At 65.5% G+C, this 68,476-nt stretch overlaps 4 protein-coding genes across 4 annotated transcripts in view; 2 read left to right on the forward strand and 2 right to left on the reverse strand.

The window, feature by feature from the left end:
* Positions 1–37: 37 nt before the first annotated feature.
* Positions 38–9,725, forward strand: LOC123357733 (sodium/potassium-transporting ATPase subunit alpha-3). The gene is made up of 11 exons (XM_045000757.1): positions 38–208; positions 434–570; positions 922–1,072; positions 1,143–1,311; positions 1,401–1,555; positions 1,639–1,762; positions 4,722–4,867; positions 5,982–6,112; positions 7,117–7,218; positions 8,613–8,704; positions 8,872–9,725. Exons 1-11 carry the CDS (start codon positions 50–52, stop codon positions 8,898–8,900), a joined length of 1,395 nt encoding a protein of 464 aa, XP_044856692.1. The 5' UTR covers positions 38–49; the 3' UTR covers positions 8,901–9,725.
* Positions 9,726–14,308: 4,583 nt separating this feature from the next.
* Positions 14,309–23,981, reverse strand: RABAC1 (Rab acceptor 1). The gene is made up of 6 exons (XM_045000754.1): positions 23,916–23,981; positions 23,594–23,689; positions 22,953–23,165; positions 21,794–21,891; positions 16,074–16,175; positions 14,309–14,831 (listed from the first exon to the last, which is right to left on the reverse strand). The coding sequence occupies exons 2-6, from the start codon at positions 23,668–23,670 to the stop codon at positions 14,743–14,745; spliced, it is 579 nt and encodes a 192-aa protein (XP_044856689.1). The 5' UTR covers positions 23,671–23,689; positions 23,916–23,981; the 3' UTR covers positions 14,309–14,742.
* A 3,910-nt stretch (positions 23,982–27,891) lies between these two features.
* On the reverse strand, positions 27,892–31,506 carry CNFN (cornifelin). The gene is made up of 4 exons (XM_045000758.1): positions 31,291–31,506; positions 29,798–29,920; positions 28,502–28,638; positions 27,892–28,121 (listed from the first exon to the last, which is right to left on the reverse strand). Exons 2-4 carry the CDS (start codon positions 29,910–29,912, stop codon positions 28,032–28,034), a joined length of 342 nt encoding a protein of 113 aa, XP_044856693.1. The 5' UTR covers positions 29,913–29,920; positions 31,291–31,506; the 3' UTR covers positions 27,892–28,031.
* An 18,044-nt stretch (positions 31,507–49,550) lies between these two features.
* Positions 49,551–68,476, forward strand: part of ERFL (ETS repressor factor like) — a 65,762-nt gene continuing 46,836 nt past the window's right edge. Inside the window, exon 1 of the mRNA XM_045000756.1 lies at positions 49,551–49,980. Coding sequence (XP_044856691.1) covers positions 49,551–49,980 — 430 coding nt within the window. The remainder of the gene's footprint in view (positions 49,981–68,476) is intronic.

Below are 68,476 nucleotides of genomic sequence, written 5' to 3' on the forward strand. Positions count from 1 at the left end.
GGGTTGGGCTCTGACCCCCCCGGCCCCCCCAGGGTTCTGTCACTTCTTCATGCCGGAGGAGCAGTATCCCAAGGGCTTCGCCTTCGACTGCGACGACGTGAACTTCACCACCGAGAACCTCTGCTTCGTGGGGCTCATGTCCATGATCGACCCGCCCCGGGCCGCCGTGCCCGACGCCGTGGGCAAGTGCCGCAGCGCTGGCATCAAGGTGAGGCCGCAGGGCCGGCTCCGGGCCCCCCGGCTGGGCCCTTGGGTGGGGGCTGCTCCTGCGTTCAGCCGGGGATTGGACTGGAACCTCCTGAGGTCGCCTCCAACCCTCATCTCTGATTCTGTGACCCCTGGCCCGGCCCTGAGACGCGGCCACCTCTGGGGTGGGGCTCCCGGGGACCCTCTCGCCCCCCACTGAGGTGTATTAACCCCCCATCACCCCCAGGTGATCATGGTGACCGGCGACCACCCCATCACCGCCAAGGCCATCGCCAAGGGCGTGGGCATCATCTCCGAGGGCAACGAGACCGTGGAGGACATCGCCGCCCGCCTCAACATCCCCGTCAGCCAGGTCAACCCCAGGTAGGGGGGCAGGGCCCTGTGCGATGCCCCCAGCTCGGGAGAAACCCCTTTGATGTGCCAGACCCCAGGGGTCCCCCTCTTCCCTCAGGCTCAGTGGACTGAGAGCAGACAGAATCCCTTCCCCCGCTGAGTGGCCATGCACCCTCTAGGGGAAACTGAGGCAGGCACAGGACTCATAAAACATTACAAACATTTCCCAGTGGTGGAGGGGGGCAGAGCCGCAAAGGGAGGCGAGAACCCCCAGCTGAGGGGACATGGGGGTCTTTGGGCATGTGCAGCGCGGGGGCCCGGTGGGGCCAGCCTGGGGAGACGTCCCCGTCCCAGCGCTGACCCTCCCCCCCCGCCGCCCAGGGACGCCAAGGCCTGCGTGATCCATGGCACTGACCTGAAGGACATGAGCACGGAGCAGATCGACGAGATCCTGCAGAACCACACGGAGATCGTCTTCGCTCGCACCTCGCCCCAGCAGAAACTCATCATTGTGGAGGGCTGCCAGAGACAGGTCCGAGTCGCCCCTGCCCCCCGGGACTCCCCCATCCTGGCCCCGGCCCTGACCCGTGTCCCCCCCGCAGGGCGCCATCGTGGCGGTGACGGGCGACGGCGTGAACGACTCCCCGGCCCTGAAGAAGGCCGACATCGGGGTGGCCATGGGCATCGCCGGCTCCGACGTCTCCAAGCAGGCGGCCGACATGATCCTGCTGGACGACAACTTCGCCTCCATTGTCACCGGCGTCGAGGAGGGTGAGGGGCGCGGGGTGGGGGGGCTGAGGGGTGGGGGCGTCGGGGGCTCCCCCCCATTCCCTCCCTCACAGCCGCATCTCGCCCTGCAGGGCGCCTGATCTTCGACAACCTGAAGAAATCCATCGCCTACACGCTGACCAGCAACATCCCCGAGATCACCCCCTTCCTGCTCTTCATCATGGCCAACATCCCGCTGCCCCTGGGCACCATCACCATCCTCTGCATCGACCTGGGCACCGACATGGTGAGCCCCGGCCCCGCCCTCTCCGCGGGTGGGGGGATGGACCCCCCCTTTGCCAATCTGCCCTGACCCGCCTCCCCCCCCAGGTCCCCGCCATCTCCCTGGCCTACGAAGCCGCCGAGAGCGACATCATGAAGCGCCAGCCTCGAAACCCCCGCACGGACAAGCTGGTGAACGAGCGGCTGATCAGCATGGCCTACGGGCAGATCGGTGAGGGGCGGGGCCTGGGCAGATCGGTGAGGGGCGGGGCCTATGGGCAGATCGGTGAGGGGCGGGGCCTGGGCAGATCGGTGAGGGGCGGGGCCTGGGGAGATCGGTGAGGGGCGGGGCCTACGGGCAGATCGGTGAGGGGCGGGGCCTGGGCAGATCGGTGAGGGGCGGGGCCTACGGGCAGATCGGTGAGGGGCGGGGCCTGGGCAGATCGGTGGGGGTGGGGCCTACGGGCAGATCGGTGAGGGGCGGGGCCTGGGGGCAGATCGGTGAGGGGCGGGGCCTGGGCAGATCGGTGAGGGGCGGGGCCTACGGGCAGATCGGTGAGGGGCGGGGCCTGGGCAGATCGGTGAGGGGCGGGGCCTGGGGGCAGATGGTGGGGCGGGGCCTACGGGCAGATCGGTGAGGGGCGGGGCCTACGGGCAGATCGGTGAGGGGCGGGGCCTGGGCAGATCGGTGAGGGGCGGGGCCTACGGGCAGATCGGTGAGGGGCGGGGCCTGGGCAGATCGGTGAGGGGCGGGGCCTGGGGGCAGATCGGTGGGGGCGGGGCCTACGGGCAGATCGGTGAGGGGTGGGGCCTACGGGCAGATCGGTGGGGGCGGGGCCTACGGGCAGATCGGTGAGGGGTGGGGCCTGGGGAGATCGGTGGGGGCGGGGCCTGGGGGCAGATCGGTGGGGGCGGGGCCTACGGGCAGATCGGTGAGGGGCGGGGCCTATGGGCAGATCGGTGAGGGGCGGGGCCTATGGGCAGATCGGTGGGGGCGGGGCCTACGGGCAGATCGGTGAGGGGTGGGGCCTGGGGAGATCGGTGGGGGCGGGGCCCAGGGGCAGATCGGTGAGGGGGGTGGGGCCTTCAGGCAGGTGAGTGAATTGGAGGTGGGGTCACTCGAGGTGAAAGGCCTGGGTGGGGTGTGGAGGGGATGTCGCTACCTCCCCTTCTGCTGCCCCCCTCCCCTCTGCCTCCCGGCTACCCCCCTGCCCCCCAGCTAACCCCCCCCTGCCCCCCAGCTAACCCCCCCACCCCCCAGCTAACCCCCCCTCCCCCCTGCCCCCCAGCTAACCCCCCCCACCCCCCAGCTAACCCCCCCTGCCCCCTGCCCCCCAGCTAACCCCCCCTGCCCCCCAGATAACCCCCCCCTGCCCCCCAGATAACCCCCCCCTGCCCCCCAGCTAACCCCTGTGACGGTGCTGCCCGCGGGAGCCAGCTGAGGTCACTCAATCAGGGTGAGCTGCAAACAGACCGGGGCAGACGAACCCCAGACGCTGGTGGATTTTCCAATACTGAGATTTACCAACCAGCACAGAACAGCGTCTGCAGCACCTCCCTGGTCACTCAGAGTCCAAACCCCGCAGCTCCCTTCCCGTGCCCAGCCTCAGGCCTCCGGCCCGACACACACGTCTGAGATGATGATGATTCCTGAGGATCTTACTTCATCATATAAAAGAAAAGGTTCTTCCAACCCCAAAGGATCAGCCACACACCCAGGTCCAATTATAACTTAGATCTTACCCAAGTTACACGCTACAGCCAATTCTTAGTAACTAGGCTAAAATGTATTAAAAAAGAAAAGAGAGAGAGTGTTGGTTAAAAGCTCCATATGCAGACAGACTTGAATTCAATTCTTGAGGTTCAGACACAGCAGAGATGAGCTTGTAGTTGCCAAAAGCCCTTTTAGAAACAGTCCAGAGGTTACAGTCCAATGTCCATATTCAGGGCGGCTCCGGTCAGTGACTGGGGATCTCAATCCTTGGGGCTCCGGGTTTCCCCCTCTTGAAACCCAAAGCAGATCTGAGATGAAGTAGGATCGTGTCCCAGGTTCTTACACGTTTCCAGCAGCCTTTCGGCCTGAGAAAACAATCGGCTTAACTCCTTCTCCCAAACATCCTGGCAACTAGCCCAGGGGGATTTATCCATTAAACGGTTCAGATGCAGGTACCACAACCTGCAAAGAGACACAGAGACAATAACACTATTTCCCTCAAGCATCAGCATAACTGTTACTATTCCTCTTTTGATCCTTGAATTAAAGCTCCAGCAATAGACGAGACTTGTTTGCTGCCATCCCAGCCCTGAGCAAACACCCCCCGTCTGCCTCTAGCGACGCGGCTGCATTTCCCAGCTCTGCTCATGTACACACCTGCCCAACCCGTCCCCAAGGGCCCCCTGGGCCAGCTCAGTCTGGGAGGTAATTACTCGTTCTGGCCCCGTCACCTTTCAATGAGATATTATATCACCTCATAACGTCACACACCCCTCCCTGCCCCCAGCTAACCCCCCTCCCTGCCCCCCAGCTACCCCCTGCCCCCCAGCTACCCCCCTCCCTGCCCCCCTGCCCCCAGCTAACCCCCCTCCCTGCCCCCTGGCCCCCCAGCTAACCCCCCCTGCCCCCCAGCTAACCCCCTCCCTGCCCCCCTGCCCCCAGCTAACCCCCCTCCCTGCCCCCCAGCTACCCCCCCTCCCTGCCCCCCTGCCCCCAGCTAACCCCCCCTCCCTGCCCCCCAGCTAACCCCCCTCCCTGCCCCCCTGCCCCCAGCTAACCCCCCTCCCTGCCCCCCAGCTACCCCCCTCCCTGCCCCCCTGCCCCCAGCTAACCCCCCCTCCCTGCCCCCCAGCTACCCCCCTCCCTGCCCCCCTGCCCCCCCCCTACCCCCCTCCCTGCCCTGTGCGCCCGCGCTACCCACCTCCCTGCCCCCGGCCCCCCCGATACCCCCACCCTGCCCCCCCCCCCCCAGCTCCCCCCCTCTCCGCACCCCGGACCCCCGCTTCCCCCCTCCCTGCCCCCCTTCCCGCCTGCCACCCCCTCACTGCCCCCCAGCTACCCCCTGCCCCCCAGCTACCCCCTCCCTGCCCCCCACCCCCCAGCTAACCCCCCTCCCTGCCCCCCAGCTACCCCCTGCCCCCCAGCTAACCCCCCTCCCTGCCCCCCGCCCCCCAGCTAACCCCGTCTCTGCCCCCAGGGATGATCCAGGCGTTGGGTGGGTTTTTTGCCTACTTCGTGATCCTGGCCGAGAACGGGTTCCTGCCCTCGGGGCTGGTCGGGATCCGGCTGAACTGGGACGACCGGACTGTGAACGACCTGGAAGACAGTTACGGGCAGCAGTGGGTGAGCGCAGAGCGGGGCGGGGGGTCTGGGGTCACCACCCCGTGGAGCTCCCCACGAGGGGCCCGGGGTGCAGCCTGGACTGTGGGACACTGTCCCCTGCTACTCTCTGGCTCGGGGTCCCTCTCACCCGGCTCTGCCCCTCTGGCTTCGCAGCGTGCGACGGCACCACGGTTACACGCAGCCTCGCACGAGTGCAACCCAGGGAGGCACCAGCAAATCCCCCCAGCCCCGGCCTTGCACCCCAGAAATGTCCCATCTCACCCAGCTCGAGACCCTCTTCCGACCAGGGCAAGCGCATTGGGTCGTTCGCCCCTTCGGCCGCGCACCAGCCCCGGAGCCGGAGCACGAGCCCCAGGCCCTGCCGACAAACGCGCGGCTCAGGCTAAACGGGGGGATCGGACCGGGGCAGAGTCGGTTACATACGAACTAGAAGCTAAAACCAGCGTCTAAGCCCTGAGCGTTCGCTGCCGAGGCGAGCGCTGAACCGAGCCCAGGTTCACAGCTGGATCCCCTGCCCGGCCGGGACCGCCCGGCTCCGAGGCTCCCCTCTCCCAAACGACCCCCTTGCCCTGGGCCCCCCCCACACCCTCCCGCAGGGGGCGTCAGGGACACACACACACACCCTCCCGCAGGGGGCGTCAGGGCCACACACACACACACCCCCTCCAGCAGGGGGCGTCAGGGACACACACACACCCCCTCCCGCAGGGGGCGTCAGGGACACACACACACACACACACACACACACACCCTCCAGCAGGGGACGTCAGGGACACACACACACACACACCCTCCCGCAGGGGACGTCAGGGACACACACACACACACACACCCCCTCCAGCAAGGGGCGTCAGGGCCACACACACACACACCCCCTCCCGCAGGGGGCGTCAGGGACACACACACACACACACACACACCCTCCCGCAGGGGGCGTCAGGGACACACACACACACACACACACCCTCCAGCAGGGGGCGTCAGGGCCACACACACGGCCCTGACATTGTGAGCTCATCCACACCTGACGGAAATGGCTGGGGGCAGCCTGGGCTGGGGGGGCAGTTTTTTGGGGGGGGCTGGTACTGACACCCTCCCTTTCTCCCCCTCCCAGACGTACGAGCAGCGCAAGGTGGTGGAGTTCACCTGCCACACGTCCTTCTTCGTCAGCATCGTGGTGGTGCAATGGGCTGATCTGATCATCTGCAAAACCCGGAGAAACTCAGTGTTCCAGCAGGGCATGAAGTGAGACAGGCGCCGGGCTGGCAGGGGCTGCGGGTCGGGAGTGAGGGGCACCGGCAGAGCTGGGGGGGGCAGGGCTGGGCTGGCAGGGGCTGTGGGTCGGGAGTGAGGGGCACTAACAGGATGCGGGGGTGAGGGGGAGCCCAGGGCCGGGCTGGCAGGGGCTGCGGGTCGGGAGTGAGGGGCACCGGCAGGGCTGGGGGGGCAGGGCTGGGCTGGCAGGGGCTGCGGGTCGGGAGTGAGGGGCACCGGCAGAGCTGCGGGGGCAGGGCTGGGCTGGCAGGGGCTGCGGGTCGGGAGTGAGGGGCACCGGCAGAGCTGCGGGGGCAGGGCTGGGCTGGCAGGGGCTGCGGGTCGGGAGTGAGGGGCACCGGCAGAGCTGCGGGGGCAGGGCTGGGCTGGCAGGGGCTGCGGGTCGGGAGTGAGGGGCACCGGCAGAGCTGCGGGGGCAGGGCTGGGCTGGCAGGGGCTGTGGGTTGGGAGTGAGGGGCACTAACAGGATGCGGGGGTGAGGGGGAGCCCAGGGCTGGGCTAGCAGGGGGCTGCGGGTCGGGAGTGAGGGGCACTGGCAGGGTGGGTGAGGGGGAGCCCAGGGCTGGGCTGGCAGGGGGCTGCGGGTCGGGAGTGAGGGGCACCGGCAGAGCTGGGGGGGGGGGGCCGGGCTGGGCTGGCAGGGGCTGCGGGGGGGGAGTGAGGGGCACCAGCAGGGTGGGTGAGGGGGAGCCCAGGGCTGGGCTAGCAGGGGGCTGCGGGTCGGGAGTGAGGGGCACTGGCAGGGTGGGTGAGGGGGAGCCCAGGGCTGGGCTGGCAGGGGCTGCGGGTCGGGAGTGAGGGGCACCAGCAGGGTGGGTGAGGGGGAGCCCAGGGCTGGGCTAGCAGGGGGCTGCGGGTCGGGAGTGAGGGGCACCGACAGGGTGGGTGAGGGGGAGCCCAGGGCTGGGCTAGCAGGGGGCTGCGGGTCGGGAGTGAGGGGCACCGCGGGCGCTGTTTCATTGTCTCTCTCTCAGGAACAAGATCCTGATTTTCGGGCTCTTTGAGGAGACAGCGCTGGCCGCCTTCCTGTCCTACTGCCCTGGCATGGATGTGGCGCTGCGGATGTACCCCCTGAAGTGAGTGCGGGGGTGGAGGGACCCCGCTGGGTGTGCCCCTGCTTCCCCGGGGGGAATCCCCGGTGCTGCAATGGGGGGGATCCAGGGGGCCACAGCCCTCCAGTGTTTACAAAAGAAACAACGCAGAATTCACGTCCCCCGCAGAGCGACCGATTCTGCCGGGGCGGCAGCGCTGCAATTGCACCTTTCACCCACCAGGGGCTGCTGTGGGGCCAGCGGAGAGGGAGGGGCTCATTGGCCTTTTGGGGAACCCCTGGTGCAGGGAGTGAGGGGCTGCAGCCCGGGGGGGGATTGACCCCTTTGCTACCCTTCAACGTGGGGATCCTGTACTGCGGGAGCGGGAGGATACCTGGGGGGGGCGTCCTGGTGGGAGGGGTTCCCTGCAGCCCTGGGGGCGGCTCCTGGCTGGGGGAGGGTCTCTGTAGCCCTGCGGGGGTGTTTCTTGGCTGCGGGAGGTTCCCTGCAGCCCTGGGGTGTGTGTGTTCCTGGCTGGGGGAGGTTCCCTGCAGCCCTGGGGGGGGTTCCTGGCGGGGGGGGGTCCTGGCCGGGGGAGGTTCCCTGCAGCCCTGGGGGGGGGTTCCAGGCCCGGGGAGGGTCTCTGCAGCCTGGGGGGGGGTTCCTGGCCGGGGGAGGGTCTCTGCAGCCCTGGGGGGGTGTTCCTGGCCGGGGTAGGTTCCCTGCAGCCCTGGGGGGCAGTTCCTGGCCGGGGGAGGGTCTCTGCAGCCCTGGGGGGGGGCGGTGTTCCTGGCCGGGGGAGGTTCCCTGTAGCCATGGGGGTGGGGTGTTCCTGGCCAGGGGAGGTTCCCTGCAGCCCTGGGGGTGGGTTCCTGGCGGGGGGAGCTTTCCTGCAGCCCTGGGGGGGGGTGTTCCTGGCCGGGGGAGGGTCCCTGCAGCCCTGGGGGGTGATTCCTGGCCGGGAGAGGTTCCCTGTAGCCATGGGGGGGTGTTCCTGGCCGGGGGAGCTTTCCCGCAGCCCTGGGGGGGGTGTTCCTGGCCGGGGGAGGGTCCCTGCAGCCCTGGGGGGCGGTTCCTGGCCGGGGGAGGGTCTCTGCAGCCCTGCGGGGTGTGTTCCTGGCCGGGGGAGGGTCCCTGCAGCCCTGGGGGGGTGTTCCTGGCCGGGGGAGGGTCCCTGCAGCCCTGGGGGGTGATTCCTGGCCGGGGGAGGTTCCCTGCAGCCCTGGGGGTGGGTTCCTGGCCGGGGGAGCTTTCCTGCAGCCCTGGGGGGGTGTTCCTGGCCGGGGGAGGGTCCCTGTAGCCATGGGGGGGGGTTCCTGGCCGGGGGAGGTGCCAGCCCTGGGAGCCAGCAGCAATCCCCTTGCGTCTGCTGGTCAGGATGCAGCGTCCCCCCCACGGCTGACACTAACCCCCCCACCCCCCGGTTCTGTCCTGTCCAGGCCCAGCTGGTGGTTCTGTGCCTTCCCGTACAGCTTCCTCATCTTCGTGTACGACGAGATCCGGAAACTCATCCTGCGCCGGAACCCCGGAGGTGGGGGGCGACTTGGGGGGCTGATGGCGGGAGGTGGAAGGGGGATGGAGGGATATGAAGGAGACGGGGGAGGGGTAAGGAAGATGGGGGAGGGTGGGGTGATATGTGGGGGGAGGTGCCAAACGGGGGTGTCCTTGCCTAGCACTGACCCCCCCTCTCTGTCACAGGCTGGGTCGAGAAAGAAACCTACTACTGAGCCCCCCGCTCCGCTGCCAGCCGCCCCCCGCCGCGCTGGAGACCACGAGGCTGGTGGGACGTTGGCTCGGAGGAAAGTGACTCGTCCCCCGACCCGCGTGGCTGAGACTGTGAAACTGTCCCTGCCCCCCCGTCCTCGCCTGGGGGGGTTATTTATTGTGTCACCAACATCCCGCCACTGCTGGGACCGAACCCAGGATCCCCAGAGCTAAGGGGGGGCTGGGAGCAGTCGGGGGGGCTCTTGTCCAGTGTGGGGGGGACAGTCACAGGAGATAGAGACCCCCCCGGTCACACAGGGTCCCTGTCCTCCCCCCCCAAGTGTCTGGTTCTTCCCCTCAGCACACAGATCCCCCAACGTCCTCCCCCTTCTCCATTCCCAGTGGGGCCCTCAGCCCCAGACTGGGGGGGGCATACTCGGGGGGGGTCAGCAGAGCACCAGGGAGGGGTTGTGGAATAGAACCCAGGAGTCCTAACCCCCCCCCCATGCCTTTACCAAGCCAATAGTTCCCCCCCTGCCCCCCCCAGCGCCCTGTCCGAGGGGTTGGGGGATCCTGCTGCTGCCCCTTGACCCCAGATTCCAAGTGATGGACCAAGGGAAACCAGGGCCTCAGCCATGGGCCTGGTGTGTGGGGGGGGGTCCCTATGGCCGGGGGGGTTTGTCCCTCCCACCCACCCCCAGTGTCCATGGGGAGGGGTGTTCTGCTCGCTCCCCCTCCCCCGCCCTGTGTGTGCTGGGGGGGCCTTACCCCCCCATTTGGGGATCGTGTCGTCATGTGACAAAAACAAGCTCAATTTAACAAATAAAAACGAAACCAGCCCTGGCCAATGTGCCGCGCGTTGTGACGGGGGGTCCCGGCAGTGGGGGGCGGGGACCAGGCTGGGGAACTCCCTGCCACTGGACAGGGCGGAGCCGCCCCCCCCCCGGGAATGAGGGAGCGGGAGGCTGGAGCCGGCCAGGCCAAAACACTGAGCTGGGGGGGTGTCAGTCACTGCATGATGCGCCCCCCCCCCGGCTCCTCCCAGCTTCCCCCACCTCAGGGACGGGGAGCCAGGGTCAGGTGCCTGGGGGGGGTCATTGTTATGGCAACCAGCGGCTGTCTGTTGCCGTGGCGACAGAGGATGACTGTTACTGACCTTGTTGGGCAGGGCCTGGGGGAGCCGCAGCGTCCCCCCGCCCCACACACACCGAGTGCTGGGCTAGAACCCAGGCGTCCTGGCTCCCAGCCCCCCACCCCACTGACCCCCCTTAACAGAGCGGGGGGGGAGGTGCTGTAACTCAGCCCGTCCCTGGGGCTGCCCCAGTGGAGCTGGGGGGTCCATGCCCTCCAAGGGGCCGGAGCCAGCACCCCCCAAATCCTCCCGTGGGGCGAGTGGGGCAGGGGGCTCCCTGCAGTGCTTGGCCAGTGAGCCCAGGGGCTGCTGGGGGCCCCCCGAGCCCTGCGGCAGAGCCCCCAGGGCCCCTCGCTGGGGGTCGCGCTCTGGCGCCCACACACGGGGACTGGAGCCCCCCTGCCCCGGGACGGGCCTGGGCCACTCGAGGGGGGGCAGGATTCAAGGCCCCGTTCCGAGGGGGCAGCACGAGGCTCTGACCAGGGCCTGGCCCCAGGAACAGCGCGTGGTGTGGGGAGCCCAGCCAGGGGCCACATTCAGGGCCCAGCTGAGAGCGTCACGTTGGGGTCTGCCCCAATCTGAACCCCACACGTCCCCCCATCCCTGTGTCAGCGCCTGGGGCTGCTGGCTCCTGCCTGGCTGGTGCCCCCTGCTGCCATGGGGGCAGGCAGGGCGAGAGGTGCAGGGAGCCCCCGGTGCACGGTGAGGGGGGGCAGCAGCCGCCAGGCCAAGCCGGGGGTGCCCCCAGCCTGGCACCTGTTGGCAGCTCCCGCTGCTGCTGCGCCCCAAAATCACTGCCCACAAACCAGTCTATATTGGGGGGGCTGCGCATGGGGGGGCAAAGTCTGGGCCTGCCCTGCCAGCAGTGCCGGGGGGGGGGCAGAACTTGGCACCTGGGAACTCTTGGGTTTTGGCAGCTCTCGGAGCGGAGCCGGGTCGACTTCCTGGCGGAGCAGAGAAAGGAAGATGGGCCCCCCAGCTCGTCGGCCCGGTTCTGACAGCCGGCGGCACGGCCCTCGGGGACACCGGGGCGGTTTATAATCGTCACATCGAGTCGGGCGGACCCAGCGTGGTCTCGTCTGACCCCCGGCAGCTCGCAGGGCCCAGAACCCGCCCCCCTCCCCCAGCTCCGGCTGAGTCACCGCCGGCCCCAAATCGCGGCTCACAGACTCACGTGACAGAGACTCCACCGCGGAGACGAGTTCAAACCTGCCAGGGACCCCCCCCCCCCCGGGGCTCTGCCAATCCCGCCCGAGTCTGGCGCCCAGCCAGCCCCTGCGCGTGGGGGCGCGACCCAGCAGGCAGAGCCTGGGGTACCTCCGCGCCCCCCGGCTCGTGTCCATCCCCGGCCATGGGGGGGTTTGCTACAGGAGTCGCCCAGGGCCGCGCGCCATTGCTGGCCGGCCGCCGGCCCCTCCCCCTGTCCCTGTCCCCCCCGCACACACACACACACACACGAGGGCAGGTCGGGGTCGAACCTTCCCTCATCTCAAGCTGGCACTTGCCGCTGGCCGGTTCATCCGGGACCTGGTGCTGCACTGAAGCTCCTGCCCCTGCCTGGCGTTTATCCCGCAGCCGGATTCCCCGGACGCGGCGCGCCGAGCTCCCCGCAGCCGGACAAGCCGAGCCCTTTGCGGCTCCTCTCACAAGGTCGGTTTTCCCTGTCGCCCTCCTCTGCCCCGGCCCAGGCTGAATTCATCGTCCTTCCACGAGGGAGCCCAGAACCGCCCGCACGGACGCCTCCTGGCTCCCCGAGCTCTCCTCCTCGCCTGGGGCACCCCAGGGCTGCATTCGCCTGGCACGGCCGCGTCCAGCCTGCGATCAGCCAATGCTCCTCGGTCCCGCCGCCTGGCACGGCCCCAGCGCAGAGCAAACAGGCTCGTCAGCCCCGGACGCAGGACCCGGCGCTTCGCCCGGTGAAATCTCATCCGTTTCTGTGACTCCAGTTCACAGGGTCGCCCAGGTCACCGGGTGGGATATTCCGGTCCTCCCCCGCCCTGCCAATGCCTCCCCCCCGGGGCCAGCCACAACCCCCCCCCCATGGGCCAAGGGCCCTAAGGAACCCAGTAAATCCGGCTGGTCCCAGAGGGAGCCGTGAGGGGCTCCGCTAGCGACTCCCCAGCCTGGCAGTTCCCCGGTCGGGGTGACCCGCTGTCGTCCCCCCTTCAACCACTTCCTTGTCCCCCTTCCCGGTCTCCTAGTAACCCGGTGTGAGGAAATGGGACTGGTCGTACTGGGGGCTGGGAGTGCTGGGTGCAGGCCTCTAAAATCTAGCAAAGCAGAAGGCCGAATGCCTGACACTGTCTCCTAGCAACGGATGGCCCGGCCCCTCCCTGCAAAGGTGCTGGCTAAAGGTGTGGGAGACAAAGGGGTCAGGTGACCCCCTGGCCCGGGAAAGGGGCTGAGCAGAGAGGAGGGGCCGGAGGGGGCTGGGCAGACGGGAGCTGGCTGGGGACAGAGGGGAAGCAGGGGGAGAGGGTCTGATCCCCGAGGGGGGTTATGGGGCCCCAAGATGGACCTAACAGGGGGGATCCTGTTATCTGGGCCTGCAAGACCCTGTCCTGGACTGTGTTCCTGTCGGCTAAATAAACCTTCTGCTTTCCTGGCTGGCTGAGAGTCCTGGGGAATCGCAGGGAGCCCGGGGGTGCAGGGCCTGGCTCCCCCACACTCCGTGACACCCCCGTCTCCTCCCAGGTGAGGGACAGTCTGGGGGGGCCTGGGCCAAACGCCTCCTGGCCCCGGGGAGACTCGAGCCACCGCGTCTCCTGTGGCTGAGACACCAGCTCTCGTCTCAGCGACCGTCACCCCCGACTCCAGCCACCGTCACCCCGCGACTCCAGCCAACGACCGTCACCCCCCAACTCCAGCCAGCCACCGTCACCCCCCGACTCCAGCCACTGTCACCCCGACTCCAGCCACCGACCATCACCCCCAACTCCAGCCACCGTCACCCCCCAACTCCAGCCAGCCACCGTCACCCCCGACTCCAGCCACCGACCGTCACCCCCAACTCCAGCCACCGTCCGTCACCCCCAACTCCCGCCACCGACCGTCACCCCCCGACTCCAGCCACTGTCACACTGACTCCAGCCACCGACCGTCACCCCCGACTCCAGCCACCGACCGTCACCCCCCGACTCCAGCCACCGACCTTCACCCCCTACTCCAGCCACTGTCACCCCGACTCCAGCCACCGACCATCACCCCCAACTCCAGCCAGCCACCGTCACCCCCCGACTCCAGCCAGCCTCCTTGACCCCCCGACTCCAGCCAGCCACCGTCACCCCCCGACTCCAGCCACCGTCACCCCCCGACTCCAGCCACCGTCACCCCCCGACTCCAGCCAGCCACCGTCACCCCCCGACTCCAGCCACTGTCACCCCCGACTCCAGCCAGCGACCGTCACCCCCCGACTCCAGCCAGCGACCATCACCCCCTACTCCAGCCACTGACCGTCACCCCCCGACTCCAGCCACCGTCACCCCCCAACTCCAGCCACTGTCACACTGACTCCAGCCACCGACCGTCACCCCCGACTCCAGCCACCGACCATCACCCCCTACTCCAGCCACTGTCACCCCCCGACTCCAGCCATCGTCACCGTCACCCCCCGACTCCAGCCAGCGACACAATGGGACAAACACCGACAATCCCTGTCTGCCATTTCCGCGACTCATTCTCTGCAGTTCACCGACCTTGGAAGAGATCCTGTCACATCAGGGACGCCCCGGGCCCTTCCTCATCTGAATCCCCTGGGAATCACCTGGTCACCCCCAATTCTGATCCCGGCCTCGGGGGCCCGCGCTGGCCGCAGCCTCCTGGCCCTGCGCAGAACTCGCTGCACCGCGCCCCCAGGCTGCCTGTCGGAGGTTGGCATGTCGGGGGGGGACCCGAGCCGCCGGCTGTTGGGGTCAGGGCGGGGCTGTGAATTGCGGGTGTCCCGCTGGCCGCCATGCGGGCGTGGGGCTCGGGGCCCCACGTGTGTAGTGGGGGGGAGCTGCGGGCCAGGGGGCCGTGCGGGCGGCCGAGCAGGGTAACAGGCCCCCCAGGCTGGGGAATGAAGGGGACACAGACTGTACCCAGGGAACCTGTCGTGCCCCCCAGCTGCCCCCAGCCCCTCTCCCCCACTGCCCTCCCGCCCAGCCCCTCCCGCCCAGGCCCCCGCCAGGGTTTGCACACGGCTCTGAAGACGATTCAGGGGGGTTCCACAGGGGCCCCCATGCCAAAGGAGGGGCCCTGGAGGGGAGTGCAGGGGGACCCCTTTGCCCTGCTCCCAGCCCCACACGGCAGCCGCTCCACTCCTCAACACGGCCTTTAATGGGGAAAGACACAGATCCAGCCTCACTCCTGGGGGGGCAGCCAGCGTGGGAAGCCCGGGGTCAACGCGACAGTGAGAGGAAACGGGGAACCCTGGTGGGAGCAGGACCCCTGCAGTGGGGGACATGGGGGTGATTGCGGGGCTGGGGGCATCAGGTGGGAAGTCGAGAAGAGGGGGAGGGGGAGCCCAGAAAGGGGGAGGTGGAGGGAGCCGGGGGGGGGGGGGTCTGAGAGGCTGGTAGAAATGGCAGCAAAGAGTGACCATGATCTGGGGGGGTCCCTGCCCCCCAGGGGGTCCTGCCAGAAGGGGGGCTGGGAGGAGGCCCCAGGGCCCCAGGGGGTGCAGCGGAAGGGTGGGCTTGTGGGGGGTCCCTGCCCCCTAGGGGGTGCTGCCAGGGGGGGTCCCTGCACCCCCATCACACGGGCTCCATCTGCAGCTCGTCAGCCTCCCCCGACTCCAGCTCATGGAAGGCAGCGTGGGAGCCGATCACCACCAGGGTGGCACCTGCGGGGGGCGACAGAGAGGTGGGGGGATCAGAGAGACAGCAACACTGTCCCCCCGCTGCCCCCAGCTCCCCTCCCCCGGTGCACCCCATAGAACCCTGCTGCCCCCCAGCTCCACCTCCCCCCCACTGCATCCCATGGACCCCCACTCCACTCCCCCCAGCTCCTCTCCCCTCCCCCGCTGCACCCCAAAGAGCCCTGCTGCCCCCAGCTCCCGTCCCCTCCCCCGGTGCAACCCCGTGGACCCCCCGCTGCCCCAAGCTCCCTTCCCCTCCCCCGGTGCACCCCATAGATCCCCTCTGCCCCCAGCTCCCCTCCCCCGCTGCCCCCAGCTCCACCTCCTGCCTGCTGCACCCCATGGACCCCCACTCCCCACATCTGCTCCTCGTGCTTGCTGCACCCCATGGACCCCCACTCCCCCCAGCTCCCCTCCCCTCCCCCGCTGCACCCCAAAGAGCCCTGCTGCCCCCAGCTCCCCTCCCCTCCCCCGGTGCACCCCATGGACCCCCGCTGCCCCCAGCTCCCTTCCCCTCCCCCGGTGCACCCCATAGATCCCCTCTGCCCCCAGCTCCCCTCCCCCGCTGCCCCCAGCTCCACCTCCTGCCTGCTGCACCCCATGGACCCGCACTCCCCCCAGCTCCCCTCCCCTCCCCCGCTGCACCCCAAAGAGCCCTGCTGCCCCCAGCTCCCCTCCCCCCGCTGCCCCAGCCAGCTCCCCTCCCCCTCCCCCGGTGCACCCCATGGACCCCCGCCGCCCCCCGCTCCCTTCCCCTCCCCTGCTGCCCCCCATAGACCCCAGCTGCCCCCAGCTCCCCTCCCCCGCTGCCCCCAATTCTGCCTCCCCTCCAGTGCACCCCATACATGGCCCCGATTTCCAGCCCCACTCCTCCTGCTGTTGCATCTCAGGTCCCCAGCCCCTCCCCATCTGCACCCCCTGCACCCCAGTTCCATAGCCCCTCTGCCACCGGCCCTCCCCCTCCCCTCCCCACCAGCTGCCCCCAAATCCCCCTGCCCCTGCTGCACCGCTCACCTCTGTCAATCTGCCCCCCAAACCTCCCCCACTGACCCCCCGAGTGCCAGGAGAGGAACAGCCCATGGGGGGTGGGGCAGGCACAGATTGGGGGGGTTCCCCTCCCCCACACTGAGCTCTTTGGCAGGTTCTGCGCCCCAAACGGCCCCCCAGACAAGCCCCCACAGGCAGCAGCTGAGGTTACACCCTGGGTCGGGGGAGGGGGTTGCTCACCCAGCACCCAGAAGACGGCGGATCCGGCCCCTGCCAGCCAGAAGAAGGGGAAGGAGACGCCCCCGGCCAGTCCGTACTGCTGAGCCGTGCCGAGCTCCCGGCCTGGCCGCGCCAGAGAGAGAGAGAGAGAGAACGGGGGGTGAGGGGAGCCCAGACCCCTGCCGAGCCAGCCAGCCCCCCAGCCAGCCAGCTCCCCGCCCCCGCCCCCCGGCCAGCCAGCTCCCCGCCCCCGCCCCTGCCCCCCGGCCAGTCCGTACTGGTGAGCGGTGCAGTTAGCCACCCCAAGCTGCAAACAAGCTATGTCCAGGACTGGTAACTATGCAGCAGCTGCAGAACAGCTGATGGATGTATATATATGGGGGGGGGGAGTATTAGGTATAATGTGTCTATATAAGGATTAAGATATTAGTTATTGGTCATAAATCAGATTGTTATCATAATAAATGTGGCATCTCTGTCTGGCCCCCTGGAAAGATCCTGTGTAGTTTTGTCTGTACAACATTATTGGTGGAGAATGCAAAGGGGGAGGAAGCGGAGAATCCAGTTATTATAAACCTGGTGTGCACCCGCCAGCTTTAGGGAGCCTGGCACGATAGGGAAAAGGTTGTAAACTTTCAGTTAATTAACCACAAACTCTGAAGGAAATAGGAGTTTAGGTTTGAATCTTGTTCAAATAGTAAAATACTAGGCACTGAGACTTGTGCTGATTAAAGGGTTGCACACCCTCGGGTCGCAGCGGGGCTGAGAAACAGGAGAGGTTTAGCATCCCTCTCTCCAGCCTGGACTGCTGGGGGAAAGAATTGGAGGTGGGTATATCCCCGGTCGTAGTAAGGCCGGGCAACAGGCCTTCAGGTTTCCACACTGAAAACCCTAGGTGCACACACCCTCCGCCGTAGCAAGACTGAGCTAAAGAGGAGAACTGAGTGCTTCTCGCTCTGAGCCTGGGGAGGATTTTCATAGTTGGTGCATGAACCCTCGGTGGTGGTAGGCGAGTGATACAGAGGGAGGCTTAGTGTCTCTCCCTCTGGCCCAGAGAGGGTTACGTTGCTCCTTCCAGGAGTTAAAAAGGTAAAATTGCTCTTTCAGGAGTTGTAAGCTGCTTTTTTAGGAATTAGGGGTTATAGTCGACTTTCTATCTTCTTGTTGGTCCTCCATGTTTCCGCCGCATAAAGCAACACAGAGCGGACGTTCGACCTGTAGATCTCTACCTTGGTTTTCATTTGCAAGATGGCCGACCTCCAAATGTTCTGAAGTCTCTAGAATGCAGTTGCTGCAAGACCGATTCTGGTAGATATCTCCTTCTGAATATTACCATCCGCCGATATGTAACTACCAAGATATTTACAATCGTTCACCTCCTCCAATTCTACGTCACATAACACTGTCGTCGTCGAGCTGGCTGCTTTTACTTTCATTGTTTTGCTCTTACCGGCGTGGATATTAAGTCCCACGCACCTTGCTGCTCTACCTACTCTATCAGTCTTCTCCTGGAGGTCCGTCTGAGAGCTTGAACTCAGGGCCATGTCATCCGCAAAGTCACAATCTTCAATATGACCAGAGGGTCCCCATGCGATCCCTCTTGGCCTATCGTCGGTGGCTTTCCGCATCACCCAGACTATAACCACAAGAGATAGAATGGGCGAAATAACGCACCCTTGTCTAACTCCCGTTCTCACATGGAACCACTCGCTCCGCTGTGCTTCATGGCGAACACAACACTTATTATCAGCATACATATCTTTGAGGATGATATGAAAGTCAGCTTCGGGGTTTTGAAGGAAGGTGTCTTAGGCGAATTCTTAACATACACTGGCCGCAGCGTATCACCAATGTTGAAGTGAGCCGATTAACGGGCATTAACAACATAGTGGATGAAGCCAAACAACGAAGATGGAGATGGTTGGGGCATGTGTTGAGAATGGGTGCTGATAGACACCCCCATATTGCCCTACGATGGACACCACAAGGAAGGAGGAGGAGAGGTAGACCATTGGGGACGTGGCGAAGGACCATTGAAGAGAAAATGAAAGGCATGGGAATGAAGTGGGATGAAATTTGCTGCCTCGCTCAAGAACGAAATGAATGGAGGAGAATGGTTGACGCCTTATGCTCCACTGGGAGTGAGTAAGAGGAAGAAGAAGAAGAAGGGGTTATAGTGCTGGATATTTATCAATTTGGGTTTGTTGTGGCTGGTTGTTGCTCACAACTGTTGGAAAAAATGTTTAAGAAAACACTGTCTAAAGAGATCCTTAAAAAAAAAATTGGCCAGGTGCTTATTAATATATAAACCCTCAACTCCAATGAAAAAGGAAGCAGCCGCAGTTTGGCTTCTATGGAAAACCTGTAGTGAGCTTTTCCTTCAATTGGCTAAACCTAAAAATGAAAAACTGCACCAAGATTTACAAGCCTCTGCTGCAAAAGCAGCGAAATGAAAAGGTGTGTGGTACCCAAACCCAGTGAGCTGCCCTTAAGGCTGGGTACAGAGGGTTAAGCAGCTCTCACATCTTACAGCAGCAGTAACATCAGAAGAAGGAACATCTGAGACCCCAAAAGGGGCAAATTTTTGGGACCCCTCTGGAGAGTGGGAAGGGGGATATTTGGGTAGATTCCTCCTCCCAGGGCCAACAGTAACAACAGCGCCTGCTTCTGCCTCAGACCTCCGGGCCATGGCAAAGTGGCTGGGGATTTTAAAATTAAAAAAAATTTAAACTCAAAGAAATGCACCACTTAATTAGCATTTGTGCAGCCCCGAGTACCGAACACACTGTGGCAGAGACTGAGCAGAGCCTGCCATGTGGGAGCTCTGTGCTAATTTAGTTCTAAGCTTCCAGCTTTCAGGCTCTGAACCAGAACCTCAGGAGAGCTGGTGCCAGCTGAAGAGTTACAGAAATACCATGGTTACAGTGTCGCGACAAAGTCTGGGGTCAGTGTTCTGTGCTGCCCGTTCTGGGTCTGTCTCTAGTGGTGTCCTGTGCTGGCACTGGCTCCAGAGAGAGGGGTTACTGCACTGGACAGGGCAACAGTCTTTCCCGCTCTCTGCTTCCCCCATGTCCATCAATCACCACTGGGGTCCAGGAGACTCTGGTCCCCAGTGCACCAGGTTTAGTTTTGTTAGGTTCTCTAAGAGTCAGTTTGTTATTAAGTTTTGTTATTGATACATTTGTGTTGTGAATTCCACACTTCCCTCTATGCTCCCTGGTTCTACTTCCCCAAGCCCTGAAGGGGAGTTCTGGGGCCCCCATAACCGGTAAGACCTTGGCCCAGAATTGCAGGGCCCCAAAAACCTCTTCAGAACTGTTAAAAATAGGGGACTCGGCAACATTTTAGCAACTAAATGTTAGTTTAAGTCCAAATCAGCTTAACCTTGGTGACAACTGTGCTCCTCCTACGACGTCGTCTTTGTTGTGTGCTTAAGGGGGTCCTGAGCTCAGTGACTTGTATTGTTCGATGGCTATTGGCTATTGCAGCATCAGACTTGGGCCTCAGTTTGTGTGTCAATGTCCCCGAGGATTGGAGTGGGGATGGTTCCCAATGATCCCAACGATCATTGTTTGCATTGGTGTGCAGGTTCTAGCTGGTGTTCAGTCAGTTGTAAGGGGTTTAGCTGTATTCACCTGGTTATGATTGTTTGGTTTGTTTGCAACAGATCCCCTGTGCCCTGCGACGACACCAGCCCCTGTAATGGCCAGAGATCAAGGGGCAGAGTGTGGTAGGAGCAGCCCACCTGGGCAGCAGCCCTAAAGATCATTTTTCATCCCCTCATTGTCCTATTAGTAACCCCAACTGGTTCTGCCTTAAAACAATGACAGAAAGTGGGACCCATCCAATGCCCCTGGACTGAAGGGGCAAAAGGGGGACAATGTAGAACTGATGAATGACATTGTTTTTAATTGTTCTTTATTACTGTAACTTCATAAGTAAAGTTTTATGAATGAAACAACATTCATTCATAAAACCGGTTACCCCAAGAACTGGCTAATTGACAATGAAGATGCTTGTTAAGAGCCAGAGCTGTTCAGTCAGCTGCCTTTGTAAAAGCAGCAAAGAGTCCTGGGCACCTTAGGGACTCACAGACGGATGGAGCAGGAGCTGTCGTGGGTGAACACCCACTTCGTCGGATGCAGGAGTTCACCCACGACAGCTCCTGCTCCATCCGTCTGTCAGACTCTCCGGTGCCCCAGGGCTCTGCGCTGCTTTTACAGGGTGTGTAACGAACAGGGCTCCCCTCCGATACCTGCCTTTGTCCGTTTCACTGTCAATCCAATTCCTGCTTCAATCACTGAGACTTGCCCGGTTTCTTCTGTTCACCAGTCACTACACTTGCCTACATTGTAACTTCTGGTCACTGTTTGCCACACTGGAATTCAAACCCCATTTTAAAACACTCGCTCCATTTTCTAAAAGCTTCCTCCAGCCGTCAGTTTTGCAAACCCTGCTGTACCCTCATGAGTTAGTGTAGACGTGTGACTGAGGTATGGATGGATGATGGAGTCAGCCTCCAGCCCCAGCCTGTCCTGATGAAATGGAGTTCAAACCCCACCGGCTGAAGAAGCAGACAAGAGCCCTAACAACGTAAGAAGTGTCCACCCTAAACACAAAAGGTGCAATAGAAGGAAGATCAAAGCCAGGTCCCAGGCTGAAAGTTGCCTGCAATTGACGGGTGATCAATCACCAAACCCAGAGGCAGCGGGACACAGCAAGACCTAGGCTATGGCTACACAGCGCTTTGAAGTGCTAAGTGTAGTCAAAGCGCCAGCGCTGGTGTCCGTACTCCACCTCCCTGTGGGGAATAACGGACAGCGCTGGGAGCCGCGCTCCCAGCGCTGGGGATTTGACCACACTGGCGCTTTGCAGCGCCGCAATTTGCAGCGCTGGAGAGGGTGTGTTTTCACACCCTGCTGCAGCGCTGCAAATTTGCAAGTGTAGCCAAGGCCCTAGAAACTCTGGATTCAAACTGAAGCCTACAAAAAGGCTGGGTGAGATGGGAGACTGGGGGGGGGGTAACATTCTGCTGCCAACATGGAAGGGCATCGGTGCAGGCCCAACAGAGACCCAGCTTGGCCTCGTGCCCGGCTTTCCTGGCCAGTTCGCCGCCCCGAGCTACCAACCCAAGCCGGGAACTCAAGCTATGCCCAGGACTGGCAAGTATGCAGCAGCTGCAGAACAGAGGTAGGGGGTGTGGGGGGGGGTGTCTTGGAGCATGAGCTGTGGCGGGTGAATCCCCGCTGCGGCGGATGCAAGTCATGTTAGTTATTGGTCAGAAATCACACTGTTCTCATAACAAACGTGGCATCTCTGTCTGGCCCCCTGGAAAGATCCTGTGTAGTTTTGTCTGTACAACACCAGCCCCCCACGCCTGCCCCCCAGCCAGAGAAAGAGAACGGGGGGGGTGAGGGGAGCCCAGCCCCCCCCGAGACAGACGGCCCCCCCGTGCCTGCCCCTGAGCCAGCCAGCGCCCCAAGCCCGCCTGCCGGCCAGTCCGTACTGCTGAGCCGTGCTGAGCTGCTGGCGTGGCCGCGCCAGAGAGAGAGAGAGAGAGAACGGGGGGGGGGGCGGTGAGGGGACCCCCGCCCCCCCCCCCCAGCCAGCCCCCAGCGCCCCCTGGAGGGGATGAGCCCCACGTCCTGCCCCTGCTCCCAAGCCAGCCAGCCCCCTGTGCCCCCCCAAGCCAGCCAGCCCCCCGCACCCCCTGGAGGGGCGGGCCCTGGGCCCCCACTCACCGAACAGCACGAGCCGGGACTGCTGGGTTCGCAGGTAGATGAGGTAACAGGCCCCGAAGAAGACAGCCAGCGCCACCAGGAGCAGGGGGGAGGTGATCCTGGGGGGGAATGGCAGAGGGTTGGGGGGGCCATACCCGCCATACGCTGCCCCCCCCAGCTTACATGTTCCCCCGTTTCACACCCCTCCCCCACAGCCTTTGCAGAACCAGCCTATTCCTGGGCTCCCCAGCTCCCCCCTGGGCCCCCGTCCACCTGCCCCACCCCGGGCCCCCTTCCTCCAGCCTCCCGGCCCCCTGCCGCACCCCCTGCCCCTGGGCCCCCACCCCCTGCCCCTGGGCCCCCGGCCACCAGCCCCACCCCCTGCCCCTGGGCCCCCGGCCACCAGCCCCTGGGCCCCCGGCCCCCTGCCGCACCCCCTGCCCCTGGGCCCCCACCCCCAGCCCCTGGGCCCCCGGCCCCCAGCCCCACCCCCTGCCCCTGGGCCCCCACCCCCTGCCCCTGGGCCCCCGTCCACCTGCCCCACCCCGGGCCCCCTTCCTCCTGCCACCCGGCCCCCTGCTGCACCCCCTGCCCCTGGGCCCCCACCCCCTGCCCCTGGGCCCCCGGCCACCTGCCCCACCCCGGGCCCCCTTCCTCCAGCCTCCCGGCCCCCTGCCGCACCCCCTGCCCCCCGGCCCCCGGCCACCAGCCCCCCCCCCCGCCCCTGGGCCCCCAGCCACCAGCCCCTGGGCCCCCGGCCCCCAGCCCCACCCCCTGCCCCTGGGCCCCCGGCCACCAGCCCCTGGGCCCCCGGCCACCAGCCCCACCCCCTGCCCCTGGGCCCCCACCCCCTGCCCCTGGGCCCCCGGCCACCAGCCCCACCCCGGGCCCCCTTCCTCCAGCCTCCCGGCCCCCTGCCGCACCCCCTGCCCCTGGGCCCCCGGCCACCAGCCCCACCCCCTGCCCCGGGGCCCCCGGCCACCAGCCCCACCCCCTGCCCCTGGGCCCCCGGCCACCAGCCCCATCCCCTGCCCCTGGGCCCCCGGCCACCAGCCCCTGGGCCCCCGGCCACCAGCCCCACCCCCTGCCCCTGGGCCCCCACCCCCTGCCCCTGGGCCCCCGGCCCCCAGCCCCACCCCCTGCCCCTGGGCCCCCGGCCCCGGCCGCTGCCCCGGCTCACAGGCAGTAGAGGATGAGCCCCAGGAAGACGAAGACGTAGTTGCTCTGGAAATGCTCCACGTTGCGCGCCAGGCGCTGGCACAGCTCCCCGAAGTCCCGGGGCCTCCCGAAGCGGCGCTGGTCGGCGAAGCTGCCCCACGGGCGCAGGGTGGCCCGACGCTGCTCCAGCCACTTCTTGGCGGGGCCCTGGGGCAGCAGGGCCGGGATGGAGATCCTGGGGGGCCGAGAGATGGGGCACCTCTGAGCCGCAGCACCCCCCCCGGCGCCCCCCATTGTGCCCCCCCACTCCCTGCCCCACGGCGCCCCCACTGACCCCCCCGCCCTGCTCCCTGCCCCACAGCGCCCCCTACTGTGCCCCCCGCTCCCTGCCCCACAGCGCCCCCACTGACCCCCCCGCCCCGCTCCCTGCCCCACGGCGCCCCCACTGACCCCCCCGTCCCACTCCCTGCGCCACAGCGCCCCCTACTGTGCCCCCGCCCCGCTCCTTGCCCCACGGCGCCCCCACTGACCCCCCCGCCCCGCTCCCTGCCCCACGGCGCCCCCACTGACCCCCCCGCCCCGCTCCCTGCCCCGCAGCGCCCCCTATCCCCCCCACTCTGTTCCCTGCCCCACAGCGCCCCCTATCCCCCCGCAGCTCCCTACTTAGTGCCGAGGGGTCCCGCAGCCTCCTGCTCGGCGGGCGGGGGGAAGGGATGGTCCGAGCCGCCTTTCCCGGCCATGGTGCTCAGCGCCCGGGGGCTGCGGAGAGGGGGGGGCAGGACGTGAAACCAGGCCCCGCCCCCCCGGGAGCTGCAGCTGGGGCGGGGGAACGGGGCGCGGGGGGGGGGGCAGGACGTGAAACCAGGCCCCGCCCCCCCGGGAGCTGCAGCTGGGGGGGGAACGGGGCGCGGGGGGGGGGGGCAGGGGGGATGCGGGGCTGCTGCTGCCTCCCCCCGGGGTTGCCATGGCGACGGCTCCCGCTCACCTGCCGCCTGGTTCAGCGCGGCCGCCGCTCGCTGCCTCGACGTGGCCACCGGGGCGGGGGGGGGCGGAACTTTGGGGCGGGCCGCGGGGCACGCTGGGAAATGGAGTCTGGCCGCAAAGGCTTGTGGGAGATGGAGTCCAGCCCCCCCCCCCGTGGTCTCGGGACGAGCTGGGGGGACGTGGGGGGGCAGGAGGGAGGCTCGAGGGCTTCGGGGTGGGGGGGGGTCTCAGCCCCTTCCTTTCTTTGAACGCCTCTTATGCAAATTATTTAATAGTCTCATTTGCATGTATGCAAATACACGGGCACCGTTTTGACAACTGGCTCTGAACTTTCCCTGAGACGCTGCAGGTGGATGGGGGGGGGGGGGCAGGCCCCCATAACCGGCCCAGCCCCCGGGGTTCCTGGCCCCCCCGCTCTCAGCCCCTGATGGGGGGCAGAACCCGCTTCCCTGGACGGCCCCTTGTGTAGCCCCCCCGAATGGGGGCTGGTCCCTGGGGCCACGTGTCTGCCCAAGGCACAGGGGTGGGGGCAGGTAGAGCCCCCCTCCCCGAGAGAAGCCCAGAAGGGACCGACAGCAGCCAGTGGGATCCCCCCCCCCGTGAGGGCCTGGCTGCAGCAGGAGGGGCACAAGCGAGTCCCAGGTTCCATGGTACGTCCTACGGCCCCGGCCCATCGACGGTGACTTCGCACCCGGGACCTCGTCCGCCCTTCAAAAATCCATATGTGCCTGTGAGGGTGCGGCTTCCCCCTTAGCGAGCCCCGTGTGTGTCTGTGCCTGTACCCTTAACTCTGCCCCTGTGCGTGCGCCTGTACCCTGAACTCCCGCCCCCCGGTGTGTGCCTGTACCCTTAACTCTGCCCCTGTGCGTGCGCCTGTACCCTGAACTCCCCCCCCGGTGTGTGCCTGTACCCTTAACTCTGCCCCTGTGCGTGCGCCTGTACCCTGAACTCCCCCCCCCGGTGTGTGCCTGTACCCTTAACTCTGCCCCTGTGTGTGCACCTGTACCCTGAACTCTTACTCCCCCTCACGTGTGTGCCCCGTACCCTTAACTCTGCCCCTGTGCATGCACCTGTACCCTTAACTCCCGCCCCCCCGGTGTGTGTGCACCTGTACCTTTAACTACCCCTGGTGTGTGTGCACCTGTACCCTTAACTCTCCTCCAGGTGTGTCTGTGCCTCTACCATTAACTCTCCCTCCCCACATCTGCGTCTGACTGTACCCTTACCTCCCCCCAGTGGGTGTGCTTGTATCCTTAACTCCACCTGGTGTGTGTGTGCACCTGTACCCTTAATTCCCCCCTCAATGTGCCTGTACCCTTAACTCTGCCCCCGGTGTCTGTGCAGCTGTACCATTAACTTGCTGTCTGGTGTTTGTGAGCCTGTGCCCTTAACTTGCCCCCCAATGTGTGTGCGCCTGTACCCTTAACCCCCCCCACGCTGTGTGTGCGCCTGTACCCTTAACCCCCCCCACGCTGTGTGTGCGTCTGTACCCTTAACCCCCCCCCACGCTGTGTGTGCGTCTGTACCCTTAACCCCCCCCACGCTGTGTGTGCGCCTGTACCCTTAACCCCCCCCACGCTGTGTGTGCGTCTGTACCCTTAACCCCCCCCCTGTGTGTGCGCCTGTACCCTTACCCCCCCTGCTGTGTGCGCGCCTGTACCCTTAACCCCCCCACGCTGTGTGTGCGCCTGTACCCTTAACCCCCCCACACACTGTGTGTGCGCCTGTACCCTTAACCCCCCCACTGTGTGTGCGCCTGTACCCTTAACCCCCCCACGCTGTGTGTGCGCTGGTACCCTTAACCCCCCTGCTGTGTGTGCGCCTGTACCCTTAACCCCCCCACGCTGTGTGCGCGCCTGTCCCCTTAACCCCCCCACTGTGTGTGCGCCTGTACCCTTAACCCCCCCGCTGTGTGTGCGCCTGTACCCTTAACCCCCCCCCGCTGTGTGTGCGCCTGTACCCTTAATCCCCCCCACGCTGTGTGTGCGTCTGTACCCTTAACCCCCCGCTGTGTGTGCGCCTGTACCCTTAACCCCCCCCCGCTGTGTGTGCGCCTGTACCCTTAACCCCCCCACGCTGTGTGTGCGCCTGTACCCTTAACCCCCCCCGCTGTGTGCGCGCCTGTACCCTTAACCCCCCCCCCCGCTGTGTGTGCGCCTGTACCCTTAACCCCCCCACTGTGTGTGCGCCTGTACCCTTAACCCCCCCCACGCTGTGTGTGCGCCTGTACCCTTAACCCCCCTGCTGTGTGTGCGCCTGTACCACCCTTAACCCCCCCACGCTGTGTGCGCGCCTGTACCCTTAACCCCCCCACTGTGTGTGCGCCTGTACCCTTAATCCCCCCCACGCTGTGTGTGCGTCTGTACCCTTAACCCCCCGCTGTGTGTGCTCCTGTACCCTTAACCCCCCCCGGCTGTGTGCGCGCCTGTACCCTTAACCCCCCCACGCTGTGTGCGCGCCTGTACCCTTAACCCCCCCGCTGTGTGCGCGACTGTACCCTTAACCCCCCCCACGCTGTGTGTGCGCCTGTACCCTTAACCCCCCTGCTGTGTGTGCGCCTGTACCCTTAACCCCCCCACGCTGTGTGCGCGCCTGTACCCTTAACCCCCCCACTGTGTGTGCGCCTGTACCCTTAATCCCCCCCACGCTGTGTGTGCGTCTGTACCCTTACCCCCCCGCTGTGTGTCCGCCTGTTCCCCTATCCCCCCCACGCTGTGTGCGCGCCTGTACCCTTAACCCCCCCACGCTGTGTGCGCGCCTGTACCCTTAACCCCCCCGCTGTGTGCGCGCCTGTACCCTTAACCCCCCCCACGCTGTGTGTGCGCCTGTACCCTTAACCCCCCTGCTGTGTGTGCGCCTGTACCCTTAACCCCCCCACGCTGTGTGCGCGCCTGTACCCTTAACCCCCCCACTGTGTGTGCGCCTGTACCCTTAATCCCCCCCACGCTGTGTGTGCGTCTGTAACCTTAACCCCCCGCTGTGTGTGCGCCCGTACCCTTATAACCCCCCCGCTGTGTGCGCGCCTGTACCCTTAACCCCCCCACTCTGTGTGCGCGCGTGTACCCTTACCCCCCCCCGCTGTGTGCGCGCCTGTAACCTTAACCCCCCCGCTGTGTGCGCGCCTGTACCCGTCACCCCCCGCTGTGTGGGCGCCTGTTCCCTGAACCCCCCCCACGCGGTGTGTGCGCCTGTACCCTTAACCCCCCCATGCTGTGTGTGCGCCTGTACCCTTAACCCCCCTGCTGTGTGTGCGCCTGTACCCTTAACCCCCCTGCTGTGTGTGCACCTGTACCCTTAACCCCCTGCTGTGTGTGTGCACCTGTACCCTTAACCCCCCCACGCTGTGTGCGCGCCTGTACCCTTAACCCCCCCACGCTGTGTGTGCACCTGTACCCTTAACCCCCCCACTGTGTGTGCACCTGCACCCTTACCCCCCCCCCGCTGTGTGTGCACCTGCACCCTTAACCCCCCCTCTGTGTGGACCTGTACCCTTAACCCCCCTGCTGTGTGTGCCTGTACCCTTAACCCCCCCATGCTGTGTGTGCGCCTGTACCCCTAACCCCCCCGCTGTGTGTGCCTGTACCCTTAACCCCCCCATGCTGTGTGTGCACCTGTACCCTTAACCCCCCCACTGTGTGCGCACCTGTACCCTTAACCCCCCCCATGCTGTGTGCGCCTGTACCCTTAACCCCCCCGCTGTGTGTGCCTGTACCCTTAACCCCCCCACGCTGTGTGTGCGCCTGTACCCCTAACCCCCCCGCTGTGTGTGCCTGTACCCTTAACCCCCCCCATGCTGTGTGTGCCTGTACCCCTAACCCCCCCATGCTGTGTGTGCGCCTGTTTCCCTAACTCTCCCATGCTGTAGTTATCGCTCCCCCATATGCCCATTTAGTTCATATTTTTCACACAGCCCCCCGAGGATGCCGGGTGCCAGGGCCCCACTAATAAACACAGGCTACTGCAAAGAGTTTGTGGGTTATTTATTTAGGGGGGTTGGGGCAGGGGCTCCCCCCCCCGCTGTCCCTGTTCTCCTCCCTGGGCGGGGAAGGGGCAGATTTTCTTCGTGCTGCGGAGGCGGTTCAGAGCCCCCCTAGCTGGAGCCGGGATCGCCGGCCCCTCATTTCCGCTGGGACAGCTCCCGGGAGAGCTGGCAGAGGCCGCAGGGCCCGCAGCACGCCATGACCAGCCAGTCGTCGCAGATACTGCCCTGTGGGGAGAGGGGCGTCAGCCGCGGGGCCGGGAACAGCCGCGGGGCGTTGGCACCACGTCGGTATCAGCGTCACCAGCCACCCCGGCCTCGCCATGGCCCCGGGCGCGCCAAGGGGGAAAAGGGATCCCAGCCCCGGCCCCGCGGCCGGTTCCCGCCCGGGAGGAACCGACCCCGGATTTGGGTTCAGCGACGGCCGGGCCATGGGCAGGAGGTTTTACCGCTCGCAGGTCGCTGCCCCTGGCCGAGCGGGGAGGGGGCAGGCGGGGGCGCGAAGCCAGAGCCACATGGGCCGGGCCCCGTGCAGGGCCGGGGGGTTGCTGGGGCTCCGGGGGCTCCAGCTGGAAACTGCCCCTCCCCCCGGACTCCCCCAAACTCACCTCGATGTGGTACCGTTCCCGCACCCCCGTGCGCAGGGCCAGCAAGGTGCCGGGCAGGCAGGGCAGGAAGCAGGACTCGCCGAAGTCCTGGGACACCTGGCAGGCCAGGATGCAGGGCACAAAGGTACCGCAGAGACCTGCCGGGGGGGGCGGTGTTACAGACCCGAAACTGGGACCCCCACCCCAGAGCCTCCCCACAACCCCCCCTGGGAGCCCCCCCAACACCCCCACCCCAGATCCTCCCCACAACCCCCCCTGGGAACCCCCCCGACACCCCCACCCCAGAGCCTCCCCACAACCCCCCCTGGGAACCCCCATGACACCCCCACCCCAGAGCCTCCCCACAACCCCCCCTGGGAGCCCCCCCGACACCCCCACCCCAGAGCCTCCCCACAACCCCCCCTGGGAACCCCCCCGACACCCCCACCCCAGAGCCTCCCCACAACCCCCCCTGGGAGCCCACCCGACACCCCCACCCCAGAGCCTCCCCACAACCCCCCCTGGGAGCCCCCCCGACACCCCCACCCCAGAGCCTCCCCACAACCGACCCTGGGTAACACCCCTACACCGCAAACCCAGAGTGTCCCCACAACACCCGCTTGGAACCCCCATGACACCCCCACCCCAGAGCCTCCCCACAACCCCCCCTGGATACCCCCCCGACACAACCCCTGAGTCCCCCAGCCCCCAGAGCCTCCCCCCAACCCCCCCTGGGAGCCCGCCCGACACCCCCACCCCAGAGCCTCCCCACAACACCCCCTGGCTTGCACCCCTTCAGTCACCCTGTGTGCCCCAGCCCCCAGAACCTCCCCACAACCCCCCCGGGAACACCCCCCGACACCCCCACCCCAGAGCCTCCCCACAACCCCCCCTGGGAACCCCCATGACACCCCCACCCCAGAGCCTCCCCACAACCCCCCCTGGGTACCCCCCCCGACACCCCCACTGAGTCCCCCAGCCCCCAGAGCCTCCCCACAACCCCCCCTGGGACCCCCCATGACACCCCCATCCCAGAGCCTCCCCACAACCCCCCCTGGGTACCCCCCCTCACCCCCCCACCTCGTCCCCCACCCCCCAGAGCCTCCCCCCCACCCCCCCTGGGAGCCCCCCCGACACCCCCACCCCATATCCTCCCCTCAACCCCCCACTGGGAACCCCCATGACACCCCCACCCCAGAGCCTCCCCCAAACCCCCCCTGGGAACCCCCCCGACACCCCCACTGAGTCCCCCCGCCCCCAGAACCTCCCCACATCCCCCCCTGGGACCCCCGCCCCCCGGGGAGCCCCCCGACTCACACACGCCCATGTCCGCGAAGCAGTCGCACATGCCCGAGCTCCAGGCGTTGGAGTTGCCATAGGAGTAGCTGGTCTGTACCCGGCCGGGCTGCGTTATCTCCGCCTGATAGGCCATGGTGGAGCCTGGGGGGACACGGGGGTGTCAGCCCGGACAGGACCCCCCAAAACTCTCCCCAGTCACCTAAGGGGAGGGGTGCAGCCAACCGAGCCCCCCGCTGCCTGGGCCAGGGAGAGCCCCCCACTCTGAGCTCAGCACTGGGGGGGGGAGGGAACACAGCGGGGCTGAGGGGACACATTGGCCGGGGCAGGGGCATATGGTGGAGCTGGGGACGAGGGGCTGAGTGTGGGGGAGGGGTTCACGCTACTGCGCAGCCCAGCTCCTGAATCAGCTCTGGGCCCCAGGGGCCCCCAGGCAGGTCTGGGCAGGGGGGAAACGCCCTGCGGTGACGGAGGTGCAGGGGTGTGGGGAGGTCACACCCCGGGCAAACAAACAAGGAACTGAAGGATCTTTGCTGCAATTTGGGGCTGGGCTAGCAGGGGCTGCGGGTCGGGAGTGAGGGGCACCGGCAGAGCTGGGGGGGGGAGCAGGGGCTGCGGGTCGGGAGTGAGGGGCACCGGCAGAGCTGGGGGGGGGAGCAGGGGCTGCGGGTCGGGAGTGAGGGGCACCGGCAGAGCTGGGGGGGGCAGGGGCTGCAGATCAGGAGTGAGGGGCACCGGCAGAGCTGGGGGGAGCCCAGGGCCGGGCTAGCGGGGCTGAGGGTCGGGAGTGAGGGGCACCGGCAGAGCTGGGGGGGAGCAGGGGCTGCGCGTCGGGAGTGAGGGGCACCGGCAGAGCTGGGGGGGAGCAGGGGCTGCGGGTCGGGAGTGAGGGGCACCGGCAGAGCTGGGGGGAGCCCAGGGCCGGGCTAGCGGGGCTGCGGGTCGGGAGTGAGGGGCACCGGCAGAGCTGGGGGGGAGCAGGGGCTGCGGGTCGGGAGTGAGGGGCACCGGCGGAGCTGGGGGGAGCCCAGGGCCGGGCTCGCGGGGCTGCGGGTTGGGAGTGAGGGGCACCGGCGGAGCAGGGTTGTGCTATTGCCAGGCCATTACATGGGGTTCTAGCAGCTCAGCCAACAAATCAAACCAGGACAGAACCTGAGGCTGCGGCCAGAACCGAAAAGCGAATGTCCCAGAGTCCTGAGGGCCTGGACCCTGACAACCAGCCTGCACCGAGAGAGCCCTGCCCAGCTCTGCCGGTGCCCCTCACTCCCGACCCGCAGCCCCTGCCAGCCTGGCCCTGGGCCTCCCTCCCCCCAGCTCTGCCAGTGCCCCTCAACCCAACCCGCAGCCGCTCCCCCCCCCCAGCCCTGCCGGTGCCCCTCACTCCCGACCCGCAGCCCCTACTAGCCCAGCCCCCCCAGCCCTGCCGGTGCCCCTCCCTCAGAGGCTGAAGCTGAGGCTGGGGTTCTTGGCACTCGGCCCCTGAGGCTTCGGCCAGGTGCCAGCAGCCGCCCTACCTGGTGTTCGCTGGTGGCGGAGCAGCTGCTGCCTTACCGGGGCTGTGAAATTCAAAGGGTGCAGGTGGGGCTGGGCGGGTCCCTCTTATACCTGCTGGGGGGGGAGCTGGGGAGGAAGTTTGGACAATGGCAGGGGCTGTGCCCTGGGGTGGGGAGGTTTGTGAGACGTGCTAGATACTGGGAGGAGAGTGAGACGTAGAGGGTGAGAAAAGGGGGGGGGGGGCTGGGAGCCAGGACTCCTGGGTTCTCTCCCCGGCTCTGGGAGGGGAGTGGGGGCTGGTGGGTTAGAGCAGGGGGGGGTTGGGAACCAGGACTCCTGGGTTCTTGCCCCAGCTCTGGGAGGGGAGTGGGGGCTGGTGGGTTAGAGCAGGGGGGGTTGGGAACCAGGACTCCTGGGTTCTCTCCCCAGCTCTGGGAGGGGAGTGGTGGCTGGTGGTCAGAGCAGGGGGGGCTGGGAGCCAGGACTCCTGGGTTCTCTCCCCGGCTCTGGGAGGGGAGTGGGGGCTGGGTGGTTAGAGCAGGGGGGGCTGGGAGCCAGGACTCCTGGGTTCTCTCCCCGGCTCTGGGAGGGGAGTGGTGGCTGGTGGTCAGAGCAGGGGGGGCTGGGAGCCAGGACTCCTGGGTTCTCTCCCCGGCTCTGGGAGGGGAGTGGGGGCTGGTGGGTTAGAGCAGGGGGGGTTGGGAACCAGGACTCCTGGGTTCTCGCCCCGGCTCTGGGAGGGGAGTGGGGGCTGGTGGGTCGGAGCAGGGGGGGCTGGGAGCCAGGACTCCTGGGTTCTCAGCTCGGGGAGGGGAGTGGGGGCTGGGGGGCTGGGAGCCCACGGTGGTGTGGGGGTGACCTCGGCAGTGAGGGGGCGGCTGCTTCCCTCCACGAGGAGGCGCGTGGTGGGTTGGACCTGCGGGGGGAGGGGGAGACGCTCAGCGGTTGCCAGGCAACAGAGAGCGTGGGTAAATATTTGACTCCCGGCTCCGCCCACCAGGGTCAGACTTTGGACCTGGAAGGGGGGGCGGGGGGGGAGCAGCGGAGCGGGCCGTGGGGGGGGCTGCAGGCCGGGAGTGAGGCGCGGGGGGGGGGGAGAGCAATTCCCCTTCTCTCCACTGGGTGGCGCTGTGAGCCCGGGAATCCCACTCCAGCGGGTTGGGCTGAATCAGGTGTGGGAGGAGCTCCCAGGTGAGATAGAGATGGCCGGACGCCTGGGTTCTCTCCCCGGCTCTGGGAGGGGAGTGGTGGCTGGTGGTTAGAGCAGGGGGGGGCTGGGAGCCAGGACTCCTGGGTTCTCTCCCCGGCTCCGGGAGGGGAGTGGTGGCTGGTGGTTAGAGCAGGGGGGGCTGGGAGCCAGGACTCCTGGCTTCTCTCCCCGGCTCCGGGAGGGGCGTGGGGGCTGGTGGTTAGAGCAGGGGGGGGCTGGGAGCCAGAACTCCTGGGTTCTCTGGGCGGTGCTGGGCCCCCCCCCCCACTAGCCGGGGGCTGCAGGGGACCCGCGATTCCTGGTGACATTTGTGTCAAACTGTCAGTGACAGAAAATGAGATCAATGGAGGAGAGAGAAAAGGCAGCTCGGGGGGGGGATCCTGTGGGCCCCCCACCTAGGGGGAGGTGGGGTGCAGCAGGGTGGGCAGAGGGACCCTCCTCTCTGCGGGAGGGGGGAGGTGACAGGCAGGCAAAGCGGGGCAGAATTTGTCTCTGGGTGATTTGATTTATTTTTGCTTCTGGAGCTGTTAGCCCGAGTGTCTGTGTGTCCAGCCCCCACCCGCCCCATGGCCCCCACCCAGAGCCCCCCAGCCCCCATCTGCCCCATAGCACCCCCAGCCCCCACCCGCCCCATGGCCCACCCAGAGCCCCCCAGCCCCATCCACCCCATGGCCCACCCAGAGCCCCCCAGCCCCACCCGCCCCATGGCCCCCACCCAGAGCCCCCCAGCCCCACCCACCCCATGGCCCCCCCAGAGCCCCCCAGCCCCATCCACCCCATGGCCCCCACCCAGAGCCCCCCAGTCCCCATCCACCCCATGGCCGCCCGAGAGCCCCCCAGCCCCATCCGCCCCATGGCCCCCACCCAGAGCCCCCCAGCCCCACCTGCCCCATGGCCCCCACCCAGAGCCCCCCAGCCCCCATGTGCCCCAGAGCACCCCCACCCCCCTCCGCCCCCACGCCCACCCAGAGCCCCCCCCCCGCCCCATGGCCCACCCAGAGCCCCCCCGCCCCATCCGCCCCATGGCCCACCCAGAGCCCCCCAGCCCCCACCCGCCCCATGGCCCCCCCCAGAGCCCCCCAGCCCCACCCGCCCCATGGCCCCCCCAGAGCCCCCCAGCCCCATCCGCCCCATGGCTCCCACCCAGAGCCCCCCAGCCCCCATAGCACCCACAGCCCCTTCTGCCCCATGGCCCACCCAGAGCCCCCCAGCCCCTATAGCACCCACAGCCCCATAGCTCCATCCCCTCAACCATCCTCCCCACCCCAATCCCATAGCAGCCCCCCCTGCCCCATCCAGCGCTTTCATGCCCTCCCCCCATGCATGGGCCCTTCATTATCTATCCATCTCTCTAGCCCCACCTCCCCCCCGGGCTCCCCCATGCATGAAAACAGCCCTTATTTAATTTAGTCGCTACGAAAATCGATTCTGCCATTCGATACAAAATACGAATCAGGCAGATTAAGGGTCGGAAATTAACTCTGAAAATATTTTTGATGGAGTGCGGCGCAGTCCCGCCGCCAAATGGGCTGCAAAGTGGAACAAATGACGGGCGGCCACTGCCGGCGACAGGCCCTCTCCATCTTCCTATTAGCCGCTAATGGGAAAGGTCCCGCTCCCCAGCCTTGGCCCAGGGATTAATCACAACCCCGGCTTTATGAAGATTTATTTCCCGCTGCCTCCAGCCCGCGCGGAAGATGAAGTCATAACGCTCTGGGGGCTGGGGGGAGCGGGGGGGGGAGCCTTTAAAAACAAGAGAGAAAAATAGAGGGACGCGGCTCAAGGGGCGTCAGCGGTGCTGGGATAGCAGGGGGCTGCGGGTCGGGAGCGAGGGGCACCGGCGGAGCTATGCGGGAGCCTGGGGCTGGCAGGGGGCTGCGGGTCGGGAGCGAGGGGCACCGGCGGAGCTATGCGGGAGCCTGGGGCTGGCAGGGGGCTGTGGGTCGGGAGCGAGGGGCACCGGCGGAGCTATGCGGGAGCCTGGGGCTGGCAGGGGGCTGCGGGTCGGGAGCGAGGGGCACCGGCGGAGCTATGCGGGAGCCTGGGGCTGGCAGGGGGCTGCGGGTCGGGAGTGAGGGGCACCGGCGGAGCTATGCGGGAGCCTGGGGCTGACAGGGGGCTGCGGGTCGGGAGCGAGGGGCACCGGCGGAGCTATGCGGGAGCCTGGGGCTGGCAGGGGGCTGCGGGTCGGGAGCGAGGGGCACCGGCGGAGCTATGTGGGAGCCTGGGGCTGGCAGGGGGCTGCGGGTCGGGAGTGAGGGGCACCGGCGGAGCTATGCGGGAGCCTGGGGCTGGCAGGGGGCTGCGGGTCGGGAGTGAGGGGCACCGGCGGAGCTATGCGGGAGCCTGGGGCTGGCAGGGGGCTGCGGGTCGGGAGTGAGGGGCACTGGTATTGGTCTCCAAAAGATGACGGCTTTTTATGAAGTGAAGGTGGGTTTTTTTTTCGTAGAGGGGCTGGGGGCAGACATGAGGCAGGGGCCGAGTGACACAAAGGGGGGGAAATTGGGGGCTGAGCTGAGGTGGAAAGTTCAGGGTTGAGATCGACCAGGCCCAGCCGCTTCCCGTCTCTGCTACTAATTGACTGGGCTGTTGGCAGAGACACCCCGAGCCGGGAGAGAACCCAGGAGTCCTGGCCCCAGCCCCCCTGCTCTGACCACCAGGCCCCACTCCCCTCCCAGAGCCGGGAGAGAACCCAGGAGTCCTGGCCCCAACCCCCCTGCTCTGACCACCAGGCCCCACTCCCCTCCCAGAGCCGGGAGAGAACCCAGGAGTCCTGGCCCCAGCCCCCCTGCTCTGACCACCAGGCCCCACTCCCCTCCCCGAGCCGGGAAAGAACCCAGGAGTCCTGGCCCCAGCCCCCCTGCTCTGACCACCAACCCCCACTCCCCTCCCAGAGCCGGGAGAGAACCCAGGAGTCCTGGCCCCAGCCCCCCTGCTCTGACCACCAGGCCCCACTCCCCTCCCAGAGCCGGGAGAGAACCCAGGAGTCCTGGCCCCAGCCCCGCCCCCCGTGACTCCCTCCTGCTGTCCTGGCAGAGCGGTGGCCCGGTCCCCCCTCGGTTTCCCATCCATGGCTGGTGCCCGCGGGACCCGGCTGACGGATGGGAGTTTAAGTCGCCCCCATTAATGTACCTGGTGCGCGGGGGGGGGGGGCATTGGAACCTCTGTTCTAATCCCCCCCACCCACCCATTGATCTCAGCCTGGCAGCGGCTCATTGCTGCGGCATTAGTCTTGCTGGTGGCCTGGCCCGTCACTGGGGCTGCGGGGGGGGGAGGGGGGGGAGTTAACCCCTCATGCTCCCTAGTGCTGGAGAAACCCCACAGACACTAGGTCAGGAACCCCTCCCCCACCCCCTAGGTCTGGCTCGGGGTCAGAAGAGAACCCAGGAGTCCTGGCTCCCAGCCCCCCCCCTGCCCCCGCCCCCGCTCCCGCTCTAACCCACCAGCCCCCACTCCCCTCCCAGAGCTGGGGAGAGAACCCAGGAGTCCTGGCTCCCAGCCCCCCCCTGCCCCCGCCCCCGCTCCCGCTCTAACCCACCAGCTCCCACTCCCCTCCCAGAGCTGGGGAGAGAACCCAGGAGTCCTGGCTCCCAGCCCCCTCCCTGTGCTGGATTGAAATGAACGTTACAGGATGAAGCTGGCTGGGTCATTCAGTGAGGAGGCCACGGGCTGACCCCTGGGGTGAGGGCCGGTCACACAGGGACCCCTCACCTGGTGCTGGGACGCGGCTGGTTCTGGGGTGGGGCGGGGGCCGGTCACACGGGGACCCCTCGCCCGGCGCTGGGATGCGGCTGGTTCTGGGGTGGGGCGACACGGGGACCCCTCGCCCGGTGCTGGGACGCGGCAGGCTCTGGGGTGGGGCAGGGGCCGGTCACACAGGGACCCCTCGCCCGGCGCTGGGATGCGGCTGGTTCTGGGGTGGGGCGACACGGGGACCCCTCGCCCGGTGCTGGGACGCGGCTGGCTCTGGGGTGGAGCGGGGGCCGGTCACACAGGGGCCAGTCACACAGGGACCCCTCACCCGGCGCTGGGACGCGGCTGGCTCTGGGGTGGGGCGAGGGCCGGTCACACGGGGACCCCTGTCCGGCACAGGAGTGCAGTCGCCCCGCTTGGAGCCGGGTGGCAGCTGAGCCGGGAGGGGAGAGGCCCCGTGTCCCGTTCCTGGGCCCCCCGCGCGGTCCCCGCCAGGGGTCGCTGTTCCCAGCCCGGCCCCGCCCGGCTGCGTTGGGGGGACCCGGCGGCGGCGGGGCGCAGGGCTGCAGTAGCGCGGCGTGGCCACAGGGTGGCGCCCCACTCTCAAGCACTGGACGCTCTCGGGCTGTGGGGGGGTCACGGCTCCGCCATCCGGCACCAGCCCCCCGCCCCCCTTGGGGCCCGCGTAGCCGGGGCTTGGATGGGGCCGCTGGGATGTTGGGGCGGGGGCTTCCCCCCACAGCCAGGGCTGGTCCCTGCAGCATCTCAGCACCAGGCGAGGGGGGTCCCGTCTAACCGGCCCCTGCCCTGCCCCAGAGGTGGCTGCATCTCAGTGCCGGGCGAGGGGGGTCCCGTCTAACCAGCCCCTGCCCCGCCCCAGAGGTGGCTGCATCTCAGTGCCGGGCGAGGGGGGTCCCGTCTAACCGGCCCCTGCCCTGCCCCAGAGGTGGCTGCATCTCAGTGCCGGGCGAGGAGGGGTCCCGTCTAACCGGCCCCTGGGCCCCACCCCAGAGGTGGCTGCATCTCAGCGCTGGGTGAGGGGGGTCCCGTCTAACCGGCCCCTGCCCCGCCCCAGAGGTGGCTGCATCTCAGCGCTGGGTGAGGGGGGTCCCGTCTAACCGGCCCCTGGGCCCCACCCCAGAGGTGGCTGCATCTCAGCGCCGGGTGAGGGGGGTCCCGTCTAACCGGCCCCTGCCCCGCCCCAGAGGTGGCTGCATTCCAGCGCCGGGCGAGGGGGGTCCCGTCTAACCGGCCCCTGGGCCCCACCCCAGAGGTGGCTGCATTCCAGCGCCGGGCGAGGGGGGTCCCGTCTAACCGGCCCCTGCCCCACCCCAGAGGTGGCTGCATCTCAGCGCTGGGCGAGGGGGGTCCCGTCTAACCGGCCCCTGGGCCCCACCCCAGAGGTGGCTGCATCTCAGCGCTGGGTGAGGGGGGTCCCGTCTAACCGGCCCCTGCCCCGCCCCAAAGGTGGCTGCATCCCAGCGCCGGGTGAGGAGGGTCCCGTCTAACCGGCCCCTGCCCCGCCCCAGAGGTGGCTGCATCTCAGCGCCGGGCGAGGGGGGTCCCGTCTAACCGGCCCCTGCCCCGCCCCAGAGGTGGCTGCATCTCAGGGGCAAGCGAGGGGGGTGTCTCGTCTAACCAGCCCCTGCCCTGCCCCAGAGGTGGCTGCATCTCAGCGCTGGGCGAGGGGGGTCCCGTCTAACCGGCCCCTGCCCCGCCCCAGAGGTGGCTGCATCTCAGCGCTGGGTGAGGGGGGTCCCGTCTAACCGGCCCCTGCCCCGCCCCAGAGGTGGCTGCATCTCAGCGCTGGGTGAGGGGGGTCCCGTCTAACCGGCCCCTGGGCCCCGCCCCAGAGGTGGCTGCATCTCAGCGCCGGGTGTCTGATCGGTGACTCTCAGCAGGGGCGGCTCTAAAAAATAGGCTGCCCCAAGCAGCGCGGTGTGCTGCGCCGCCCTTCCTCGGTCCCGCGGCGGGTCCCCTCTTCCCGCGGCTCCAGTTGAGCTCCCGCGGCAGGTCCACCGGAGCCCCGGGACGAGCGGACCTCCCGCGGGCACGGCTGCGGACGGTTCGCGGGTCCGGCGGCTCCGCTTGAGCTGCCGCAGTCATGTCTGCGGGAGGTCCAGCCGAGCCGCGGGACGAGCGCCCCCTCCGCAGTCATGCCTGCGGCAGGTCCGCTCGTCCGCGGCTCCGGTGGACCTCCCGCAGGCATGACTGCGGCAGGTCCACCGGCCCAGCCTGCCGCCCCCTAGATTTGGCCGCCCTAGGCAACAGCTTGGTTTGCTGGTGCCTAGAGCCGCCCCTGACTCTCAGGGATATGTGGGGTGGGGCCCCCAGGCACACCCAGGCCGCGGGGGAGGAAGGAAAGTTGCCTGGGGGGCCGGCGCAGCGCGTCGGGGGAGGTGGCTGATTGATTCCTGTTTATTATCTATAAGAACAGTCGGATAGTTTGGCTAACACATCAATTCATCACGCCGGCCCATCATGCAAATTCCCTAATAAAAACATTTTACTCGTAAATGGGCCCGAACTAATTAACTAAAGTGTTAATTAAAGTGCGGCAGGCTGGGATTGTAATCACGGCGTGCGCCTGTATCCATCTTCCGGCCGATTGAGAACATCCTTCCCCCAGTGATGGATTTCGATGTGCTCCTGGCTGGGGGGGGACGCAGCGAGGGGGGACGGGGACGGACAGACAGCCGGGGGGGGGGCGAGCGAAAGCCTGAAGCAGAGACGAGCCGATAATGGGGGGCTGTGGGGCGACGGGGCCAGGCCGGGTCAGATTCGCCCCTCGCCAGCCGCTCTGGGGGAGACCTGGCCGGGCTGGGCCCCAGTCACGGGGTCCCCCAGGACCAGAGGGCACCTGGCTCCGGGGGCTGAAATGCCGCCAAGGCCTGGGCGAGATGGGAACCGGGAAATGACAAACGAACAGGCCTGGCCCTTAATTAAAGAGAAGGAGGCCCAGGAACCCGAACCCGTTCCCCGATCCAGTCCCAGGGCGGGACTGGCTGGCTCAGGGGGGCGGGGAATGGGGCAGGGGCCTGTCCCCTCTAGGGGGCGCTGGCTCCCATCCGGCCCCAGGGTGGGGACTGGCTGGCTCGGGGGGCGGGGAATGGGGCAGGGGCCTGTCCCCTCTGGGGGGCACCGGCTCCCCCCCGGCCCCAGGGCAGGACTGGCTGGCTCAGGGGGGAAGGGAATGGGGCAGGGGCCTGTCCCTTCTAGGGGGCGCCGGCTCCCCCCCGGCCCCAGGGTGGGGGACTGGCTGGCTCAGGGGGGCGGGGAATGGGGCAGGGGCCTGTCCCCTCTAGGGGGCACCGGCTCCCACCCGGCCCCAGGGACTGGCTGGCTCGGGGGGCGGGGGATGGGACACGGGGCCTGTCCCCTCTGGGGGGCACCTTCCCTGATCCGGCCCCATTGGCTCACCCCCAATTTGCATAGCCCGGCTTCCAGCGGGGTTGCGGGGGCTGAACGGGGCACATGGGGGGGCGTGGGGGTGTGGTGCCCCGTTCACACCTATCCTGTGCAGAGCAGCTCGTCCTGCCCTGCTCTGCGCTGGGGGCGGGGGGGGGGCCTGGTCCTTGGCACGAATATCCCCCCATCTCCCTTAGGCCTTGGGGCCATTCAGCCACCGGCAATCGGGGCCCCTCCCTATTTAGGGGACCCCCAGCTTAGAGACACTTTAAAGGGGCCCAGTCCTACTGAGTCCTGAAGTAGGGGGTCTGGGAGCACCCCAACTGCTGCCAGCGTCAGTGGAAGACTGGGGGCTGGGGATTTCGGGGGGCTGGGGATTTTTGAGGGGGCTGGGGATTTCGGGGGGCTGGGGATTTTGGGGGCTGGGGATTTTGGGGGGATGGGGATTTCGGGGGGATGGGGATTTTGGGGGATGGGGATTTCGGGGGGCCGGGGATTTCGGGGGGCTGGGGATTTCGGGGGGATGGGGATTTTGGGGGATGGGTATTTCGGGGGGCCGGGGATTTCGGGGGGATGGGGATTTCGGGGGGATGGGGATTTTGGGGGATGGGTATTTCGGGCCCCGGGTATTTCGGGGGGCCGGGGATTTCGGGGGGATGGGGATTTTGGGGGATGGGTATTTCGGGGGGCCGGGGATTTCGGGGGGCTGGGGATTTTGGGGGATGGGTATTTCAGGGGGCCGGGGATTTCGGGGGGCTGGGGATTTTGGGGGATGGGTATTTCGGGGGGCTGGGCACTGCGGCTCACACCCCACTTAGGGCCATGGCCTGGTGGTGCTCCGACAGCGGCTGGTGCAGCGGGGTCCCCCAGGCCCCCCCTGCAAGTCAGACACTGCCAGGGCAGCCTGCGAAGGGGGCCCATCACCCCCCCCATTGGAGCCGGCTCAAAAGTAATTCAAACAAATTAGTGGTGAGACCCCCCCTTCCCTTCCCCAGGATCCCCCACTCACTTGGGCCCCTTCCCTGCCCCAGCATCCCCGGGCCCTTTGCCTGCCAAGGGGACCCCACTTTTTAAAGGGAGGCAGGTTGGCTGTCAGGGTCCCCGTGGTGAGGTGGCAGGCAGCGATTGCAGTACTGTATTGGGGGGGTCCCCAATGTTCCTGCCCCCAGTTCGATGCTCCCTGCTAGTAACTCAGTGATCGGGGGTGAGGGATGGAGACAGATTATTGAGGGGTCCAACCCCCGTTTCCTCTTTTAAACCCAGTCCCTCCTACTCCCCAGCCCCCTCCCCCGCACATGCAGCCCCCGCCCAGCTGCACTGGGGCTCTGAACTCTCCCCGGGCGGGGTGGGGGTTCGATTTCCTGGCCCCCCCGCCCAGACCCAGCGTCCCGGCAGGGCCTTTCTCCAACTGGTCCGACAGGATCGCCCTGGGCACTTGGGGGAGGGGGCGCAGGGGGGCTTGCGAGGGTCCCACTTTGTCTCATAGTGTCCATCAACCCCCCCCTTGGCACTGTCACCCCATCGCCCCCCTCAGCACCCCCAGGAGCTCCCCCTCCCCACATGGACCCCCCCGAGTTCCCTGCAGCTGTCAGGCCGGGGCTGGATGGCTGGGGATGGGGCGGGGGGGCTGCCCCCCGCGGGTCTGTCTCTGTCTGTTTGTTAAATTGCCCATCGGCCTGTCAGTCATGGCCAAGGAGGCATCGTGCGGCCCCAGCCGCGACCCCCCCGTCCGAGCCCATAAATAATATTCCCGCGTCTCTATTGTTAGTGTGGAGCCGGCTCCGGCTGGCGGCGACCCCCGCCCCCCCCATACATCACCCGCTGACAGCTGCAGAAAAGCAGCGAATTAGCACCTAAATCGAATATTGATCAGCCCCGAGCCGGCCGCACTCGGCTGCCCCCGCCCGGCCCCCTCCGCCCCCAGCCGGTCCCCACCCCACCTGCAGCAGGGCCCCCGCCCACCAGGCCCCCACCCTGTGCACCCCCAGCTGCGCCCCCACCAACCACAGCCGGGACGCACGGGGGAAGGGTCCCCCCCCCCCGGTGGACATGGGCCCGTGGACACCCTCCAGGTACACGGCCCCTCCCACACCAGGGCGCATGGGACTCCCCACCCCCGTCTCCAGGCTGTGCCAGGCCGGCCCTACCCGGACGTGGGGGTCGGTCGCTCAGCTCCCCCCCGAGCCCGCCCCGGCGCTGGATGCAGCCGACTCCAGGGAAAGGAATCAAAGGGGCTTCACTGGGGGGGGGGTCCCCCGAGGGCCATTGGAATCCACACACCCTGACACACAAACCCACACGGCCCAGGCACACGCCACCACACCGAGAGCCGCCACACCCGGGACACGGATCTGCACCCGGCACGGAGAGAGCAACTCACCCCCACAACCGCCACACGCCACCTGCGGCTGCACCCGAGACTGGAACCTCTCGTGCGCCGGGCGCCCCGCAGACCCCAGCCGAGATCAGGGCCCCGGCGCGCCGGGCGCCGCCCAGACCCCGGCCGAGATCAGGGCCCCGTCGCGCCGGGCGCCGCCCAGACCCCAACCGAGATCGGGGCCCCGTCGCGCCAGGCGCCGCCCAGACCCCGGCTGAGATCGGGGCCCCGTCGCGCCGGGCGCTGCCCAGACCCCAGCCGAGATCAGGGCCCCGTCGCGCCGGGCGCTGCCCAGACCCCAGCCGAGATCGGGGCCCCGTCGCGCCGGGCGCCGCCCAGACCCCAGCCGAGATCAGGGCCCCATCGGGCCGGGCGCCGCCCAGACCCCGGGTGAGATCAGGGCCCCGTCGCGCCGGGCGCCGCCCAGACCCCGGGTGAGATCAGGGCCCCGTCGCGCCGGGCGCTGCCCAGACCCCGGCCGAGATCAGGGCCCCGTCGCGCCGGGCGCCGCCCAGACCCCAACCGAGATCGGGGCCCCGTCGGGCCGGGCGCCGCCCAGACCCCGGCCGAGATCAGGGCCCCGTCGCGCCGGGCGCCGCCCAGACCCCGGCCGAGATCAGGGCCCCGTCGCGCCGGGCGCCGCCCAGACCCCAACCGAGATCTGGGCCCCGTCGGGCCGGGCGCCGCCCAGACCCCGGCCGAGATCAGGGCCCCGTCGCGCCGGGCGCCGCCCAGACCCCGGCCGAGATCAGGGCCCCGTCGCGCCAGGCGCCGCCCAGACCCCGGGTGAGATCAGGGCCCCGTCGCGCCGGGCGCTGCCCAGACCCCAACCGAGATCGGGGCCCCGTCGGGCCGGGCGCCGCCCAGACCCCGGGTGAGATCAGGGCCCCGTCGCGCCAGGCGCTGCCCAGACCCCGGCCGAGATCAGGGCCCCGTCGCGCCGGGCGCCGCCCAGACCCCAACCGAGATCGGGGCCCCGTCGGGCCGGGCGCCGCCCAGACCCCGGCCGAGATCAGGGCCCCGTCGCGTCGGGCACCGCCCAGACCCCGGCCGAGATCAGGGCCCCGTCGCGCCAGGCGCCGCCCAGACCCCGGGTGAGATCAGGGCCCCGTCGCGCCGGGCGCTGCCCAGACCCCAACCGAGATCGGGGCCCCGTCGCGCCGGGCGCCGCCCAGACCCAGAGTAGGAGACAGGCCCTGCCCCAAAGAGCTCTAACCTCTAAAGAAACAAAAGGCAAGAAGAGAAAGAGACACAGAGTGGGGAAGTGACTAGCCCAAGGCCCCACACTGGGAGCCAGGAGTCCTGGGTTCTCTCCCCAGGGCTGGGAGGGGAGCAGGGGCTGGTGGTTAGAGCAGGGGAGGGCTGGGAGCCAGGACTCCTGGGTTCTCTCCCAGCTCTGGGAGGGGAGCAGGGGCTGGTGGTTAGAGCAGGGGGGGCTGGGAGCCAGGACTCCTGGGTTCTCTCCCCAGGGCTGGGAGGGGAGCCGGGGCTGGTGGTTAGAGCAGGGGGGGCTGGGAGCCAGGACTCCTGGGTTCTCTCCCAGCTCTGGGAGGGGAGCAGGGGCTGGTGGTTAGAGCAGGGGGGGCTGGGAGCCAGGACTCCTGGGTTCTCTCCCCAGGGCTGGGAGGGGAGCCGGGGCTGGGGGTTAGAGCAGGGGGGGCTGGGAGCCAGGACTCCTGGGTTCTCTCCCAGCTCTGGGAGGGGAGCAGGGGCTGGTGGTTAGAGCAGGGGGGGCTGGGAGCCAGGACTCCTGGGTTCTCTCCCCAGGGCTGGGAGGGGAGCAGGGGCTGGTGGTTAGAGCAGGGGGGGCTGGGAGCCAGGACTCCTGGGTTCTCTCCCAGCTCTGGGAGGGGAGAGGGAATTAGGGTGTGACAAGATCTCAGCCAGTCACTTCACACTGTCCTGTGACCCTGCTGAGGCCCCCCCGTCCCTTCCCCCTGCAGTGGAGGAGGCAGCCCCCCCCCCCGCCCCGCTTGTTAAATCCTGATGTAAATCAGCCGTTGCGGCGCCGGCAATTGTTGAGCTGCCGTTAATGATGATGTTCGGGATAAACAATGCGGGACCCATCGCTCAAGCCCCCAGCCCCCCCCTGCTGACGGCTCATTACGGCTGCCTGTCACCCAGCCACGTGCAGCCGGGCTGCCCCCCCCCCCACGCCTCTCGCAGACACCTGAGGGTGGGGGGTGGGGTCTGAGTGGGGCCGAGAGACACCCACGCGCGGAGCCGGGCCCAGCCCCCCCTCCCCGGAGACGCGCTGAATCTCACGGAGCCACTTACGCCTGGGCTCCCTCCCCGGGCTCGGGGGAGTGGGCTCTAGTGGTTAGAGCGAGGGGCTGGGAGCCAGGACTCCTGGGTTCTCTCCCCGGGCTCGGGGGAGTGGGCTCTAGTGGTTAGAGCCAGGGGCTGGGAGCCAGGACGCCTGGGTTCTCTCCCCGGGCTCGGGGGAGTGGGCTCTAGTGGTTAGAGCGAGGGGCTGGGAGCCAGGACTCCTGGGTTCTCTCCCCGGGCTCGGGGGAGTGGGCTCTAGTGGTTAGAGCAAGGGGCTGGGAGCCAGGACTCCTGGGTTCTAATGCTCACGCTGGGAAGGGAGTGGGGGTCTCCCCCGCCCCCTCCCACAGGGCACTTGCGAGCTCCACGTCCCTTTTCATTTCACCTGGTGACAGACAGCGACAGAGACAGACACAGACACGGCTCTGTGACATCACTGACACCGATGGGTGCTGGCTATGGGGCCCGACAGCCCTCCAGTGTGTGCAGCCCCCATCCAGCCAGCCACCTACCTATCCCCACCCCCTCACTATCTACCTATCTACCCCCATCCACCCCATCTACCTATCCCCATCCACCCCATCTATCTATCTATCCCCAACCCCTCACTATCTACCTATCTACCCCCATCCACCCCATCTATCTACCCCCATCCACCCCATCTATCTATCTATCCCCACCCCCTCACTATCTACCTATCTACCCCCATCCACCCCATCTACCTATCCCCATCCACCCCATCTATCTATCTATCCCCAACCCCTCACTATCTACCTATCTACCCCCATCCACCCCATCTATCTATCCCCATCCACCCCATCTATCTATCTATCCCCACCCCCTCACTATCTACCTATCTACCCCCATCCACCCCATCTACCTATCCCCATCCACCCCATCTATCTATCTATCCCCACCCCCTCACTATCTACCTATCTACCCCCATCCACCCCATCTACCTATCCCCATCCACCCCATCTATCTATCTATCCCCACCCCCTCACTATCTACCTATCTACCCCCATCCACCCCATCTACCTATCCCCATCCACCCCATCTATCTATCTATCCCCACCCCCTCACTATCTACCTATCTACCCCCATCCACCCCATCTACCTATCCCCATCCACCCCATCTATCTATCTATCCCCACCCCCCTCACTATCTATCTATCTACCCCCAACCTCCCCATCTATCTACCCCCATCCACCCCATCTATCTATCTATCCGCACCCCCCTCACTATCTACCTATCTACCCCCATCCACCCCATCTATCTATCTATCCGCACCCCCCTCACTATCTACCTATCTACCCCCATCCACCCCATCTATCTATCTATCCCCACCCCCCTCACTATCTATCTATCTACCCCCAACCTCCCCATCTATCTACCCCCATCCACCCCATCTATCTATCTATCTATCCGCACCCCCCTCACTATCTACCTATCTACCCCCATCCACCCCATCTATCTATCTATCCGCACCCCCCTCACTATCTACCTATCTACCCCCATCCTCCCCATCTATCTACCCCCATCCACCCCATCTATCTATCTATCCGCACCCCCCTCACTATCTACCTATCTACCCCCATCCACCCCATCTACCTATCCCCATCCACCCCATCTATCTATCTATCCGCACCCCCTCACTATCTACCTATCTACCCCCATCCTCCCCATCTATCTACCCCCATCCACCCCATCTATCTATCTATCCGCACCCCCCTCACTATCTACCTATCTACCCCCATCCACCCCATCTATCTATCTACCCCATCTATCTATCTATCCGCACCCCCCCACTATCTACCTATCTACCCCCATCCTCCCCATCTATCTACCCCCATCCACCCCATCTATCTATCTATCTACATATCTATCCCCAGCCGCCCCAGCCGCCCCCTCTATCTACCTACCTACCTACCCCCATCCACCCCATCTATCTATCTATCCGCACCCCCCTCACTATCTATCTATCTACCCCCATCCTCCCCATCTATCTACCCCCATCCACCCCATCTATCTATCTATCCCCACCCCCTCACTATCTACCTATCTACCCCCATCCACCCCATCTACCTATCCCCATCCACCCCATCTATCTATCTATCCCCACCCCCCTCACTATCTATCTATCTACCCCCATCCTCCCCATCTACCTATCCCCATCCACCCCATCTATCTATCTATCCCCACCCCCCTCACTATCTATCTATCTACCCCCATCCTCCCCATCTATCTACCCCCATCCACCCCCTCTATCTATCTATCCGCACCCCCCTCACTATCTACCTATCTACCCCCATCCACCCCATCTATCTATCTATCCGCACCCCCCTCACTATCTACCTATCTACCCCCATCCACCCCATCTATCTATCTATCCCCACCCCCCTCACTATCTATCTATCTACCCCCATCCTCCCCATCTACCTCTCCCCATCCTCCCCATCTACCTATCCCCATCCGCCCCAGCCGCCCCCTGTATCTATCCCCACCCACCCCCCTCCCCATCTATCTATCTATCTATCTATCTATCTATCTATCTATCTATCTAGTCTGAGGAACAGGCTCCAGACCCCAGGGGGGCTCCCGGGGTGCCTGGGGAGCCGGGGAGTAGCCGTGGGGGCAGTCTGTGTAGTGACCAGGGAGCGAGGGGACTCCCTGAGGGGCCCATGGCAGAGACAGACGTGCTGAGGCTCAGAGAGGAGCGGCTCCAGGAGGTGGAGGGGCCTGACCCCAAGAGAGAGTGGACCCCCGAGAAGGGCTGTTGCACTGAAAGGGGCACCCCCCACGGACCGCACGGGGCCACGCGTGGGCCCAACCTGTGAGTCCGGGTGCGGAAACTGGAGCTGGAGCTGAAAGCGAAGGAGCTGGAGGAGCGGCGCCTGGGGGACCGGGCATACGGCAGAAGCACGAGCTGGAGCTGGAGGAGCTGGAGCTGGAGGAGCTGGAGCCGGAGGAGCTGGAGCTGGAGGAGCGGAGCCTGGGGGACCGGGCATACGGCAGAAGCACGAGCTGGAGCTGGAGCCGGAGGAGCTGGAGCCGGAGGAGCTGGAGCTGGAGGAGCTGGAGCCGGAGGAGCTGGAGCTGGAGGAGCGGAGCCTGGGGGGCCGGGCATACGGCAGAAGCACGAGCTGGAGCCGGAGGAGCTGGAGCCGGAGGAGCTGGAGGAGCTGGAGCTGGAGGGGCTGGAGCCGGAGGAGCTGGAGCCGGAGGAGCTGGAGGAGCGGAGCCTGGGGGACCGGGCATACGGCAGACGCACGAGCTGGAGCTGGAGGAGCTGGAGCTGGAGGAACTGGAGCTGAAGGAGCTGGAGCTGGAGGAGCCGGAGGAGCTGGAGCCGGAGGAGCTGGAGCTGGAGGAGCTGGAGGAGCGGCGGCCACGAGGGCCTGCCAGGGGGTAAGTGCTGCCCCAGTTCAAGGAGGTCGCCAGCCTGCTGGGGAACATCTCCACAAGCGGGGGAGGGGCGCGGGGGCCACCCCCGCAGAGGACGTGTATAACCGGGGGGGGTTGGAGCAGCTGGGTGACATCTGCCCGCCAGCCTGTAAGCTGTGGCTAGTGACCGGAAGCCCCCGGAGGGCGGGGTCACTGGCGGATGAGTTTGTGGACAGCAGATCGGGGGCAGGAGGGAGACCCACATGGGGGGCTCAGAAGGGGAGTCACCCGGAGACCTCTCCAAGGTGGGACTCCAGGAAGCCCAGCTCAGGGGGGGCCGACCCCGCCTGGGACTTGAGGGAGCTGACACGTAATTCCTGTGCCCGAAAGGGGCACAAGGCGGCCCAGTGCCTGCAGATGAAGGACATGGCGGCCAAGCAGAACCCGCGGGGTGTGAGCTGGGTGGAAGCCCCCCGAGAGGGGGCACTGCCGGGCCAGGGGGAGGGGCCCACCAGGCCAGGCCAGCAGGGGAAGGCAGGGCCCCAGGTCCAGAGCGGCCGGACTCCATCCGCCGGGTGAGCGCGGGACAGGCCCCGGGGGACAATCCCCACATCATCCCCATTGAGGTGGGGGGAAGGAGCGTCCAGGGAGTGTGGGGGAGTCGGGCCCTGCACCCCCGGCTCCCTGCGATGCACCAGGACTCTCAGCCAGCCAGGCAAGCAGCAGGTTTATTCAGACGACAGGACACAGGCCAGGTACAGACAACAGGATCCTCCCCATTGGGTCCATCTTGGGGTCCCAGGGGCACCACAGCCCCCTTGGGGGTCCGAGCCCCGTCTGGGCTCCCTCCATTCCCCAGCCGGCTCCTGAAACCCCCTCTCCCCCCAGCCTCTCCCCCCAGCCTCTCCCCCCCCTTTGTTCAGCTCCCCGGGCAGAGGGGTCCCCTGGCCTCTCCCCCCTCCCTGGGGTCTCACGTTACCTGCTCAGGTCCCTCCCTCCGGCCAGTCTCCCGCCCCCCCCCCCCCAGTGCAGCTCGTTCTCCCAGGCCAACCCCCCCCCCAGCACTCACAGCCCCGGTAAGAACAGGCCCAGGTCCTCACAGGAGCGTCCAGGGGTTCTGGGACACGGGCGCGGAGGTGACGCTGGCGCGGTCCGAGGGGTGGACCCAGACCAGCTAGTGCCCGATGCCTACGTGACCCTGAGAGGAGTGTTCGGCCCCCCGTCAAGGGGCCTGTAGCGAGGATACACCTGAAATGGGGGGCTAAGGAGGGACCCAAAGAGGTCGGGGTGCACGATCACCTGCCTACCGAGGTGCTAATGGGGAATGACTTGGAGAACTGGCCAGATGGCACTCAGAGCGCCCTGGTCCTTACCCGGAGCCGGAGCCAGCGAGGGTCACAGGACCTCCCGGGGGGGCGGGGCGAAGCGCTGAGGGTAGCGCTCGACAGGGCTGGGCCGGCGCCTCCGTCCCAGGGTGGGGAAACTGAGGCACCACCAGCCAGGGCTGTATCCTCAAACCCATGAGAGCATAAGAAAGGCCGTACCGGGTCAGACCAAAGGTCCATCCAGCCCAGTATCCTGTCTACCGACAGCGGCCAATGCCAGGTGCCCCAGAGGGAGTGAACCTAACAGGCAATGATCAAGTGATCTCTCTCCTGCCATCCATCTCCACCCTCTGACAAACAGAGGCTAGGGACACCATTCTTACCCAGCCTGGCTAATAGCCATTAACGGACTTAGCCACCATGAATTTATCCAGTCCCCTTTTAAACATTGTTATAGTCCTAGCCTTCACAACCTCCTCAGGTAAGGAGTTCCACAAGTTGACTGTGCGCTGCGTGAAGAAGAACTTCCTTTGATTTGTTTTAAACCTGCTGCCCATTAATTTCATTTAAAACAAATCAAAGGAAGTTCTTCAACAACCCGGCACCTCACCACCATGGATCTTTCCAAAGGTGACTGGCAGGTGCCCTTGGACCCGGAGGCCAGGGGGAAGTCGGCCTTCACCACCCCAATCGGGCTCTTTGAGTGCCTGGTCCTGCCTTTCGGCCTCAAGGGGGCACCTGGCACCTCCCAGCGCCTGGGGGATCAGTTGCTCAGGGGGACGGAGGACTTTGCTCTGGCGTATAGTGACGATATCTGTGTCTTTACCCAGACCTGGGAGGACCATGGGTCCCCGGTGAAGAGGGGGCTGGGTCGCCTCCAGGGTGCAGGACTGACCATAAAAGCTGGAAAGTGCGAGGTGGGGATGGCCGAGGGGTCATACCTGGGCCACATGGTGGGGGGGCGGCCACCCGAAGCCGGAGGCGATCCAGGCCTGGCCGCTCCCCAGACTAAGGAGCAGGGCCAGGCTGTCACTGGGATGGCGGGTACGGCCGGCGCTCCCTGGCGGCTCCCCTCCCGGGGCTGTGTCGGAAGGGGAAGCCGGACGAGGTGCCCTGGCCCGAGCAGGGCCAGGGGGCTCTCTGTGCGCCGAAGGGGGCACTTACCCAGCGCCCGGTGCTGGGAAACCCGGATTTTAACAAACCTGCCTGGGGTTCAGCGACGCCTCGGACACGGGGCTGGGGGCGGTGCTGATGCAAACGGACACGAAGGGGAGAGACACCCCGGGAGCAGCACCGGGCAGCCCTAGGGAAGGGAGGCCTGGCCATGGGGCGGGCCCCCAACAAACTGCAGCCGTGTCCGTCTGGGCGGCGCTTCACCGTGTGCACGGCCCATTCGCCCGGACGTGGCTGCACCCAAGGAACGGGGCCAATGCCAAGCTGCTGGGATGGAGCCGCTCCTGCAGGGTACGACATGGAGCTGGTCCATGTGCGGGGGAGGCCGATGTTACAGCCGCTGCTTCATCAGGGGCGGGGCCCTGAACTTCCCCAGCTCGCTGGCTCAGTGACCCTGCGCCGTTCAGCCATGAAGTGGGGAGAGAGGTGACGAAGTGGGGGGGTTTCTTGGGGTTTCTGTGTTTCCCAGGGGGATGCAGGCGGGGGGGGGGCTCAGTGTCCCCGGGTGTCACTGGTTAACGAGGGGAGGGGAGAGGGAGTTTGTTGGTGCACAGGACCGGAGAGGGACTCGGGACCCCGGCCCGGCCTGGAGGATGGAGACCCCAGCGATTGGGGCCTGGGGACCCGGAGACCCAGCTCAGGAGTCGCAGCCAGTTCTGGCCAGTGGGGACAATGGGCTGCGGGGAGAGGACCCCGGTGACCTGACCAGCCGGCTCCAGCCAGAGGGGCCAGAGGGGGGCTGAGAGGAGACGAGACCCAGGCCCCGGTTTACGACCCTGTTTCCCTGGAGAGAAGCCAATGGACAGAGGGGGCTTGGGGCCGGGGGTATCGGAGGCCCAGCTGGGAGCAGGGGGGCTCGGGGCTGGAGGGGGGGAGCAGGCAGAGCCCCCCTGGCTGCAGGGGGACTGGGATGTTCTGGGCTGGGGGAGGCCAGGCCTGAGGCCGGAGAGTTTCCTGTGCTGGGTTCAGCTCTCAATAAACCTCCTGTGTTACGCTGGGGGAGAGTCGCTCCGGGCTAGAGAACAGGGCGGGGGGGGGGGAATCATCCCTTTTGGGGGTGAGGAGGCCCTGGGGGGCCCAGAGCGAGGGGACTCCCTGAGGGGCCCACGGCAGAGTCAGACGTGCTGAGGCTCCGAGAGGTGCGGCTCCAGGAGGTGGAGGAGCCTGACCCCGAGAGAGGGGCCCCCCGAGAGGGGCTGTCGCACTGAAGGGGGTTACCCCCCATGGCCTGCATGGGGCCACGCGTGGGCCTGATCTGTGAGTCCGTGACAACCCCCTCTATCTATCTATCTATCCCCAGACACCCCCTCTATCTATCTATCTATCTATCCCCCACACCCCCTCTATCTATCTATCTATCTATCTATCTATCTATCCCCAGACACCCCCTCTATCTATCTATCTATCTATCTATCTATCTATCTATCTATCTATCTATCTATCTATCTATCTATCTATCTATCTTCATACACTCCCTTAACTATCTATAGTCCCTCCACAGCTCCCTGAGATGTGGGATCCGAATTCTCTTGTCCACTCTGAAGAATCTGGTTCAGGAAGGTGTCGGGTGGAGCATTCATGTCACCCCAGCCCCGGAGAAATGAACCCCCCCAATATCAGAGCTGCTCTGGGTGGGGGGTGTCTGAAGCTTGGTGCTCAGAATTCGGGGTGTTGATGCTCTTTGTGTGCTGTTGGGGTTCAAATCAGGGATGTGTCATTGGGGTCTGCCTAGGGACACTGACCATGTGTGATGAAGTGGGGGATTTTCTTGTGTTTTCCAGGGGCTGCATGCAGGGAGTGGGACTCAGTGTCCCGGGTGTTACTGGTTTAACGAGGGGGGGGGAGAGGGAGTTTGCTGGTGCACAGGACCGGAGAGGGACTCGGGACCCCGGCCCGGCCTGGAGGATGGAGACCCCAGCGACTGGTGACCTGGGGACCCGGAGACCCAGCTCAGGAGTCGCAGCCGGTTCTGGCCAGTGGGGACAATGGGCTGCGGGGAGAGGACCCCGGTGACCTGCCCAGCCGGCTCCAGCCAGAGGGGCCAGAGGGGGGCGGAGAGGAGACCCAGGCCCCGGTTTACGACCCTGTTTCCCTGGAGAGAAGCCAATGGACAGAGGGGGCCTGGGGCCGGGGGTATCGCAGGCCCAGCTGGAAGCAGGGGGGCTGGGGCTGGAGGGGGGAGCAGGCAGAGCCCCCCTGGCTGCAGGGGGACTGGGATGTGCTGGGCTGAGGGAGCCAGGCCTGAGGCCGGAGAGTTTCCTGTGCTGGGTTCAACCCTCAATAACCCTCCTGTGTTACGCTGGGGGAGAGTCGCTCCGGGGTAGAGAACAGGGCGGGGGGGGGGGATCATCCCTTTCGGGGGTGAGGAGGCCCCGGGGGGCCCAGAGCGAGGGGACTCCCTGGGGGGCCCACGGCAGAGACAGACGTGCTGAGGCTCCGAGAGGTGCGGCTCCAGGAGCTGGGGGGGCCTGACCCCGAGAGAGAGGGGACCCACGAGAGGGGCTGTCGCACTGAAGGGGGTTCCCCCCCATGGACCGCACGGGACCAGGAGTGGGCACAACCTGGGAGTCCATGACACCATGGAACACCCCCCACCCTGTCGGCCCCCCCCACACTGTGCCTCAGTTTCCCTGTGCTTTGCCAGTCCCGGCTCTCACTGGGTCTGACTCAGGGAAACTCTCCGGTCTGGTTTGTGACGAAGTGGGACTGGTCGCACTGGGGGCTGGGGACAGATCCTAAGTTTCTAGCAGCAAATGCCTGACACTCTGTCTCCTAGCAACGGATGGCCCGGCCCCTCCCTGCAAAGGTGCGGGCTAGAGGTGTGGGAGACAAAGGGGTCAGGTGACCTCCTGGCCCGGGAGAGAAGCTGAGCAGAGAGGAGGGGCCGGAGGGGGCTGGGCAGACTGGAGCTGGCTGGGGACAGAGGGGCGGCAGGGAGACCGAGCTCTGATCCCCGAGGGGGCTGTGGGGCTCCTGGGCCCCCAAGATGGACCTAACCGGGGGGATCCGGTTATCTGTGCCTGCAAGACCCTGTCCTGGGCTGTGTTCCTGTCGTCTAAATAAACCTTCTGCTTTCCTGGCTGGCTGAGAGTCCTGGGGAATCGCAGGGAGACCGGGGGGCAGGGCCTGGCTCCCCCACACTCCGTGACATGGTTTGAAAAGGCACCAACGTGTTGGGGACCGGGCTGTGGGCTGGGCTCTGCCCTGGGTGGCGTGGCTCCGACTGGCATTACCCCAGGACTGCTGCTATGGGCAGGTGGGCCCTGGGCCAGCACCTTCGCCTGCCAGCTCCTACCGACCCCAACACAAAACTCCTTTGAGTCAGGTTCCCTTTTCCTCCTCCCGCCGAGCTCCTGCGGGAAAGAGCCAGGGTGGAGCCCACATCTCTAGTGGGTGTCTTCATAGCTTGGGAGCCAGGACTCCTGGGTTCTCTCCCTGGCTCTGGGAGGGGAGTGGGGGCTGGTGGGTTAGAGCAGGGGGGGCTGGGAGCCAGGACTCCTGGGTTCTCTCCCTGGCTCTGGGAGGGGAGTGGGGGCTGGTGGGTTACAGCAGGGGGGCTGGGAGCCAGGACTCCTGGGTTCTCTCCCTGGCTCTGGGAGGGGAGTGGGGGCTGGTGGGTTACAGCAGGGGGGCTGGGAGCCAGGACTCCTGGGTTCTCTCCCTGGCTCTGGGAGGGGAGTGGGGTCTAGTGGCTAGAGCAGAGGGGCTGGGAGCCAGGACTCCTGGGTTCTCTCCCTGGCTCTGGAAGGGGAGTGGGCTCTGGGGGGTTACAGCAGCAGGGCTGGGAGCCAGGACTCCTGGGTTCTCTCCCTGGCTCTGGGAGGGGAGTGGGGGCTGGTGGTTAGAGCAGAGGGGCTGGGAGCCAGGACTCCTGGGTTCTTTGCAGGAGGCAGTGGGTGGTCTCAGGCCTGCCGCGGTGCAGGAAGGGGGGTTTCCGTCCCACCCGCCCGGCTATTTGTATATTCCAAGCTCATGAGATACATTATTCGGGAGAAAATGAATCTTTCATGACTGATTTGTCGCCGCCTCCTCGAGCCCCGTTGTTGTTTAATGTTTCAATTTGGAGGAAGCAAACATTCAATCAGGCGGATTAACTATTTAATGTGTGTCATCAGTCAAGCTGTCTGGAGCAGGGCAGGGCTGGCGACGCCGGACCAGGCCGCGGCCTGCGGCTCTCAGCCGAGGAGTCAACATCGATCCCACGACTCCTTTGTTAAATGATCTGCCGGGGGACAGGAGCAGAGTCCCCTGGGGCAAGGGGCGCGCGGGGGGGGCGATGGGGGGCACAGGGCAGAGGAGGAGCTGGGGTGGGGGGTGGGATATGGAGGTGCAGATTGAGATCAGCCCCCCCAGTGCCAGGTGCTGCACAGAGCCCAGCTGAGAGAGTTTGTGGCCCAAAGGGCTCTGACTGTTGTGACAAAGTAGGAATGTCCTTAATGGTGTGTCTGAATATTGTGCGTGCCTCAGTTTCCCCTCTTGTTACTTAGGTACCTAGGTGCGGGGGGCAGGGGGTGTGATCGCTGCAGAGGCCCCTAGAGGGCAGGTGTGATGCCGACTGGCTGCCCAGGCCAGAGAGCGGCTGACACCGGCCGGAGCCTGTGCCCCGTCCGATGCAGCCCGGGAGGGGGGCAGCTGTGGGAGTCTGGGGCCAGGCAGCTGGAAGCGACTCAGTCTCCTGGTTTGAGACTCCGACGGACTTTGCTGCGGCCCCTGGTCCCTGTGCTCACAAGCTCTGTTCTACGCCGGGTCCCCCCCCGACGAATAACCCGTCGGGGTCACTCGCTGGCTGGGAGTCGCTGGGGGGGGCAGGGCCCTTTGGGGGCGTGAGAGGCTCCCCAGGGGCCCCGCCCAGGGGGACTCGCTGCGGGGGCGCCGGGGTGAGCAGGGGGCCGAGGTCGGACCCAGGAGGCCCCGAAGCCGAGCAGGCTCCTGGCCCCGGTGACAGGTGCCCTGCGGGAGACGCTGCCCCAGAGTCCTGCCTGGCTTCCCCCGGAGCCCTGGGAGCCCCCAGCCCGGGGCCCCGTCACACTTGTAAATACACAAGGGCTGGGAGGGGAAACAGGCCCCAAGAGAGACAAAGAGACTTGCAGCAAAGAGTCCTGGGGCACCTTAGAGACTAACAGACGTTTTGCAGCACGAGCTTTCGTGGGTGAATCCCCACCTTGCCCAGCCCAGGGTCAGCCAGTACCTCAGTGCCAGTCAGGGAGAGAACCCAGGAGTCCTGGCTCCCAGCCCCCTGCTCTAACCACCAGCCCCCACTCCCCTCCCAGAGCCTGGTAGAACCCAGGAGTCCTGGCTCCCAGCCCCCCTGCTCTAACCACCAGCCCCCACTCCCCTCCCCTCCCCTCCCAGAGCCAGGGAGAGAACCCAGGAGTCCGGGCTCCCAGCCCCCTGCTCTAACCACCAGCCCCCAGTCCCCTCCCAGAGCCGGGGAGAGAACCCAGGAGTCCTGGCTCCCAGCCCCCTGCTCTAACCACCAGCCCCCACTCCCCTCCCAGAGCCGGGGAGAGAACCCAGGAGTCCTGGCTCCCAGCCCCCCCTGCTCTAACCACCAGCCCCCACTCCCCTCCCCTCCCAGAGTCAGGGAGAGAACCCAGGAGTCCGGGCTCCCAGCCCCCTGCTCTAACCACCAGCCCCCAGTCCCCTCCCAGAGCCGGGGAGAGAACCCAGGAGTCCTGGCTCCCAGCCCCCTGCTCTAACCACCAGCCCCCACTCCCCTCCCAGAGCCGGGGAGAGAACCCAGGAGTCCTGGCTCCCAGCCCCCTGCTCTAACCACCAGCCCCCACCAGGGACTTATTCTCTGGCTCTGCAAAAGGCAGGGCCAAGCTGGGGACCAGACAGTGGGCAGGCAGGGGGCACAGGGCGGGGAAATGGGGGGCAGGGTTCTCTGTCACTCTTGGTATTAGATACACACCTGTCTCCTAGAGCTGGAAGGGGCCCCGAAGGGCCATCGAGTCCAGCCCCCTTCACTAGGGGGGCAAGTGCTGATTGTGCCCCAGATCCCGGAGAGGCCCCACAGGGATTGGACTCACCCCTGGGTCAAGCAGGCCAGTGCTCTAACCACTGAGCCATCCCTCCCCCACGGGTGTCCAAAGTCCCCTGTAAACCCCCAGAATGTGGCAGCCAGCAGCCCTGCCCCACCCGGGGGTGCTATGAGGGGGGCAGCAGGCCCGTGGGATGGGAGGGATCTGGGGGGGTTGCAATATGGGGGGGGCTGACCACACCCAAAGGAATTCCTGGGTCTCTCCCCATCCCCCCAGCTCCCGCCAGGCCCCCACGTGGCTCTGCTGCTCTGGCCACACTTGATTTTGGGGAGCGAGCCGGGCAGCGTTCAACCCTCGCCAGGGGCACGGGGGGCCTGGCTGTTTTCCTTTCATTTAAAGGGATGAAGCACGAGCTGGAGGCCAGAGTCAGGCAATTGCTCTGCTGATCGCTCGCCTGATGCGCCCAGTGACAGCTAAATAGCAGCTGCTGGCAGCACAGCCCCCCAGTCACAGCCCCCCCCCAGCTAGGGCCGAGGGAAGTGGGGAACCCAGGAGTCCTGGCTCCCAGCCCCCCTGCTCTAACCCACCAGCCCCCACTCCCCTCCCAGAGCCGGGGAGAGAACCCAGGAGTCCTGGCTCCCAGCCCCCCGCTCTAACCCACCAGCCCCCACTCCCCTCCCGGAGCCGGGGAGAGAACCCAGGAGTCCTGGCTCCCAGCCCCCCCTGCTCTAACCCACCAGCCCCCACTCCCCTCCCGGAGCCGGGAGAGAACCCAGGAGTCCTGAGGTTGGGATTAAATAACCAGATTTGGGGGCAGGGCAATGCAGGGTTTAATACCCATAACGGGCAGCACTGACTGCCCGGGGAGAGCGCCCCCTACTGAGCCCCTGCCCGCTCCCTGCAGCACCGGCCCCTGGCGCCGCACTGTGCTCATGGGGCACCGTCCGACTCATTTCTCTGGGACTTCGAATCCCAGCCCCCCACCCCTGCCAGCAAGGGAGGCTCCCAGGTGAGTGGGAACCTGTCAGCCCACGGGCCGCCCCGGTGCTGGCTGCAAACAGCCCGTCGTCCCAGGGCCGTGTCCTGGGCTGCGCGTCCCGTGGTACCGGGACGGACGTGCCTCTGCCGGCCGAGCAGACGCTGCCCCCCCCGCCCGGCTCCCCGGGGCTTCGCTCGCCTTGAATTGTTTGCCTGACGCATTTGGCTGGGGAAAGGTCACGCGCTGCGACCTGTGATAAATGGAGAGACTTCAACTCGCATGGCTCCCGCGCGGTAACAACCCCAGAGCCAGCCGCACACCCACCCTGGAGCGCTGAGACAGGGACGGCCACACACGCACACATCCACACACACACACCCCAAATGCACGTGCATGCACACACACATCCACACACACAAACATCCACACACACGTCTGCACACACACCCACACCTACACAAATGCACGCACACACACACATCCACATGCACACACACACATGCACACACATGCACTCACACACATGTGCACATGCACACACACATCAGCACACACACACACACCGATGCACACAGATGTCTGCACACACAGACATGCATGTCCACACACACACACACACGTGCATGCACACACACACACACTTCCAAATACACACATCCACACACACACACAAACACACGAACGTGCACACACATGTGTGCGTAAACACACACATGTCCACACACACATGCACGCATGCACACACATGCACTCTCTCACACACACATAAACATGTGCATGCACACACACATCCGCACACATGCATGCACACACACATGTCCGTGCACACACACACACACACACATGCACATCCACAAACACACACACACTTACTGACACACATATGCACACACACATGCACATGCATGCACACACACGGATGCACACACACACATGCATACACACACATGCATGCACACAAACACATACATGCACGTCCACACACACACACACATGCACTCACATGCACTGACACAAACATGCACACACACATGCATGCACACAAATACACACACCCATCCGTGCACACACGCACATGCACACACACACACATGTACACGCACACACACATCTGCGTACACACACACGTCCCCCCACACACATGCACACACACACTGTAAGGCCACACCCCTGACCCCGCCTCCCCAGAGCACAAGGTCTTGCCCTTGCCACAGGATGAGACGCTGATTTCCAAGGCAGGTCACAGCGTTATTGTGGACTCAGAAGGAGATAAAAAGAGTGAACTCGGCTGGAAGAGGGGCCTTCCCCCCCCCGGATCGGCCCCGGCCCCAATCCGGCCCCAGGGCAGGGCCGGGCTGGCTCAGGGGGGCGGGGAATGGGACACGGGGCCCTGCCCCACTAGGGGGCGCCAGCCCCGACACGCCCCAGGGCAGGAGACTGGGTGGGTCGCGGGGCCCGGGAATGGGACACGGGGCCCTGCCCCACTAGGGGGCGCCAGCCCCGACGCGCCCCAGGGCAGGAGACTGGGTGGGTCGCGGGGCCCGGGAATGGGACACGGGGCCCTGCCCCACTAGGGGGCGCCAGCCCCGACGCGCCCCAGGGCAGGAGACTGGGTGGGTCACGGGGCCCGGGAATGGGACACGGGGCCTGTCCTATCTCCCCATCCACCCATCTCTCTCCATCCATCCGTCCGTCCCCTCCTGCTTCCCCCCCCCTTCCCTCTTCCTTTGTCTCACTCGGCTCGGCTCCCTCGCTCGCTCTCTTCTCTCTCAAGTGTTTTCAATTTTATTCTGAGTGGAATTAACTACCCCTGATGTCAAATTGCCGCCGCAATCGATAATAATATCTTTACAAAAGAGGATATTCTTCTCTCTGCGAACGGCCCCTGAAAAATGGAAAATTTAGTCGAAATTGATTCATTACTTGACACTTTATAGGACGGGCCTGCTATTGATCGGGCCTGTCATGTCCTATCTGCCTTAATCGAAGCTGAAGTCCAGTGTCGATGGTGGTATTTTTCATAATTCCAGGAGACCAGACAGATACAAAAACACACACGGCTCCTTCCCCGGCCCCCCCCAGCCCGAGACACATCCCCGGCAAAGAGCCCCCGGCACGAGACCTGTCATCCTGCCGAGCCCTCCCGGGGACCCCCCAGCCGAGCTCCCCGGACACGTTCAACCCGCCACCCCCTAGGAAAGGGACATTGTCCGGAACGAGTCGGCACCAGAAAGGGCTGGGGGGGGCGTATATGTACCCCCCCACACACACACACTAGCCCAGTTTCTGCCCCCACCTAATATTTTCCCTCCTCAAATATAAAATCGCCACAACCCAAAGCACTGGGGCGGGGGGGGAATCTAGCTTAGCCCCCCAGGTGACAATTCTGGGCCCTGCATCTTCCCCCCCCCCCCAGTGCTGGGGACTGGGCAGGGCTGTGGGTGAGTGTGGAAATACACACACATTCACACACACTCCCTGACACGCACACTCCCACAGAGAGACATGCAGGCATTCACTCCCACGCAGGTACCTACACACACAGAGCAAGGCTCAGCCCCTCCATCACACACACACACACACACACACACACACACACACACACACAGAGCCCCTGGATCTCACACACACACACACACACACACACACACACACACACACAGCCCCTGGATCACACACACACACACACACACACACACAGAGCCCCTGGATCACACACACACACACACACACACACACACAGCCCCTGGATCTCACACACACACACACACACACACACACACAGAGCCCCTGGATCACACACACACACACACACACACACACAGAGCCCCTGGATCTCACACACACACACACACACACAGCCCCTGGATCACACACACACACACACACAGCCCCTGGATCACACACACACACACACACAGAGCCCCTTTATCTCACACACACACACACACACACAGCCCCTGGATCACACACACACACACACACACACACAGCCCCTGGATCACACACACACACACACACACCCTTAAGTGCACTTTGATCTCCAACACCTAAGACAACACTCAAGTCAACTTGAGGAGTAAAGCTCCCCCCCAGTACCTCACTTGTTACTTACCTCCTAGAATGTAAGTCCTTGGGAGTGTGTGTGTGTGTGTGTGTGTGTGTGTGAGAGAGAGAGAGAGAGAGAGAGAGAGAGAGAGAGAGAGAGAGAGAGAGATCCAGGGGCTCTGTGTGTGTGTGTGTGTGTGATCCAGGGGCTGTGTGTGTGTGTGTGTGTGAGATCCAGGGGCTCTGTGTGTGTGTCTGTGTGTGATCCAGGGGCTGTGTGTGTGTGTGTGTGTGTGTGTGAGATCCAGGGGCTGTGTGTGTGTGTGTGTGTGTGATCCAGGCGCTCTGTGTGTATGTCTGTGTGATCCAGGGGCTCTGTGTGTGTGATCCAGGGGCTGTGTGTGTGTGTGTGTGTGTGTGTGTGTGAGATCCAGGGGCCGTGTGTGTGTGTGTGTGTGTGTGTGTGTGATCCAGGGGCCGTGTGTGTATGTGATCCAGGGGCTGTGTGTGTGTGTGTGTGATCCAGGGGCTGTGTGTGTGTGTGTGTGTGAGATCCAGGGGCTCTGTGTGTGTGTGTGTGTGTGTGAGATCCAGGGGCTCTGTGTGTGTGTGTGTGTGTGTGTGTGCATGCACAAGCACGCTGGGGGATAGGAAGCTTCAGGACCCCTCCTAGCCATTTGGTGCGAGGATTTTATGAACAATGACTTGGTCATTTTTCTTTCTTTTTAAAGAGACAAGAAAATACAGGTGAGCCACCCCCCGCCCCCCGCCCCGCGCCCCCCCCCCAGGAGCAGCGGGGGAAGGGAGCCGGAGGGACTGGGGGTGAGCACCTTGGGTGTCGCTGGCAGGTTCCAGGCTCCTGCCCTGCTGGAGCAGCAAAGCAGGTCGATATTTAATTGTTATTGCAGGCAGGGACAGAGTGTGTGTGTGGGGGGGCTACTGGAATATTTGTGTTGTGAGTGTGTGTGTGTGTATCAGTGGAACTCTGTGACACAACCCTCACCCCAAAGCCAGAAGGGCAAGTTCAACTACACACACAGAGCCCCGCCATCATACACACACACACAGCCCCTCCATCATACACACACACACACACACAGAGCCCCGCCATCATACACACACACACACACACAGCCCCGCCATCATACACACACACACACACACAGCCCCGCCATCATACACACACACACAGACCCTCCATCATACACACACACACACACACACACACAGAGCCCCGCCATCATACACACACACACACACACAGACCCTCCATCACACACACACACACAGACCCTCCATCATACACACACACACACACAGCCCCTCCATCATACACACACACACACACACACAGAGCCCCGCCATCATACACACACACACAGACCCTCCATCATACACACACACACACACACACAGAGCCCCGCCATCATACACACACACACACACACAGACCCTCCATCACACACACACACACACAGACCCTCAAACAAACACACACACACACACACCCACGCCAACAAACACACACAGACACACACACAGACACTCCATCATACACACACACACAGAGACACTCTATCACACACACACACACACACACACACACACACAGCCCCTCCATCATACACACACACAGCCCCTCCATCATACACACACACACAGACCCTCCATCATACACACACACACACACAGCCCCTCCATCATACACACACACACACACACACAGACCCTCCATCACACACACACACACAGACCCTCCATCATACACACACAGACACACACACACACACACACACAGCCCCTCCATCATACACACACACAGAGAGACCCTCCATCACACACACAAGGACACACACACAGATCCTCCATCACACACACACACACAGACCCTCCATCATACACACACACACACACACACACACACAGAGCCCCTCCATCATACACACAAGGACACACACAGAGACCCTCCATCACACACACACACACAGACCCTCCATCATACACACACACACACACACACACAGCCCCTCCATCATACACACACACACAGAGACCCTCCATCACACACACACACACAGACCCTCCAACATACACACACACACACACACACACACCCTCCATCACACACACACACACAGACCCTCCATCATACACACACACACAGAGACACTCCATCACACACACACACACACACAGACCCTCCATCATACACACACACACACACAGACCCTCCATCACACACACACACACAGACACACTCCATCACACACACACACACACACACACACACACACAGCCCCTCCATCATACACACACACACAGCCCCTCCATCATACATACACACACACACACACAGCCCCTCCATCATACACACACAGACACACACACAGACCCTCCATCACACACACACACACAGACACACCATCATACACACACAGACACACACACACACACACACCCCCACCATCACACACACACACACAGACCCTCCATCATACACACACACACAGAGACCCTCCATCACACACACACACACACACAGACCCTCCATCACAAACATAGACACACACACACACAGCCCCTCCATCACACACACACACACACAAACACACACAGACAACCCCTCCATCACACACACACAGAGCCCCTCCATCACACACAAACACAGACTCTCCATCACACACACACATAGAGCCCCTCCATCATACACACACACACACACATGAACACATGCACACAGACACACACACAGCCCCATCACACATACACACACAGACAACCCCTCCATCACACACACACACACACACGCCCATGCATCTTGGGGGGTGGGATGGAGGAGGTGACACAAAACTTGTGCATTGTGTATTGTTTTGTTTGTTTTGGTCCCAGGGGTGGAACTCCAGGCCACACGACACACACAACAGGCAACCCGCTAAACTGTGAGGGGGGAGGTCAGGCCTAGAGAAAGGGGGGAGAGATTGGAGAAAGGGGTGACACTAAACGTTGGTGCCAAGCATGGGACACTAACCCACAACCCCCCCATACACAAACTGGGGGGGCACGTTCAGCTACCAGCCCAAAGGCATCCGTCACAATTGGAGGGCTCCATGGCTAGGAGAAGGGGGAGATAGCACCCAACATACATTGTGGGGGGGTGTTTGTGGGTGTGCTGGTGTGTGTGGCGGGATCATTATGCCACTCCTCCCCCCACTCAGGAGCACCCCAGGCCGTCCATTAAAATGTGAGGGTGTTAGGAAGGGGAAAGGGGTGGGTGACACCCACAATGTAATATAGGGTCTGTGTGTTGCTCGTGTGTGTGTTGGTGCTAACCATGGGAGCCCTGTGCCACACACACTCCTTCAAAGCCTGGGATGTGTTTAGCTACCCCTGGCCGTCCATTATTTTTGGGGGGTAGTTAGGCTGGGGAAAGGGGGGATGACACCCAAAATGTTTTGTGGTGTGTGGGTGTGTTGGTGGCAGAAGTGGGATCACTCACAACCACACACAGACACAGAGTCAGGGGCCAGGCTCAGGTGCTCCAGGCCATCTCCCGGCATCTGAAGGGGGTTGAGGATGGAGGACAAGGGTGTGTGTATGTAACACACACACACACACACACACACACAAACACACACACACTCCCATTATTTTCTGCAAACCAGCCAGAGCCTCCTCTCGCTCCCCTTCTCTGTCTAAATGAAATCAGTCATTTTCATCAAGTGCCCGGCCAAATATTATCTACAGGCCATTCAGAGGGATCGAATCTTATTTAGAGTCGCGATTCGACATCTGTTTTCAAATTTGATCAGCTATGAACTTTATTTTCCGAGTTTGAGGAAAATTATATGCATCGATCCGAGGCACTGGCAGCTCCTACAAATACAGGCCGAGCCCCGGCCTCTCCCTCCCGCTAGCGAGGGGCGGAGAAGGCAGCGAGAGACAGACTCACACACACACCTCCCCCGCCTGCCCGACCCGCTGCCGGCTCCTGCCCGACCCGCTGCCGGCTCCTGCCTCCCCCGCCTGCCCGACCCGCTGCCGGCTCCAGCCTCCCCCGCTGCCGGCTCCTGCCTCCCCTGCCTGCCCGACCCGCTGCCGGCTCCTGCCTCCCCGACCCGCTGCCGGCTCCAGCCTCCCGCGCTGCCGGCTCCTGCCCGACCCGCTGCCGGCTCCAGCCCGACCCGCTGCCGGCTCCAGCCCGACCCGCTGCCGGCTCCTGCCTCCCCGACCCGCTGCCGGCTCCTGCCTCCCCCGCTGCCGGCTCCTGCCTCCCCTGCCTGCCCGACCCGCTGCCGGCTCCTGCCTCCCCTGCCTGCCCGACCCGCTGCCGGCTCCAGCCCGACCCGCTGCCGCCTCCTGCCTCCCCGACCCGCTGCCGGCTCCAGCCCGACCCGCGGCCGGCTCCAGCCCGACCCGCTGCCGGCTCCTGCCTCCCCGACCCGCTGCCGGCTCCAGCCCGACCCGCTGCCGGCTCCAGCCTCCCCCGCTGCCGGCTCCTGCCTCCCCTGCCTGCCCGACCCGCTGCCGGCTCCTGCCTCCCCTGCCTGCCCGACCCGCTGCCGGCTCCAGCCCGACCCGCTGCCGGCTCCTGCCTCCCCGCCCCGCTGCCGGCTCCTGCCTCCCCTGCCTGCCCGACCCGCTGCCGGCTCCTGCCCGACCCGCTGCCGGCTCCTGCCTCCCCCGCTGCCGGCTCCAGCCTCCCCCGCTGCCGGCTCCTGTCTCCCCGACCCGCTGCCGGCTCCAGCCCGACCCGCTGCCGGCTTCCGAGCCGCCCCCTCTCGCCTCCAGCCCCCTGCCCGGTCCCCCCCCCCGCCACTTTCTACTCATCTCTCGGCTCCTTCTTCCCCCCCCCCAGTTCCGAGGGGCGCTGAATCCCCCCAGACATAAGGGGGCGATTTATTTAATTTGAATGAGAAGAAACCCGGGTTAAGAGGACCCCCCCCCGAAAAACCACCCCCGGCTCCTGCGCCCCCCGCAGCCGACACCTGCCGCCCGCCCGCCCGGATGGTGCCCGGCCCGAACTGTGAGTAGCCGAGTTGGGAAAGTTTCCTGGCTGGGGGGGGGGGGGGGGACTTGGCTTTTCTGAGTTTGTGTTGAGTTGCAGCGGGGGAGGGGGGGGACTTGACCCCGGGACGGGGGCGGGCTCCTGGGGGCAGCAGCTTCCCACTGGATCGGGGGGGTCCCGTCTGCCTGGCACGCGGCGGGGGCACGGGGGGGCTGACCCTTGAGTCCCCCCCCCGAACTGGAGCCGGTTCCGCTTAGACCGAGGCGGGAGCCTCATTCCAGGGCAGGGATCGAAGTTTCTGGCAACAAAGGGAAATAGCGAATCGATCCGCGGCTCCGGAGATTAAGAGAGAAGCGCGTGAATCCATCAGCGGCAAAGTGCCGCCCGGCGGGCGCTGCGGACGCGCCCCGCATGCCAAGGCCTCCGCGGCGGGGGCGGGGGGGCTCTGACCCGAGCCCCCCATGGCCGCAGGGCTGTGACCCCCGCGGCGGGGGCGGGGCGGCTCTGACCCGAGCCCCCCATGACTGCAGGGCTGTGACCCCCGCGGCGGGGCCGGGGGGGCTCTGACCCGAGCCCCCCATGGCCGCAGGGCTGTGACCCCCGCGGCGGGGGCTCTGACCCGAGCCCCCCATGACTGCAGGGCTGTGACCCCCGCGGCGGGGGCGGGGCGGCTCTGACCCGAGCCCCCCATGGCCGCAGGGCTGTGACCCCCGCGGCGGGGGCGGGGGGGGCTCTGACCCGAGCCCCCCATGGCCGCAGGGTTGTGGCCCCCGCGGCGGAGGCGGGAGGCAGGGGGAGGGGGCAGTTTGGGGGGACCACGCTCCCCCCCCCCCGAGAATACCCCCCCGGGAAGGGGGCCGGGGGGGTTGAACTGACTCATGGTGACTTTGAGAAACTTTCTGCCCTTTACCTGTGGGGGGGGGGGTCAGGTCGGCGTGCGGGGCCGGGGGGGCTGGTGTGCAGCACATGCGGGGGGGGTCTGGGGCAGGGAGCGCTGTGGGGGGCACAGGAGGGGTCCTGAGTCCCAGGGAAATCCTTGAAAGGGGGGTGGGAGTGGGGCTGAGAATTGGGCCAGTCCAGAACCAGCCCCCTGCCCCCACCCCCAAAGGAGGAGGGGGAGGGGCGACTCCTGAACAGACCAGCTGGGATGGGGGGGAAATGGGGCAAGATTTAACCCTCCCCCAAATCCTATTGCTAATTTCCCGCTCGCCCCCCCCAACACGCACTGGGCTCAGGAGGGTGAGAGTCTGTGTGTCCGTCCGTGTGTTTGTGCCTGTCTCTGAGTGTGCACAGTGTGTGTGTGTGCGGTGTGTGAGTGTGTGCTCATGCAATGTGTGTTTGTGCACATACATATCGTGTGCATGTGTGTGCAGTGTGTGTGTATGCAGTGTGTGTGTGTGTATACGCAGTGTGTGTATGAGTGTGTATGCACTGTGTGTGTATGTGTGTGTGCGGTGTGTGTGTGTGTGTGGTGTGTGTGTGTGTATGCACAGTGTGTGCATGTATGTGTGTGTGTGTATGCAGTGTGTGCTTGCAGTGTGTGTATGTGTGTGTGTATGCACTGTGTGTGTATGTGTGTGTGTATGCACAGTGTGTGTGGGCAGTGTGTGTGTGTATGCACAGTGTGTGTGTATATGTGTGTATGCACAGTGTGTGTGTATGTGTGTGTGTGCACAGTGTGCATGGGCAGTGTGTGTGTATGTGTGTGTATGTCCAGTATGTGTATGTGTGTGTGTATGTATGTGTGTATGTGCAGTGTGTGTGTGTGTGTGTATGCAGTGTGTGCTTGCAGAGTGTGTATGCACAGTGTGTGTGTATGTGTGTGTGTGTATGCACAGTGTGTGCTTGCAGAGTGTGTATGCAGTGTGTGTGTATGTGTGTGTGTGTATGTGCAGTGTGTGTATGTGTGTGCATGCACAGTGTGTGTGGGCAGTGTGTGTGTATGTGTGTAGGGTTTCTGTCTGCGTGGTTGTGTGTACAGGAGGTACAACAGGCTGCCGTGTGTGTGTGTGTCCCTGATGCTGGGGAAGAGCCCTGTGCTGTGTGTGCGTGTGACTGGGACACACACCCACCAGTGCGGACGTGTGTCTGCTTTGCGTGCTCCCAGGCCGACCAGGGGCTCCGTGCGTCCTGCTGGGCCGAGTGTAAATCCCACCCAGGAGCCGGGGGACCCCAGGGAGCGCGTCCGTGTCACAGCACCTGGGGAGACGAGTCCCCCCAGCTCCCGTCCGCAGCCCTGGGGCGAGCTGCAGCCTGGGGCCGGGTTCATTAGCCCAGGTCAGCACAACCGGGGCCAGGACACCCCAGGGGGAGGCAGCGGCGATTGTTTGGCGCCTGCCCGGGGCGGCCGTAGGGAAAATGGCAGCCTGGGCGAACTTGTATTTTGGGGGCCCTGGGCCCTGAGAATGCAGCGCCCCCCCCATTGCCCCGGCCCCCATGGGCTCGTAAGGGTCCCCGTGCCCCCCCCCCCGCTGCACCCATGTGGGGAAACTGACCCGGCTGCACAGAGCACCTGCATTGCTGCTCGCTGCTCCTCTGCCCGGCACCCTTGGGGGGCGTGAGGGGGAGTGAGGAACGAGGCCCCCCACTTTCCCCACTGGGCTGCACACGGGGCGGGCAGAGCAGCAGCTCCCGATGCCTCAGCAAAGCCCAGGTGGGGAAGTGACCTGGGGTGCCTGGAGGGAGGGGGGGGGCAGTATCTGTCCCCAGCGGTGCCAGGGAGAAATCCGGGTGCCCCTCCCCCACAACGCGGCGCTCCCCTGCCAGCCGTGACCCATCCGCCCACCTGCCCCCTGCCAAACTCACTGGTCAACTCACCCTGGTCACCCCAGTTCCCCGGCCGACCACAGCCCTCAGCAGCGACTGTCCACCCCTGGCACACACCTCATCCGCCTGTCTGTCCCCCTGGACACCCCCCCACCCCCCCATCCCCCACCCCCCCTCTCTCTGCCTATCACTAGAGATCAGGTCCCCACGACCCCTGGGAGATGTTCTCCACCTTTTCCTGCTCCCTTTGGATGCCCCCCCAAGTCACAAAATGTCCCTTGGGGGGGTGAAGCTGTAGCGCCCCCCCATGTCCTCCAGACCCTGACCCCTGCATCCCCCCTGCCCTATATTAACATGGCAAGAGCAGGCTAGAGCCCAGCCCCATGTCCCCAGGGTCTGGAGATGGGGGGGGGGGGCTGTGCAGTGCCCCGGAAGGCCCAGCCTGGCAGAGGGCGGCTGTGTGTGTATTGGGGCACAGGGACACTGGGGGAGCAGGGGGCAGTGGGGAGCAGAGATTCGGGGGCCCGGGGGAGCAGGGGGCCCAGGGGAGCAGAGATTCGGGGGCCCGGGGGAGCAGGGGGCCAT

The sequence above is a fragment of the Mauremys mutica genome, unplaced genomic scaffold (genome assembly GCF_020497125.1).
Source record: "Mauremys mutica isolate MM-2020 ecotype Southern unplaced genomic scaffold, ASM2049712v1 001001F_np12_obj, whole genome shotgun sequence".
Lineage (NCBI taxonomy): Eukaryota > Metazoa > Chordata > Testudines > Geoemydidae > Mauremys > Mauremys mutica.

Coding starts and splice junctions, on each gene's coding strand:
- RABAC1 (XM_045000754.1), bottom strand. CDS start 23,670: ATGGCCGGGAAAGGCGGCTCGGACCATCCCTTCCCCCCGCCCGCCGAG. Junction 23,166..23,593: donor GCGGGACCCCTCGGCACTAA/GTAGGGAGCTGC, acceptor TCGGCCCCCCAG/GATCTCCATCCCGGCCCTGC. Junction 21,892..22,952: donor GGGCTCATCCTCTACTGCCT/GTGAGCCGGGGC, acceptor ATTCCCCCCCAG/GATCACCTCCCCCCTGCTCC.
- LOC123357733 (XM_045000757.1), top strand. CDS start 50: ATGCCGGAGGAGCAGTATCCCAAGGGCTTCGCCTTCGACTGCGACGAC. Junction 209..433: donor GCCGCAGCGCTGGCATCAAG/GTGAGGCCGCAG, acceptor CATCACCCCCAG/GTGATCATGGTGACCGGCGA. Junction 1,073..1,142: donor TGGAGGGCTGCCAGAGACAG/GTCCGAGTCGCC, acceptor TCCCCCCCGCAG/GGCGCCATCGTGGCGGTGAC.
- CNFN (XM_045000758.1), bottom strand. CDS start 29,912: ATGGCCTATCAGGCGGAGATAACGCAGCCCGGCCGGGTACAGACCAGC. Junction 28,639..29,797: donor CTTCGCGGACATGGGCGTGT/GTGAGTCGGGGG, acceptor CCCCCCCGGCAG/GTCTCTGCGGTACCTTTGTG. Junction 28,122..28,501: donor GGGAACGGTACCACATCGAG/GTGAGTTTGGGG, acceptor CTCTCCCCACAG/GGCAGTATCTGCGACGACTG.